Source organism: Epargyreus clarus, unplaced genomic scaffold (genome assembly GCF_041222505.1).
Source record: "Epargyreus clarus isolate Ecla_fem2 unplaced genomic scaffold, WU_Ecla_fem_2.2 ptg000005l, whole genome shotgun sequence".
Lineage (NCBI taxonomy): Eukaryota > Metazoa > Arthropoda > Insecta > Lepidoptera > Hesperiidae > Epargyreus > Epargyreus clarus.
In genome coordinates, this window is record NW_027332213.1 from 13,630,799 (window position 1) to 13,697,640 (window position 66,842).

The 66,842-nt window shown below is 35.8% G+C and overlaps 2 protein-coding genes across 2 annotated transcripts in view; one reads left to right on the forward strand and one right to left on the reverse strand.

Moving 5' to 3' along the window:
* The first annotated feature begins 8,200 nt into the window (after positions 1-8,200).
* CCHa1 (neuropeptide CCHamide 1) lies at positions 8,201-54,594 on the forward strand. The gene is made up of 8 exons (XM_073093647.1): positions 8,201-8,239; positions 19,725-19,857; positions 36,042-36,119; positions 43,301-43,336; positions 50,102-50,190; positions 50,745-50,836; positions 52,483-52,588; positions 53,887-54,594. The coding sequence occupies exons 2-8, from the start codon at positions 19,752-19,754 to the stop codon at positions 53,908-53,910; spliced, it is 531 nt and encodes a 176-aa protein (XP_072949748.1). The 5' UTR covers positions 8,201-8,239; positions 19,725-19,751; the 3' UTR covers positions 53,911-54,594.
* Positions 54,595-65,313: 10,719 nt separating this feature from the next.
* The window catches only part of LOC140757858 (uncharacterized), a 4,305-nt gene continuing 2,776 nt past the window's right edge, over positions 65,314-66,842 (reverse strand). The window contains exons 2-3 of the mRNA XM_073093729.1: positions 65,612-66,842; positions 65,314-65,442 (exon numbers count right to left, since the gene is read on the reverse strand). The exon at positions 65,612-66,842 is cut by the window's right edge and continues 614 nt beyond it. Coding sequence (XP_072949830.1) covers positions 65,314-65,442; positions 65,612-66,842 — 1,360 coding nt within the window. The remainder of the gene's footprint in view (positions 65,443-65,611) is intronic.

Sequence of the window (66,842 nt, forward strand, 5' to 3'; positions counted from 1 at the left end):
GCTCAACTCAAGAGTAGCCTACGCAAAAGTAAAAATGTGAAGAGGTTTTAAAAATAAACTAAAATTCCTCGTTCTGCGAATACACGGTTGTACGATTGAAAAATGTGTATAAAAAGTAGTAGGTACTATCAATAAAAACACAAGGGTGTGCCAGAAATTTGAGTAGACCGCCGAAGAACTTGTCTGAACATAAAAGATTAACTAGTAAACTAAAATCGAAAACTCTTTCGAGCAGATGTTTGATATGATTAGGTAGCTCGAGCTAATTTGCTCAGTAGAAATATTTCAGTGAAAATTTATATTTTAAAATGCTTCTTTCCTAGTAGGCCCATAGTTAATCAGGTCTTTTAGTCAAGTGTCAAGTTTTTCACTTCTTCACAAGAAGCATTCTTGGATTGTCTTATCACTAACTAATGTCTAGTAAAACTTGATATTATGTTGTACATTTTATGTTGTCGACAATTTTTTTTAGCTGCGGATTTGTATATTTAAAATGTATATTTCTTAGAAAGTCGTTCCGCCAAATATGAAAATGCTTTAATTACATATTTAGTGAACGATTTTTATAAGCGATATCGCTTACCTAGTCTTAATGAGACGAGTTCTTAAAGGACTCAAATATACAAAAGCCTGAGCCCGAAATACGTAAATGTTACGCGGAAATGTAATAAATAAATCTGAACCTTCAAAGACCTCAAATCTTGATTTCACTAAACTAAATTTATTCTGAGTTTATATTTCAATTGGTTATAAAATATATTGCTATAAAGTAGTGTATTTTTATATAACAAAGTATGTGGGCTAGCGATTTTTATGATTTTAGGGCTTAAACTGACTTTAAATATAATAAGAGTCCCCAAACGGTCGAATATTGATTGGTCGAATTTGATTGGTTTTTGAAAGGTGCTAGAACTCTTTGTGGTTGGACTCTGACGGCATCACCGCCACACTTATTTCTACCTAATAACAGCAGTATTAAGCGCTGTTGTGTTCTGGTTTGAAGGGTGTGGAAAGAGAGACATACTTTTCTGAGGTGTTCCAGTTAGGCCTCATAGGTCTCACTTACCATCAATGGGACTGTATGCTCGTTTGCTACTCCTATGTTATTAAAAAAGCTCTGCTACTGAAATCTTCACGGATCACATACTTAATGATTATTTAATTCATAGTACCTTAAATAGCACATTAAAATATGCAGTGAAATAATGTTGAGAGATAACCATTACTAATATTCAATCTATCCAATTTTTACCTACGGAGATCGAACCTTGACAATGTCTAGTACGAGTATGAAGAAATTGTCAAATGTCGATCTTTAGTAGACAAACATTGGATAGATTATTAATAACGGATAATAATATAGTGGTTCTGTTACAAAAAGATGAAACAGATTAAACAAAATAAAACTAAACCCGTACAGATTTCGAAATCAAAGAGCAATAAGATTTTAATGTTATAAACAGTAAAGGAAAACGGCAGTAGGACGGCATCCAGATTATCTCACTAATGAGTGATCAGATCTTAAGATAAGATTGAGTTAATCCAGAGACTAGCCGAGGTGCACACACAGTAACTGAAGAGATACAGAAAAACTCATAAGAAAACATTCATGAAGGTGGTAGAACTCTTTGTGGTTCGACTCCGGCGGCACCACCGCCACACCTATTTCTACCTAATAACAGCAGTGTTAGGCGTTGCTGTGTTCCGGTTTGAAGGGTGTGGTAAGGGAGACATACTTTTCCGAGGCGTTCCAGCTTAGTCCTCAGGGGTAGCGGCGCATCTGTGGCCGACCTCAGGTAGGAATATCTAATCCTATCTGGGGTTGATTACAGATGTCCATGGGCGGCAGTAGCCACTTACCATCAGGTGGACTGCATGCTCGTCTGCTACTCCTATATTATAAAAAAAAAAGATCTGTATAAAAAATATACGATTAGCGTTTATGAATATGACTTTATGTAAGTTCTTTTGATTTTACAAAGTATTATCAATAGATAGTATAAAAGAAATGACAGCCTTGCACCACCTTTCCTAGTACCCGCACTAAAAACTATGTTACTAACTCAAAAATTTATTAAGAGAAATTTTTAAAGTTTTGCAAAAGCACAAACTCACTAGTAGTAGATGTAGCCGTAGAGCTTCGTAGCTTTGTAGCTCCGCACGTAGGCGATGTAATGTAGACGCCTACGGGTGTCGTAGCAACGTGTTTATATACACAACTTGTGTTCTGGGCTAAATTTAGTGTTTAAAGCGACATCTATCATTAAACTTAAAAGAAAATATGTTTTTAATTTGTCATACAGGTATATTAGTCATTGTTAAGCCTTTTAGAAATATTTGTCATAATGAAATCATGTCAATCGTTCGTAATATGAGTTTTATTAAAATTACATATCAATAATTTCTATTTTCGCTTTTAATATTTTTATATCATTTAATGACAATGCCATTATTATTTTAAATATGTACCGTTGCTACGTACTGGTCAAACAGACCTAAGCTAAGGAAGTAAGAATAATTCTGGTTGTGTTGCACTAAAATAGTTCTGGAAAAGAAATTGTAGTTCCTGGTTACATAACAGAAAGAGAACTCATCCGTGATGTGTACTCGGCCAACGTCAGCCTTCGTGCGGAATGGTTACTTGTCTTTGTTCGGCGAGTTACTCGGCCAATTCGCGGTATCTAAGTCTAGCATTCGAATTTTTAATTTTTATAACGATTTTTATGACGTACTTTCTGTAACAAATTATGATATTGTGTCATATCACTCTCTACTGCCAAAATATAATAATTTATAGACGTTTAAACGTCAAACAGAACGTGTTATGATGGATGGATCTACTATCACAATCTATGATTAATACGACAATCTAAGGTTGTTTACAGGTTATTTACCTCTAACTTAGATGACACACCCTATTCTATATTAGGTGCTTAAAAGCTCTCAATGTCAGCAATTTATCGTAAGTGGGTGAGAGAAGGAAGGCAATAGCGACAACCATTATTTCTGTCAAATGAATATATCTCTGTCATAAGTCACGTGAACAAGGAAATCACAGGTACCCACGCATCTTGTAAGTTAGGCTAATCTGTCCTATATATATTGTCGTAGTCATAACTTATTAGAATTGATATATATCTCTTACTTTCTAATGATATTACGCCCATATCATAGGTATAGTTTTCTTGAGGAAGGGTTCAAACTAGTGACGTAATTTGCATTTTGAAAAGGTTCTATTTAAACACCCCCTACTGCCCCTATAATTCGGCGAGCATTTTTTCGCCACTAAAAGAGGTAACCTAGAAGTCCTTTTAATTAGACGATGCTCACTAACGCTCGTAGAATAACAAGAATTTCGAAAATAGTCGAAACCATGATTAGTTTGAGGTTCCGAAATATAGTGTTGCTTCATATTTTCTATTTAAACAGTGTAATCTTTTTACACTATTCCAATTCAATCTTCAGTGATATTTGATATATATAAGGCAGTTATAGCTTATAGCCTAATGGTTAAGAAACTCGGTCTCTTGATCGAGGGGTCCGAGTTTCAAATCCCAGGCACGCACCTCTGTTTTTTCAAAGTTATGTGCGTATTAGATATTAATTGTAATTTAATATAAATTATTAATTGAAAACATCGCGAGGAAACGTGCATACCTGAGAGATTGATAAAAAAATCTTACAGCTATGTGAAGTCTACCAATACGCACGGACAGCGCGGTGTACTAACCCTTCTTATTCTGAGAGGAGACCCGTGCCCAGCGGTGGGATAATAATGGGTTCATGATGATGATGATATTTGGTAGATTACGACCTAAACACATTATATTTTCATTGGAACTCATGACTTTTAATTAATTTTTAATTTATCAGTTTTTTTTATAATATAGGAGTAGCAGACGAGCATGCAGTCCATCTGATGGTAAGTGGCTACTGCCGCCCATGGACATTTATAATCAACCCCAGATAGGATTAGATATTCCTACCTGAGGTCGGCCACAGATGCGCCGCTACCCCTGAGGACTAAGCTGAAACGCCTCCGAAAAGTTTGTCTCCCTTACCACACCCTTCAAACCGGAACACAGCAGCGCCTAACACTGCCGTTATTAGGTAGAAATAGGTGTGGCGGTGGTGCCGCCGGAGTCGAACCGCAAAGGGTTCTACCACCTTTAAAATTATTTTTATATAATTTATGATATAACTTTATAAGTGAATAATGCTCTTTAAAAATTCTTTTAAATATAAAATAGCTATTTTAAATGTCTTGGATCCTGAAAACACTATTTTAATGCTTAGGGCCAGACGGCTAGTAAAATATTGATTTAGTTTGCGAAATTTCATGATGATAGTATTTTAGACAAAATAAAGTAAGAGAAGGTCTCAATTAATTTTGTCTCATTTCAAAATAAATGCCAAAGCACCTTGTTATAAAAAAAAATTGAGGGATTTTTGGGAGCTATCTGTATACCGCTTTAAAATCGAATGACTCTGAATATAATGGACACACGAATACACCCAGACAAAGAATAGATATCTAAATTCATTCAGGTGTGTCTGGCCGGGGGTCGAACCCAGAACCTTTTGTGTATATGGTGTCCGCTCCACCACAAACCATCAAAAAATCATAGCACACAATGAAAACTAAGTAAAACAATAACAGAAACCTTAATCGGCAACTACTTTTACGATCAAAAAAGTATCTTTCATAAAATACAAAAAGACTTGGAAGATGGTAAAATAAAACGGTGTAGGATAGAATTCCGTGTAACTTTTTGTTTTAGTTTTATTTTGTTAGAAATACGGCGGTCATTGAAAAGTTTTCAGATTTTGTGAATTTGAGCGCAAATCATATAAAAATGGTTTTTTGTACAAAAATCAATTAAACAGTATTAAATATATTTTGACAGTGCACAAATAAGACTCTTTAGATTAGCTTAAGGAGACTCATACAAAATATTAATATGCGTGTGGCATACCGGTCTGACGCGCAAAGGATACCGGGTTCAATCCCCGGCCAGACAGATATCTGAATGATGAATTTAGATATCTGTTCTGCGTCTGGGTGTTTGTGTATTTGTCTCTGTGTGTCTCCATGGCACCCACGATACAGCGAATTCTAGTGTGGGGCTGTGTGTGTAGAAAGTGTTTATCTTATTTTATTTATAATATTAAACATACAACATTCAGAAATTTACGTTCTAGTTATATTTTGTGTTTTGGTTTGCAAGGTGTGGTAAGGAAGACATACATATCCGAACCGTTCGGACAAGTCCTCCGGGGTAGCAACCCATCTGTGACCGAGCTCAGGTAAGACTCGAATCTTATCCGAGGTTGATTACAGATGTCCATAGGAAGCAACAGCCACTTACCATTAGATGGATTGCATACTCGTTTAATACTTGTTAATAAAAAAATATTAATATCGCAATGAAATTAGGCAAAAAAATATGAATTAAAATATAATAATATCACATTAAATGACTAACATAGCTTCAATGTAATTGTTAGAAAGTTTTAATAAATTGACTAACAAATAAGACGTTTTATTTGAAAATTTTAATTTTATTTACTTTAGCGGCGAAGTTCAAATACTTACACAGGCTAATTTAATAATAGTAATTTATACAAAATTATTAAAAAAACATCAATACTAATAATTTATAGTTATACTAATAACGTAAATTCATTTCTAAATAAAACCAACTTCCTTAATCTATATACATGTAGGTTAAATCTAAATCTTTTATTATCTTATTAAAAATATTTTATCTTTCAAATGAAGGATATAACGAACTACATACCTATTACGTATACGAAAATTCTGATTAAAAACCAATTTCTAACAAAACATATACAGAGAAATTGGAAATTGATGAGCGCTTATTTAAACGGCGAACCAAAATACAGTGAAGGCTATTTTCCTGAGACTTCCAAATTCACAAAATTATGAAAAGTATATCAATACGCGTCCTATCACCATGGACTACGGACTCTTCATTCTGAGAAGGGATTTATCAAATAGTTTCAAAGGAGCTGGTATGTTAGTAGGTACCACCGCCATTTGTCCTTGTAGTTCCGGGACCAGAATAGGGCTACGGTATCCCCTGCCTGTCGTAGGAGGCGACTAAAAGGGGGCTTCCGGGGTTGCGGGTGACAAGAGTGGGAGCTCGAACCGTCCAGCTAGCGACCCCGGGAAGGACGGCGGTATGTGTTCCATCCAAAAACAGTTCCATCTGGCGTGCCCCAAGGTTCACATTTGGGTCCTTTGTTTTTCCTTGTTTTTATCAATGACTTGTGCCTTAGCATAATATCAAATTACCAAATGTTTGCTGACGACCTCAAGCTATATAGAACCATAAAAGGTCAAGGTGATATAAGATCTTTACAGAATGACCTTGATGCTATAAGCAGCTGGTGTTCAAAGAACCTCATGAAAATGAATGCATCAAAATGTTATCATTTAAAATTCTCTACCAAAAAAAAGAATCCCATGTTGGCTAGTTACTATATCGATAACGAAATTATCAGCGAAGTTTCTAGCATCCGTGACCTTGGTGTTGTTGTTGACTCCAAGCTTAACTTTCGGGAGCACATCGACTCAATTACCAAAAAAGGAGCTCGTTTGGCTGGTTTTGTTTTACGTCAAACTAGATTTTTTAAAGATTTTGAAATTCCCATTCTACTTTTTAATAGTTATGTAAGATCTTTGTTAGAATATTGCAGTCCGGTCTGGAGTCCGACATATGCCGTGCATATCCATCGATTAGAAAGACTTCAAAAACAATTTCTCTATCACCTCTCTTACTCAAATAATCTCTGTCGTAATTTAAAATCCTACGACTCTAGACTTGCTCACTTTAAAATGACGTCACTAGAAGAAAGGCGTAACATTGCTGATATCGTGTATTTGCACAAGTTAATCACTGGTAAAGTCGATAGTCCTGATCTGCTTAATAAAATTAACCTAGCTGTCCCACGCCCTAATAGCCGTCTTCATAATAGAACAACATTCAAACTACCAATCTGTCGCACAAATTATGGACAACACTCTGCCTTTTATCGAATGTGCTCAGGATATAACAAAATTTGCAGCGACCTCGATATTTTTGGTGCATCAATAATGTCAATTAAAAATTACTTTATTTCACTAAAATCAAATAATAGCTGTTAAGTAGATAGGTATATTAAGTTATTTTTGTCTTTATTAATATTGTTAAGTTGTTAAGTATATTGCTATTAACCTTTGTTAAAAAAATTTTTTTTAAAGAATTTATTTTGTATTTCTGAAGTGTAATCAAAAACTTTCTAATGCATGTAGTGTTCACTTCTAGAAGGACTTACCACTAAAAAGTCAGTTTTTGTAAAGTAGCATATACTTATGTTTGTTGTAATGTGTTATGTCCAGTTTAGTGAACCAATAAAGAAAAAAAAAAAAAAAAAAAAAAATGTGTGGTCGCATACCGTCGTAAACATTACATGGTGTGGGAGGAGCGAAAACTGCTCCCCCAGAGTAGAGCCCAATCGGGGCATAGCGCTTGGAGGGCTCCGATTGTGTTCCGTCGGAGATCCCGGAGTTCTCCAACAAACGTTTAGTGCGGTAAAAATCCCACATAACCCGGCGTCGCTCCCACGTCGTCAAGAAAAAAAAAAGGTACCACCGCCATATCCATTTCTATCTATCCAGTCCTCAGGAGTGGCAACTCATCTGTGATCGGCTACGACCTATGACTGTGGTACCTGTTTTTTATGGAGTTGGTCCAAATGTCCATAAATGGCATTGACTACTTACCATCGGATGGACAGCAAACTTGTTCGCTACTCCAATCTTAAAAGAAAAAACATGACTTTAATGTCTCGCTGCTGGGATAGGCCTCACCTAAGTAGGCCTGGATCATCACTATACTATTTCAATGCATATTAGTTCAGTCCAAAATACTGGCTGTATACTGTAGACTACATAATTATACCTTTGTGACCTTTAGAAGTCTCAAGTCATAATTTTCACCTATATACATTTTTAAAATAAAATGCAACACAATTATATCATTAAGGGATCATATTACTAAATATACAAGCTAGTGATAAATTTAATTCATTATTTTTGAAAAAAAAAACGCAACAATATTCGCACTTTTAAATAATATTCACCGAGTTTGGTATATAAGGGCGCGCGTGCCGGCCGCTGGAGTAGACACCTGAGAGCCGCGCGCTGTGCCACTCGCGACACGATACGCTACAAGTGAGTTCGATTTTTCATATATCGTACACAAAAATTCTTTTTTATTTCTTTTTTAAGCTTGATTTAAAACTAATATCATTTATTAATTTTTAAAATTGGAACTCGAATTCGAATTTTAAAATAAAAGTAAATATTTTAACGTGATATTTTTTTTCGATTATTTCATTCATAAACATATAAATTATAAATACCTAAGGGATTTATTTAAATTATAATAAAGTATATAAAAGAAAACAATCGTATACCAGATTGCTAAGCCACATTGCATTACGTTGAAAAAAATAGGATTTATTAAAATAATAAATCTTAAATCTAAAGTGCCTAGATTATTTTTTTAGAAAAGATGTTTAAATCTGTATTCGCAGTTGAAGTCCATATAATATGGATTAATTAAATAAATAGTTTCTATTAATAAACTTTGTATATGTTAAGCACTGCATTAAAAACAGCGAGTAGTGAATGTGAAATGAAAATAATTATTATCATATTTATATTTTAAACTGTTATTACTCAAAAAATATATAATACAAATGCGGTCTTCCTGTCAAACATTCTTTACCAAACTAAATAAAAAAGTTAATAATATTTACACGGATATTCTTAAATTCTTTTTCTGGTGACGAAGAAGAAATAAAAAGTGTTACAGTATTTATTACGCAAAACTCCTTACCAATATTTAACGAAATGCGTTTTCTTTATTTTCGCACTCCATATATAAAATATACAATTAATATAGTGAATTTATTACGAAATTTACACCTAGATAATCAATAATTAATTTCTTGTCATTATAATAAAACATTATTATTATTCCTTTTCATGCGGGTTTGTGATATAGATATAATATACATATATTACATACTGTTCTCTTTTCTGGACAAGGATCGCCTCTCAAAGTGATAGACTTTACACATCCTTGAGAACTTTTTTTCAAACTCTCAGGCGTACAGGTTTTCTCACAATGTTTTCCTTCGTTGTTGAAACAAGTGATAATTAATTTCTAACACGCACATAACTTTGAAAAATCAGAGGTGCGTGCCTGGGATTTGAACCTCAGACTCCTCGAATGAAAGGCCCAATTTCTTAACCTTGTGACTTTTCCTATTATCGATCCATTTACACACATAATTAAATTTTATACCAATAAAATTCACACTTCGTCGATTAAAAGTCGATTACAAACCATTTATATAATAATTAATGTTTTTACGTTTTGTTTCACGTCTTTATATGTGCATCTACTAGTATTTATCAAAGAATTTCGATATATTAGCATAGAGTAGTGTGCAAACTAATTTCGAATCAATTAGGTCAAATCCAAATGGCCTAATACAATTTGTGGGTCTTGATGATACATTTTACTAAACGTTAAATTAACTTTTAATTTTTTAATAAAATATATTTTTTTTTCGGAATTTTATCTATTTATAGATAATTCAAATAATATTCTCGAATATACGGAAAATTAAGAAATGTTTTAGTATTCTTAAAGGGAAATGCAATAAATAACACTGCCAAAATTCGAATAACTTAAAATAAAATTATTTTTAAGATCACTTAATTTTAACACTTAATGTGCTAAATTAGTGTAAATTATTAAATAGCTTGAATACACAATTATTTTAATTGAATATTTTATTAAATAATTTTAACATTTTTACTTAATTTTATTTTTTACATTGTTATAATATTGTTACTATAGTAGCATCGATATTCATATTATTGAGGATTTTTTCACCATATTGATTTATCTATGCTTTAAGTACCTAATATAAATTTTGTGTCGATGCTAAAAATCATAGACACATAATTTAAAAATAGTGAAATGCGTTGGCTCTTATAAAAGATTGTTCAAATGCTTGGTTCAGAATTTCTACTTTACGTTGTAATGAATTTTATGTACCATGTTAAAACCTTTAAGAATTTTGTCTTATGATGAAAGGCTTCGGGTGACAGTCATACTTAAAATACTTTAATTAAAAGAACAATATTATACACAAAAAAGTGTAAATTTGTCTGTCTGTTTTATAAATTCGGTTAAATATTTAAATATAAAATAAATGAACGTAAAATAAATTATAATGTTAAATCAATTTATATAGGTCATTAAATTTACATTCTTAAAAATAATATTTACAACTGATATTTTCATAAAATGATATTATGTTATTTATAAAAATAAAATCGATTGCAAACAAGAGATAAATGAATAGATCCAGTGGTTCTAAACTCATATTTTATGTAATAATATTTGTAGTTATAACTGTTTTCTTATTATAATTATGTACTATATGCACGAGAGAAAAGTTCATTGAGTATATAAAAAACCTATTATATATAGAATCCATACAAAACCTTTAAAAAATATTAGGACTACATTATCATTAGCGACATCTATAATAAAGTATAACTTAAACAGCACATTAAAAATTGAACTAATTTGGGAAGACTCGCCATTGTATCGTCTCCCATAAAGTTGCCATAAAACAAATGAAAGTAAGATACGATTGTCATTCTCTATAAATCTCAATCAATTTTATTAATGGGCTCAAAATAATCCGTTTTCAATTGGATTTCAGTGATTTCATGTGAGTGGTTTTTGTATCCGTTATTTTAAGATTATTTTTCACGTGTGATGCTATGACGCAAAACTGATTTGCAGAGATCCGGGTTCGATCCTCGCTAAACGAAAATGCATATAATGAACTTAGAATTCCGTACTGGGTCTTGCTGGTTCTGGGTGTTTTTGTAACCGTCTCTGTGTGTGTCAATGGAATTTAAAACAAATAAAATGGGGCGATGAGTGTGTCTCGAAATATTCATTTATTACGATTTTAATCAATGCTGTCAATAATTAATAACAATCAACACTGCTAACTTTTTGCCGTTTTGTAAAAATATGTTTTGGACTCATTAAATGAAATGTTTAATTAATATTTTTTTTTATTTATAACTTTGGAACTTTGCGTTGAAGATTATAAAATAACATACATTAATAATTCTCATTTTTTCCTCATATGAAAAATATATCAAAGTTTTTTCTGGAACTACGTGGAAGATAAATATGAGATTGATTATATTTTTCGTGAGATCTACGAAAATCTAAAAATAATAAATGCCTCCTTGGCAACAAGTTTTTCATTATATTAGACCACCCACGGGACAAAGCATTTACCGTATCGGTCTGACTCACTGAGTTCTAGGTTCGATTTCCGGCCAGACATATCTAAATGGCAAATTAGATTTGTGTTCAAGGTCTAGTCTGGTTCTGGGTCTGGGTGTTTGTGTATTCGTCTGTTTGTCCATGATACCCACAGGATAAATCCTAGTATGTAAGTATGAGACTAGAAAACCTTATTTATTTTAACACAAAATACTTTAAAATCAAATAGTCTAATTTTGATAACATTTCACCAGTTGAGGGGAAGCCAATCTATCCTCATTCAAACGTAAAATAAGCTCCAACCCGCTGAACTATGTGGAAATCGGTCAAACATATCTCCACCACTGTAGAGCCGTTCAAAGAAACATATTTCGCCTCTACGAAATGACGGATAGAGACACATAATTTAAAATATTGGCATTCACACTAGAACTTAAATGGAAAAGTAGCACAATTTAAAGGTGGTAGAACCCTTTGTTGTTCCACACTACACCCATTTAACCCATTTAAGCCATGGAATGCATAAAATCAATATGTTCAGCATCTTGAGGGCCCGCCATATTGGATTCAGAATGACGTCACTAAATTAACTTAAGTTAACGGTTAACGATTAACTGATTTAATATTCTATTGCAAGATTTAGTCCTCCCATTTTTTTAAATAATATATATTTTCTATATAATATAATAGGACTACTCCTATGCTACCATACGAGCATGCAGTCCACCTGATGGTAAGTGGCTGCTGCCGCCCATGGACATCTGTAATCAACCCCAGATTGAATTAGTAATATTCCTACCTGAGGTCGGCTACCGATGCGCCGCACCCCTGAGGACTAAGCTGGAAGGCCTCGGAAAAGTATGTCTCCCTTAACACACTCTTCAAAATGGAACACAGCAGCGCCAACACTGCTGTTATTAGGCAGAAATAGGTGTGGCGGTGGTGCCGCCGGAGTCGAACCACAAAGGTCTACCACCTTCAACCTCACATACATATAAACTATGTTATGTTAAATAAATCTTATCATAGTTAACAGTTCCAAATGTCAGGATGTTCGTAAACCGAGATAATTTCAGATTATGTTGACAATGACAAAGCGGTCAATCATGAAACTAATTTGCATAGGATACGCTGGATACAGGGCAATGGAGAGTAATCGTGCACGCTATCGTCTATTACGTAACAATATTAGGTACACTATTATGAAAAATGGTAGAGTCAGTATAGTTCAGACAAGAAGATACAGAAGATTTCAGATAGAACCTGCTCTATGAGGAGTTGTTCATATGGTGGCAGTGATGGGTACTATCAGGTGGACTGCAGTCACGTTTTTTTTTTATAACATAGGAGTAGCTGACGAGCATGCAGTCCACCTGATGGTAAGTGGCTACTGCCGCCCATGGACATCTGTAATCAACCCCAGATAGGACCAGAAATTCCTACCAGAGGTCGGCAACAGATGCGCCGCTACCCCTGAGGACTAAGCTGGAACGCCTCGGAAAAGAATGTCTCCCTTACCACACCCTTCAAACCGGAACACAGCAGCGCTTAACACAGCTGTTATTAGGCAGAAATAGGTGTGGCGGTGGTGCCGCCGGAGCCGAACCTCAAATGTTCTACCACCTTTAATTGTAGAACGTTGCTGCTCCAATCCTATAAAATTAGCCTACGAGGCTACCTTTTAACTGTTGTGTCCGCCTTCATATATAATATGACAATATAAATAGTTGTGTAGGTAGTTTGCAATATTTTACAAAATACTTTTAAGATTGTAGAACTATATGACGTTCGCCTGCGGCGGTACCGCCTCCGTACCTATTTCTCATACCATACCTATTTCTTTAAAAAATAAAATTGTTGTGATAGTAAGAATTCTAGATCGTTTAATGTGGTAGATACAGTATGGTTCGACCAAGAAGGTACCGCCGAGGTATATCTAAAACAAAGTACTTCTTACGTGTCAGTCAAGAGATGTCAATACAGCTTGACTAAAATATAATGTGATCTTATTCCTCAGAAGTAGCAACCCATGTTCTGTATGAAACTGTTAAATTGCCATTATTAAAACATAGATTCCTATTTGATGGAGCTATTCACCCATAGACTATTGCAATGTTTAAAAGGAGGAAGTAATAATAATAATATTAATAATAAACGCTTTCTACACTCACAGCCCCACACTAGGATTCCCTGTGTCGTGGGTGCGATGAACACACACATACAAATACTCAAACACCCAGACCCAGAAATAGAAATCTAAATTCATCATTTAGACATCTGTCTGGCCGGGGATCAAACCCGAGACCCTTTGCGCGTCATACCGGCATGGTGGCAGCTCCGCCACGCGGATCAATACATAATAGATAATAGACTTGAACGGAGAGCTCTTTTAATCTAATTTCCCGACATCGTGTTGCCTAGATACAATGCAATATAACCATATTATGTGATACAGATATGAAGCTCTTTACTCTTTGCAATTACGACTTCAATGTCTGCGACCACGTTTGTGGTATCTATAACCAAAAAATGGTTGTAAAAGAATAGTTAAATTATTTTTTCGACTTTAAATTCCATATTGCCCGCCTACCCTCTATTATCTTCTCCATTGTCTTGCCCGTAATGTCTAGGGGCAATATGTCCGACTTACATATTGCCCCTATATTTCTGAAGTAACTAACAACACACTTAGTTATGTGATGCAAATTAGTAATAACGAATATAGTTTAGTTGGTAAATGCCATGCCACTTAATTGCACTCATTTACCATTTTCGCTCTATTTCTGCATTTATCCAGTTGTATAAAAAGAAACAAAGAAGCAACTTCAGCGTGTGTATCCTACGAGATGTAGCTTGTCTCCTCACAAGAGACATGCAAATGCGTTGTTGAGATAAATGCTGCTCACGACTGTGCAAGTTACAGACTGTAGCGTTTTGACTGTTATTAATCTTGTGATTTATGTTGCTTGTACGTATTTCATCACTCCATTATGAATCCTTAAAATGTCACGGGTTTACCAATAAACCTTTGGAAAAACCAATACTTAATAAAGACCTATCCTAACTTGAATCATAAAAACGTGCCATTTTCTTTCTGAATCGAATGCTTTCACTCTGTCTCCTGCTCGGTCTACGGATTATTGCTTAAATATTTTAGAACTATTCACGGGGATGCTCCGGGTGAAGCTAATAACTGCCTGTAAATTCCTCGTGATATAAGAGTCTAATCAAAATACATTCGTTCAATGTATTTCGCTACAGTATTTCTTAGTTACAACCTTTGACGACCCGCGTGGCGGAGCGGCCACCATACCGGTTTGACGCGCAAAGGGTCCCGCATTCGATCCCCGGTCAGACAGATGTCTAAGGCTCAGTTTACATTGCCGCGGAATGGAATGGAAGCTAATTTTTGCAAACAAATTCTGCATAGCATAATGAACTTTATGTCAATTGTGGAACGCACAAACTAAATACGTGCCAAAAAAAGTTGCGCGTTATCCGGGGAATCTTCGCGCATTCTCGAGAATTCCCTAAACAACTGTCGGCGCCGTCTGTGGATTTTGTCACAATTGACATAAAGTTCATTATGCTATGCAGAATTTGTTTGCAAAAATTAGCTTCCATTCCATTCCGCGGCAATGTAAATTGAGCATAAATGATGAATTTAGATTTCTGTTTCTGGGTCTGGGTGTTTGTGTATTTGTCTATGTCTGTGTCCATGGTACCCACGACACAGAGAATCCTAGTGTGGGGCTGTCAGTGTAGAAAGCGTTTAAGCGTTTACCTTTTTTCTGTTCCGTGGTTACTACTTATTTTCCAGTAGACATTTGACATTTCATTATTTATAACAATGATTTAAAAAGGCATTGCGATGAACTCGTAACAGTACGTTCACCACTGGTTATAAAAACTTCAAAACTGTACTTAAGTACTCTCTTAAGTCAAACCGCCTCCGCGCGTCGCCTACACCGCAACCCGTACACCGATTATAATCTTTTATTCATTTTTCTTCAGATATGCGCCGCGATTAGAAAGAATCTATCTCTAGGATTTATGTTTTATAAAACAATAACGTAGTACCATTCTGAACATTTTCTAGTTCCGCAACTGATATAAATATTACAAGTTTTTATTAATGCTAGTTTTCTTTAGACACAGATTTACGGTTATAGTTTGACCTATAACAGTTTCCAGTTCTACATTGTGTCTAAGTAATATTTTTTTGATTTGATTCTTTAAGTTTACATTTTATAGGAGTGTAAAACATCATATTCTTGATTGGAATCTCGTATAATTTTGACAATAATTATATTTTTCTTAAAAAAAAATAGTACCGTTGTTAATAATCAACCTGTCCAATTTTTACCTACTAAAGATGGAAATTTGACAATGTCTAAAATAAAAAACTTCTCCAAAAAGGAACTTTGATATAAAAAAGAAATAAATAGATCTATTACATTATTTATTAAACGAATGTTAGACAATGAAGCATTTGTTAATAGCTTTTAATAACACATTTCTTTCCCTTTAACGTATTAAATCGCTTGAATTCATACTTTTGAAAACTGTAGCCATGAATTTTACAATAATAACACCTAAAAAATATCTCAAATATTTTTGATAAACAATCGAAGTCAGTTAACCTAATACAATCTTAAAAAGTTTTGTTATCACGCCCACTAATAATTTTAACCAAACTGAACATTTAGTTTCGACAAAACTTACCCAATTAAAAGCGAACAATTCATCAATGGTCCCAAACCCTCAAAATTATTATTGGAACAAGACTATTTATTGAATAAACACCTCCAGAAAACCTTTGATGAATAACAGAGTGATTTTGAAACGAGCCAATTGACTTCTAACAAAAATAACAATAAAGTTTTAAAATCAAGTTTGGTCTTCGTAACAGGTAAAGCGTGAAATAGTTTTTTTAATAAATAAGACTATTTTAAGATAACTACTATGTTCTTAATTCATATGCTTATTTTAAACAAATCAAAGTATAGGTACAATAAAACTCACATGTTATATTCAAAATCTACGGGTTTATTTTTGATTCGGACAGGCCTCAGAAATAAGTCTAAAAAAATCTTTAACAGGACTGAAAAAAAAATTAAAGAAACTGCGCTCTTTTACCTCAAAAATATAGGTCCGAAATATAACGTTGCGCCAGGAAGCTACTTTATATTTCTTTATTAGATTGGAGGAGAAAACGGCTCGTAGTCGCCTGATGGCAAATAGTCACTGTCACATTTCTGTTTTAGTCTATTAACCGTACTAGCTCTACCACCTTTCAAATAATTAGACTCATCTTCATCGACCCATTACGGTTCCATTGCTGGGCACATGTCATCTCCCAAAATGAGAACGGTTGATAGCAATCTCACGCTGGACATGTACGGTTTAGTAAACTGCTCATACATTTTGGTACATTACAAAAATCTTTCAGGTTAGTAGGTTTCCTTGAAATATTCCTCAAATATCAAAGCAAAGCGAAATTGGTTATGTAGTTTTATTAATATCTTATCTAAGGTGGTAGAACCCTCTGTGGTTCGACTCCGGCGGCACCACCGCTGCACCTATTTCTACCTAATAACAGCAGTGTTAGGCGCTGCTGTGTTCCGGTTTGAAGGGTGTGGTAAGGGAGACAGACTTTTCCGAGGCGTTCCAGCTTAGTCCTCAGGGGTAGCGGCGCATCTGTGCCCGACCTCAGGTAGGAATATCTAATCCTATCTGGGGTTGATTACAGATGTCCATGGGCGGCAGTAGCCACTTACCATCAGGTGGACTGCATGCTCGTCTGCTACTCCAATATTATAAAAAAAAAAAAAATCTTACCAATAATCTTCTGATACTGTATTACTCCCAGGTGTAAGTGCTAAATGTGTAAGGTGAAGGTCAGTGCCCTAAAATAATTTACATTATTGAAAACGGATTTCCAGGTTATTATTGTAAAAGCTTAGGCTATCACAGGTTAAGTTCTGTATTTAGCGTGTTTACATAAGTTTGTAGATTGGCGTCGTCAACCCTTTACTCTCCCACTGCTGAGAGGCTACTCGTGCCCACGAGTAGCCTCTCAGAGTAGAAGGGGTTTAGGCCATGTCCCACCCATTCCTGCTGCTGGGCACGGGCAATAGATACACATCACACACCTTTGAGAACAAATTTTTAATAACTGCCGAACTTGTAGGTTTCCTTTGTCATTATAGCAAACGATAGTTAATTTCTTATATAAGTTTGTACATCAACAATAAAATATTTTGATTACTTATACATAACAAATTTATGATCCATTGTATACATAGCTGAATACGATACGAAACTTTAAACTTGAAATCTAAATTGAACTATTCGGAATTGTACTTAGTTTTTTATTTATATTTATCTTCCTTAATAACATTGTTATTTTCAAAACTAAAAAGCACGCTATAACAGAACTAAAAAGCAATAATTGTCGATCTAATAACTTTGCGATGAACTTTCTCTAAGGCGTTCAAACAATCTCGCTTCGAAAATCGTTAATCCTGAGGATGTTGATAAGGACAATGGTACAAAATTATTAATATCGTGTATTGTCATCGGTTTTTGATAATTCTTCAAAATTTTGAATTAAACTGAACGTTCAAAGTGGATAGTAATCGGGTTCTAAGATTCCGTTACATAGTTACATACATACAACCCTAGCTAATAAAAGCGTGTTAAAAAATAATAACGTACATATAAGTAGTGTTAAGTAATACTTCAACCTTTCAAACTTATTTGTCGTGGTTATTAATTGATATTAGCCTTAAATGAAAAGAATCCTAAGAAACCTAAAGAGATATAAATATCAACTTATTAGATGTATTCGGAATCTACTGAGTCTAAATAGAAAATAATATCCTTAATGGATATCAAATACTCAAGTAATTTTGCAATTGACCTTTTCACTCTTCTTTTAAAAATATATTTCTTATCAATTTATACTCCTATAAATTAGCTTTTATATTTTTGTCGAATGTATTTTATGTCAGAATTTTAGTATGTTTTCTTTTGTGCCTCTTTCTTTTAATTAATAGTTCACACAAACCAAAATATATGAAAAATCAAATTCATCTAATCACTACCAAAATAATATTTGACATACTCTTCATACTGGAAATGGTAAAATTTCAATCGTTGATTGCAGTGGATAGATTGCATATTAATAGCTGTCATTATTGGGGCTTAGCAGGCTTTGAGCCCCTTTAAGTTTGCTATGATGTTTCTTTATGATATTCTCTTTCATAATTTTCAAAGTATCTCAATTGTCATTTTCATTCGCAAGTTTCGAAAAATGAAAAGCGCGTACCGAATCAAACCCGATTCAAAAAACGTACACAATAATCACACACTTTTTCAAAATCGATTATTGAACGATACTAATTGATTGATATAAAAATCGATGTTTTCACAACCCTACCAACAAGCCATCACTGCTTCCATACATATTCATGGAACTAGTTTCCTTCAGCTTTGCCATTTCGCTGTACACATCCAGGTATTTGGATGGAATTGTTTGGTTAGACAGATTTGTGTTCGCAGCTAACACTTGTTGGACAGTGCGACAAACATCGCTAATGGTATTACTACGAATACTAGTTTGAAACTAACTTATGGTAATTTATTAACAAAGTGATATTCAATTAGTATCTCACTCGTAGATTCATTTTATGTTTTTTTTACATTAAGATAGAAAACACGCGTTATGGAATTGAAGGAGGAACCGAGCACGAAGTTCCCCTGCATGAAATTGCATTCTCATTTGCTACTAATCTTATATATAAAATTCTCGTGACAATTTTAGTTACCGTACTCCTCCGAAACGGCTTTACCGATTTTCACCAAATTTTATATGCATATTCAGTAGGTCTGAGAATTGGCTACGATATTTTTCATACCCCTAAGTGATAGGGGTTGTTCACCCTTAACATTTTTTTATTTATATGGCAACACAGCGTTAGCCGGGTCAGCTAGTTAGTTTTGTAATATTATATTTAAATAATGCCGATATTTTTCAGTAATAATTGACTGAGCTATCATTACTCAACTGAGTTATCTGACTTTTCTTGTATTGTCTGCATAACAGTTAGGTAGATGATAAAAACGAATCTGTAAACTAAAATAAATAATAATATTTTAATCTGATAAGTGATACAAATTTAATTTTTCAGAATTAAATAATATTTTGAAAAGGTGCTTTATTCATTACCTTAATTTATCTACTTTTTTTTCTTTTGCAAATATTGCAAATATGTCTTAGCGACAATATTACTAACAGAAATTATCTCATTGTTTCAGATACTGTACAAGAAACCCATCAGCATAATGGACAAGCAACGATCGAGTTCCACCAAGGCCAGCTCCTCCAGGGCTTCCGTCACCGGCATCCTGGCGCTGCTGCTCTTTATCTGCCTCGCTGAATGTGCTACAGGTAAGAAAAATGGTTTCTACCAAAAAAAGTGCAGCAGAGCCAATTTCTTCCTTATAGTATAAGTTTGCTAGATAATTAATTGTAGAGCAAGTGTGGTGTTTATGGTTGAACTTCATAGTCACCATCTTAACCCATGTGTTGACTACCTTCAATGGGACTAATTTAATCTTATCTGCATAACAATGATGAGCGGTAAGAGACTTACACTAGACGATAGGAATTTAGTTCAAAAGGGGTAGCAAAGCATTTGTAATCGACCTGAGTTAAGATTCTATCCAATCTTTTCTAGGGTTGATTAAAGATGTCTATGGGCAAAAGTCACTTTCCAACAGGTGGACCGCATGCTTGCCACTTCGGTGTTACAAAAGAACAGTATTTTATAATTTTTTACCGGGTTGACTACAATTTTCTATTATAAAATCTTACTCATATATAATGTGTCATACACAGACACGTACAAAAAAGAAAGAAACATAAAAACAATAGTCATTAAGATGTACCACAACACAAGTTATTTATGTTTATGTATAGTGCATTAAAAAAAGAAAGAAAGAAACAAACAATATTCATAAACATAAACATATGTTTATGAATAGGTAAACTCATGTATCCGGCTTGACACCAACTTATTCTAAGCAGGAACGTGTTATGATCCCATTATTCCGAGACTAGATTAATGCGACAAGTTTGTCTCAGTCGTGATTGCAAAACAACCCACGGGTCTAGCTAGAGAAAAATTAACTTTAAACTAAGTACTGTATTTTTTGTAACTATTATAAATGAATAAGAATGTAAGTACTTAATGATTAGAAGTAAGAAAGTTACATTTTTTAAATTAAATCTAGACATATTGCCAAATCTATACAAGCTTTTAAACATAGGTTTTAAATATTTGTTGTTGAGAATAGGTTAGGCATTTCTTGATTTACATCAAGAATTTAATGAAAAATTATGTATAACTTCTTAAAAGTCTAAAAAATACCCTAAAACAAATAGCTTTGCTTTAAATTAAGTTACATTTTTGCCCGAAATTCTAAAAATCATGTTTATTCATTTACAACAAAACCTATCCTAACCTCAATCACTAATGTAAATTTTACGATTTCTTTGTATGTATTATTATTGCTATAAAACTAAGAAGTAATATGGAGCAAATTTAATGTACATTATTGTGCATTTTGGTAAATTTCAAGGCTTTTGAATAATGACACTTCGTCACATATGAATATTATGATTTACGGGGTGTTCACATTAATTCCGGTTACAAACGACAGCGAATCATCCTGTATAGTAATGTATAAACATCATAAACGTTTGTAAATGTTATTATTCTTGCACTAATACTATGCTACATAAACAATGTTAGTAATTTACTGTATAAACATTTCTAATTATTCAAAATTTATTATCATTAAAATAGTTTTATATTTAAAAGTAGAGTCCTTCGTGCTTCGAATGTGGCAGCACCTCTGTCATGGCTATTTCTGCCTTATGACAAGAATACAGTTCCAACTGCTTTCTGTTTCAAAGATCAAGCAAGTTCATTTTTTCGAGTCGTAAAAAAACATGGTCCGCGGACCACTAGTAGTCCAGAGCGGCATAAGAAGAAGAAGAAGAAGCTGTATAAAATAAAAAAAAAGTTTTTTTAAACTGGTTTCATAAGGCACATTCATACTAATACGAAAATCGGCATAATAGGAGGACCTTTTTTGTTGCCGCTGTCTTCTTTATTGTACACTACCTGATCCGGCAAACTTTGTACCGCCTCAAAGTCTATGTATCTAATTTATAATATTTCATATAAAATATAGCCTATGTTACTCTTGGATAATGTAGCTTTCGAATGGTGAAAGAATTTTTTAAATCGGTCCAGTAGTTTTTGAGCCTATTCATTACAATCAAACAAACAAACAAAGTTTTCCTCTTTATAATATTAGTATAGATGACAAGTCAAAATCTACTAAACGTGCTAAATATTATGATGAAAAGGTTAAGAAACCTTATCTTAAAAGTAAAGTGTGAAGGAAGTGAAGCGCAATTATAGTTCTTAGAAATACAAAGGGTATCCGAAAAGTTTCGTAAATTCCAATATCCCCAATGTTAATAATTCTCACTACCAGGCAGTAGCGTAAAATAACGAATATTAAGTAGGGAAGTTTAAACCAACAGTGGTACAGTTAAAACTTACGCATAATTTTCAAATATGTATTATATATTGTTTTGGAATGTAATGACTCTTAAGCTCTTTCCTATTTTCAGGCTTTTGTTCTTTTATTTGCTTATTTTAGCGTCAACCCATTACTGTACCACTGTTTAGACCATATTTTCCGCTGACCAAATGCAGATTGGTATACCTTATACACCCTTGAGAACATTTTTTAAGAAATCTCAGTTGTGTGGTTCAATGTGCTTGCCTAGAATTCGAACTTGAGACTCTTACAATTGAGAGAACTGGTCTGTACCACTAGGCTAACATAATAAATTACGCTTTCTACACTCATAACGCCACACTAGGATTTTTCCTTTATCGTGTGTGCCATAACACACACAAAGGCAAATACACTAACACCCAGACCCAGAACAGAGTCAAAATTCATCATTCAAATACGCTTATACATAACCTTAAGTTTTGGGAACTCGGGTAAATTATATAATAATGCTTAATAGGTACTACATAATTATGTTGTAATATTAGCATTAAAATGTTATAATTATATCACGGAGCTACGAAGGGTAACATGACGTGATATTTATTTGACGACATAATTAAACTTCCTTTATACCTCAGTTATTAGGGTTCCACAAGGAAGTGGGTTTGGGATGTCATGTTATATTTTATGACTTAGGATTTCATGTGGGTGCGTTTTGGTATCGTGGTACCATGCCAGTAACGATACTAATATAACTTTTGAAGGTGGTAGAACTCTTTGTGGTTCGACTCCGGCGGCACCACCGCCACAACTATTTCTGCCTAATAACAGCAGTGTTAGGCGCTGCTGTGTTCCGTTTTGAAGGGTGTGGTAAGGGAGACATACTTTTCCGAGGCGTTCGAGCTTAGTCCTCAAGGCGGTAGCGGCGCATCTGTGGCCGACCTCAGGTAGGATTATCTAATCCTATCTGGGGTTGATTACAGATGTCCTTGGGCGGCAGTAGCCACTTACCATCAGGTGGACTGCATGCTCGTCTGCTACTCCTATATAATAAAAAAAATAATAACTATTATAGTGTTAATAGAAAATATAATAGATTCTTAGGGCCATCAATAAGTTATGTTATTTATATTTTATCTCTGCCATAAATCAGTAAGTAATCGATATTGAAGTGTATGTTAATTAATCATTACCAACAGATAGCAGTGATAGCCAGTGATTTAAAACTCAGTTGAAATCCAAGTTATGTGTATTAGATATTTATTATCACTTATTATGATGGTGAAGGAAATTGTCGTTAAAAAACCTACACACCTGAATGTTTTAGAAAATATTTGATCAAAAGTGCGTGAAATCTACCAATCCGCATTTAACACCATCTCACCCTCAGAGGAGACTCGTGCCCAGAAATGCGAGAATATTTGGTTGAAGACGATTACTTTTATCATTCTAAAATAGATGAAAGCAAAAACTATTACCAAAAATGTCTGTCTTAATGTTAAAATGTGTGTTTAAAGACCATTTGGTATAATCCGCGCCAAACTGCTAGTCCGCTCTGAAGTTGTTGCGTAGGGTGTAGTCACACAATTTGCTATGGCGACGCGACTCATTTCTATATTCAGAGCGGACTAGCAGTTTTACGCGGACTATACTTCTATATAACAATTTTAAACAATAACTTTAACCAACTAAAATATACGTATTGTTCATTAAATTTGAACTATTATTTATTAACGCCCACATAGAAAAGCGGAGGCGTACACTACTTCACTCTTGTAACTGAATGAATTGCCTTTTAAATATTATTATTCAGCTTGAGGGCAAATGGAAAATTCTCATACTTTACACAAGCGTCACTTCATCGTATCTGCATGTTACTTTTTGTATGACCACAGGGCATAAATACAAGCTGTGCCAAACCGTTGCTAGAAAGTGGTAGAACCCTTTGTGGCACCACCGCCACACCTAGTTCTGCCTAATGACTGTAGTGTTACGCGCCATCGTAGATTCGATTCTGATTAAAATAACTCTATATGGTCAATTTTTTATAGTTTTTACGTATATAAGGTAATGAAATGTAATTTAAAAATCACATGAAATAACTTTCTTTTAATTATTTCTAAACGGTCAATGAGTTACTCCATTGCTATAAATATACAGTCGAATACAAAATTTCCTCTTGGAAGTCGTTTAAAAAGGTTATACACTGGATACATAAATCGAAAACTATCCAGTAGGATACCTGATGACTATTCCCCGAACAGGATCAAATCAAAATTCCGCCTTCTCATTGGCCTTAAAAATAACACGGTATAAGAAAACCCATTGAACCTTTTTTTGAGGTCAAAATCCTGATTCCGAACGAAAACTTAACACATTCTTTTCTTAAAAATTCACGGTTCCGTATCTGAACTAAAATTTAATTTTAAAACATATTCTCTCCAAATAAAATAAAAAAGTGTACTTAAAATATATACTTCAGTAACAACACATTCCACTAGAACATTTAAAGTAGAAAGTTTCAAAAGATTACAGAGCTTTTGTGTGATGTCAGTTGCAGACGTTACGTCCCGCAAGTGGAAGTTTAGTTACAATATTAAAATTAAAAATGGTTTTTGAAAAGTTTACATGGTATAAGCAACTCAAATTTAACTTAAATCAGTTACAGTTTACACATTTTGAAAATAAAAGTGTTACTTGAAATTTTAATATAACTAGTGAATTGAGCTACAACATAAATGATAGAAACAAACAACCGTGCAGTTCACCTGATAAGTGGCAACCGACGCCCATGGACGTCTGTAATCAACCCGCGATAAGATTAAAGTCCTAGTTCAGATCAGCAACAGATGTGCCGCTACCTTTGAGAAATAAGTTGGAAAGCCTCGAGTATGTATGTCTATTTTTTTTTAAATATAGGAGTAGCAGACGAGCATGCAGTCCACCTGATGGTAAGTGGCTACTGCCGCCTATGGACATCTACAATCAACACCAGATAGGATTAGATATTCCCACCTGAGGTCGGCCACAGATGCGCCGCTACCCCTGAAGACTAAGCTGGAATGCCTCGGAAAAGTCTGCCTCCCTTACCATACCCATTAAAGCGGAACACAGTAGCACTTAACACTGTTGTTATTAAGCAGAAACAGGCGGCGGTGCCACTAGTATCGAGCCAAAAGGTTCTTACCACCGTCTAGATTCCACAGTCAATTTCAGATACACATGTCAAATGTATATTTAATAATGCCTTCTGGGTGTTTGTCTGTACCCACGCCACATAACCTTAAGTATTCTGTAAGCATGACTTTTATTTATTTAAATACACTTGTTTATTTTTAATCAAACATTTTCCTCCGCCTTCTATGTTTTATTCTCGTAATTTGACAGTAAAAATTATTGTTTGCTCGCAAATCTTCGTCGGCGACGGCACAAATGTTAGCGATAAGCGAAAAGAGAATGATTTTTTCTGCGAGTTTCAGGAAACATTTAGTCTCGTCGAGTCCAGACGAAACGCGAGTAGGAGTATGTAAATAACCTACTCGAGTGTATTCGGTATTCGTTACGATGTTCGTCCGTTCTCGGCGGGGCTACATTCTTCATTGCGTATTAAAGCATTATGTGTATTCGTGCACGGCGTTTACATACTCGTCATTGAGTATATTCGGGGGATTGTTCGCAAGTACCTTAATTTTACATCAAAGCGACTATTTATTCTGGAGGGGAGAGGGGGAGTTCTCGTTCCTCTCTCTCGACAAGAAGAAAATTCCAAATAGGAATCCTTTCTGTTGCAGACTAATTTGAAGCACTTGTTATTCTTACCTCCCATTTCCACTTTAACCCCGATCTGCGCAAATCCAGAATACGCTACTTCTTTGAAACTCCCGACACATTTTTCTCCACCATGGAGGTGAAGCCCATAGAAAATATTTACTGGTTGCAAAATAATTTACCGGTTTGAAATTACAATTGGTTGAAAAATAGACAGAAACGATTTTTCTACAAAGAGCTAACTCTCAGACTGTACCCCTAAAACATTTCCCTTCTAAAGAATTTTACATACATTTTGCTAACGAAGAAACCATGTTTTGCCCGCGGCAACAGCAAATGTAATAAAGGGAGGTCAAAAGATTCACTAAAAATACCAAGGGTTTTCATATTGCTTTGCTATGTTAAAGTGTGTTATTTTGGAAACTGTCACCGGGTTACACCTGTCCATTTTAAAGTTCTGTGGGTCTCTAACGACCTTTGTTAAGTAATCTTAATGTTAACGCTTTCTAAACTCACCGCTGTACTAGTATTTCTCTCCGTCTTTCCGGCGCTCAAACTTCCATTCCATTTTGTTATTAATTTTTAACCCAAATGCAAGGGTTTTAATCCATTTTTAAAATCAAAAATATTTTACATCAAAATTAATAATATTTTACTTTTTTTTTATTAAAAAATACCAGTTGTACTGTTTTTCACATTTACCGTCGCAGAATTGTTTACTTCAAAAAACATTGTCTATTACTTTTCGTAGAGCAAATTACAATACCAAAATGAGATACAATGTTTGCTCAAACAAATTCAATACAAACCAGCTTTAATTTGCAAATTGTTTGATACTATTCCACATTCACACACGTTAATAATGTATTGTGATCACACAATTGCTGACTATAACATTCTGATTCCAATAGGGCGGTTGTAGTTACTAATTATCTGTAGGGAATGTCGTTGAACCTAAAATAACGTCATTTCCTTACGTACTTCTCGTACGAAGCGACTAACGTTACTTAGTCTAATTTTAAACAAATTTTGCCTATCAACATTTTAAATTTGATAATTATTGCCAACATTGGTAGTCAAAAAATAGTAAAGGTTTACCTTTGTTAACTAATCCTAATATTAACATTTTCTATACTCACCGCTGTACTAGGATATCCCTCCGCCTTTCCCGCGCTCAAACCTACATTCTTTTTTTTTATTAATTTTAGAGTGCCGTAGATGCGGCCAGCATTGAAACACGAATGCAAGGATTTTAATCCATTTTTAAAATCAAAAATATTTTACATAAAATCAATAATATATTACATTTTTTTATTACAAAATACTAGTTGTACTGTTTTGAACATATGTCTTCGCAGAATTGTTTACTTCCAAAAACCTTCTCTATTACTTTTCGTAGAGAAAATTACAATACCATAATGAGATACAATGTTTGCTCAAACAAATTCAATACAAACCAGCTTTAATTTGCAAATTGTTTGATACTATTCCACATTCACACACGCTAATAATGTATTGTGATCACACAATTGCTGACTATAACATTCTGATTCCAATAGGGCGGTTGTAGTTAAGTAATCCTAATATTAACATTTTCTATACTCACCGCTGTACTAGGATATCCCTCCGACTTTCCCGCGCTCAAACCTACATTCTTTTTTTTTATTAATTTTAGAGTGCCGTAGATGTGGCCAGCATTGAAACACGAATGCAAGGATTTTAATCAATTTTTAAAATCAAAAATATTTTACATAAAATCAAAAATATTTTACATCAAAATCAATAATATTTTACATTTTTTTTTATTACAAAATACTAGTTGTACTGTTTTCAACATATGCCTTCGCAGAATACAAACCAGCTTTAATTTGCAAATTGTTTGATACTATTCCACATGCACACACGTTAAATAATGTATTGTGATCACACAATTGCTGACTATAACATTCTGATTCCAATAGGGCGGTTGTAGTTACTAATTATCTTTACGGAATGTCCCAAAAATAACATGATTTCTACACCTTCCGTACTTGTCGTATGAAGCAAATAGGGTTTCTGTCGGGAATTCCCGGGAAAAACACGATAAGTCGGGACGGGAAAAATGGGCCGGGATCCCGGGAACTCGGGAAATTTCAAAGGTCCAAAACAATCTTAAATTTTTTTTAACATTTATGATGATTTTAACATGCAATAACATATTTACAATAATAAAGTAGACCTTATCGCGTAAGAATGTGTAATTTAAGCACAAATTAATACCGAAATTTCAACTATATTGTAATAGTAGTGCTTACAACCTGACGGATATTAAATATGTTTAAAAAATTAAGAATCATGTCAATGTAAGAAATGAGGCACTAAATGCAATTTTATCCATCCATTCATTGAGGAACATTGCTGGACATAGGCCTCTTATTATATAAATAAAATTGGCCAAGTGCAATTCGAACTCGCAGCCCGAGAGTATCGTACCACCAACATTTTTATTTCTTTTACGTGTTGTATTAGTTATTATTGCAGCCATTGAAGTACATGCATTATGAACATTTTAACAGTCCGTTCAATAGAAGCGAAAAACATCGAAACACAGCGGTTCCTTGTATTTATTATATTTTAAACTTTTTTATTTTTAGTATTTTATATTATGGCAGCATTATACTCTGTAAAATTCGGTTCAGGAGATAGAGCTCTGTGACAAATGGACAGACAGCGGAGACTTAGTAATAGGTTCCGTTTTTACCCTTTAAATAAAAATGTCGCTGCAGCCATGGTTTTTCATACTGAATCCCATCCGATTTACACTTAGTTTATCTTTTATTATTATAATCCATGTCTATTGTCTTCAGAATACTGCATATCCCTAGTACAACTCTGGCTAGAAAAAGGAGTGATATTTAATTACTCATTGTTAAGACTAGAACATTATTTTGTTTAGGATCCGCTGTGCGTCCGGCTGCGGTGGATTTTAAACTCAGAGCTCTCGAGTGAGAGGCAAATTTTCTAACCACTAATATTGTCATGTTAATAGCATTTGTTATGTGTTTATCAATTATTTTTAAAATCTTTGGAAGGCGAGACTATCATTGATTATATCGGTCGGTCCTATCGCGTGATGTGGCTGATCAACGCCACTTCAGCTGGCTAAGCTACACCTAATTCCGACCATAGCTCCCTCCGACTCTGAGTTTTCGGTATTGAGGCTTCTAAAGCCTACAGTAAAGGATCTTATCTTAGCGCCATAAGTCGTCACTGTCTCGAATACGTTCAAATTCAGACAATGAGGAATTTGGGGTAAGAAAGCACTATATATTTTTCCGCACGTAAACAAGCTGAGGTGGATTCTGCGAAGTAACCCCATTCGCATAACAAAAACCTACACGGGTGTGACATGGAGTCGTAGGCATGATGTTTGCCTTGTCCCTGTTGATTTTAAGACCCGTCCGTTGTGAGGCATTGTAGATGTAGGTTTTGAAGATGGTAAAATCCATTGTGGTTCGACTCCAGCGGCACCACCGCCACACCTACTCGTACTCGTATTTCTACCCAATAACGGAAGTATTAAACGCTGCTTTGTTCCGGTTTGAAGGATGCGGTAAGGGAAACAAACATTTTAAGGCGTTCCAGCTTAGTCCTCAGGGGGTAACGGTGCATCTGTTGCCTCAGGTAGGAATTGAATCCTATCTGGGATGGATTACAGTTACTCTATTACTATGTACTCGGACTAACATAAAGGCGGCTCTTTATACACAGTTTAAAATCTCGATGTAACTACAGTTGATCTGGCATCGCTGAAAATCCTAGTACCGTGAAGTTTAGATAACAGCACGATTATACTTCTCGGCCTACTAATAAATAGAAGACCGCTAGTGGCGCGCTGCTGCACTTTGTATCACACGTTAATTCGACAATCTCAGGTATTGGTTAGCAGTCGTTAAACCTTGTTAGAGGCCTTATGGATAATGGATAAAACATTTGACATGGTTCAGCTACTAATCCGTACGTCTTTCCACGAATTCGTATAACAGAGTAGCGTGGTATAATACGGTCCAGGCCTCCCCCAGTTGCAAGAAGTGGGCAATGCCCAGAAATAAGAGTTAGAAAGGTTGGAATCATGAGAATTTATAATGTTTTGATAATTTATAATGTTTTGATAATTTCTCGAGTTCCCGGGAAAATGTGGTCGGGAAATCCCGTCTACATTAGTATGTTTGCATCATTTAACATATCGATTCCTAGACCATGATCTGTATTAGACTGGTAGTCGTAATTTTAATACTAGATTTTCAAAGTTATGTGCGTTTTAGAAATTTATTATCGCTTGCTTAAACGGTAAAGAAAATCATCACGAGGAAACCGGCATACCTGAGAAATCTTTAAAAATAAGTCTACCAATTCGCACTTGTCCAGCGCGGTGGACTATAGCCTGATCTTTCTCATTCTGAGACGAGACCCGTGCTCAGCAGTGGGACAATAATGGGTTGATAATGATGATGAAGACGACGAGTTAACTATACCAAATGTATTATTAAATTAAATGTATAAACCACAAAGAACATGTCTCACTTGGGAATATTTTTAAATGAGACTCGCTAAAAGTAACAAAATTCTTGTTTTGCGAGTAATGTGTAAGTAATTCTCTAACATCGGCGATATTTTTTGGTTTTTATTTTAGGTTGTTTTGTATATACACGTTGAAAAGAAAAATATCTTAAGAATTAAAATTGATCATAAATATATTTATTTTAAACATTTACTAGTTTTTAGTCGAACCAAAAAGCATTCTTAATTACATTCCATGTTACAAAGATTCCTGATAGTTCTTTTTCAATAATGTTCGTAAGTACTTATACATTTTTTAATTTCCATATACATAATATAAGCAATGCCCATAAATCTCAAAAACTATAACTATATATGTAATACATACAGATATACACGTGTATATAGAATATATGTTATATAGAATATACATTACGTGATTTGATTTGGTCAAATGGAAACCAAAAACTCCATATTTTTCTGTCACTCAAAAAAATTATTATAACAAAATAACTATTATTCTTTTATCTGAGATAATATTTCTTTATTAGATATATCTTCGACAGATTAGACATCAATTCAATTTGGTACAAGTTACAACTTTTCGGCAAAAGTTACAAGTTTTTACAACTTCGACACAACAGTAATTGTTGTTATTGAATAACAACAATTCTGACATTTTTCGGAATGCCTATACGTGATCAGAAATCGTATGTTAAGAGATGATTAGATTCCAAACTTTGGAATATGTTGGACAAACATTCTTCCAAAAATCTGGAATTGAGTTACGGTAGTTACTTGTCTTTAGAGACACAACACAACACTGAAATGTTTGTTCTATCTACAACGGCTTACAATTACAATAATACCTATTTGCTGTGTTGTCTTTCAACTACAGACAGACACTGTCGTCACTCACTATTGGATACGACATTTCAAATTGTAAACTTTTATTTATTTTACTTTAAACCATTTAGTACTATTTTGATATGAATTAAGAACATTGCTGTAGAAATTGCAAAATTCCTTAATGAATACTTTATTTCTTTAATAGCATAAATTAATGTAACAAAATCAAATCTACAGTAAACTTAAATCTTTTAATAAGTTTAATTTAATAAAAATATAAATATATATTAACTTAAACATTTGTTTTTAATATAGATAAATTACTTTACTCACTGTAATAATAGTTTAGTTTCTAAAATTGCATTTGACCAACTAATTTAAATTGACCACATTATATCAATATGATGTTTGCTTTTCATCAATTTAGAATATGTTATTTAGTTACCTAATTGCATTGTTTGTAAACGAAATTGATTAGTGTTTTATATTTTAATGTGTGTCTTTGAAATGAAATGAAATGAATTATATTTATTTTGTTTAGGCCAACGGCCGCACTAACAAATTGTCAGTTACGTACAATATTTTCTTAAATTACTAACGGATAGGAACGCGACCTCTACTGAAAAGATCCGGTTAGAAACTCAGTGGGTTTGTCTTTTTTTTAATAACAATTATTCTTTTTGCCCTTTTTACATTAATTAATAAAGCATTAGCTCCATTATCTTGCTTTACAGTTATCTAAAAAAATAAGTTAAGATACGCTACTACGCTACTACAGCAAGATACGCTGCACTTTTAAATTTCATTTAAAAATGTATGCATTGCTCGTCTGTTTTATTTGTCGAGGAGACGTAGATTGCTACCACTAAGGACTAAGTTGGTATGCTTAGGACAAGAATGTCTCCCATACAAAAACCCTCCAAAGCGGAATACAACAGTGCTTAACATTGCTATTCTTAGAAGACAGTTGTGGCGGTGATGCCTCCGGAATTGACACCACAAAGGGTTCTACCACCACCAACTTAACTAGATAGATAAAATATTGTCCCCAAGGGACACTTGTGAGCAACTCCACAAAGAACGGTACTACCTACCGCCGAACTCAGATTCATTGCCACATCGACACTAAGTTACCCGATATGTATAGTCCGCGCCAAACTACTAGTCCGCTCTGAAATTGTTGCGCACAACTACAAGCATATATTCCGTAGCAACGTAAGGGCATACTAACGCAGCTATGGGATGGCGAGAGCAGGCAGCGGACGGGTGCCGGGAGGGGTCCCGCGCTGTCTTCGACCCGCTAATATCTATAATTTGCTATTCGACGCAACCCTTTTCTATATTCAGAGCGGACTAGCAGTTTGGCGCGGACTATAACAGCCAAATACACAAATTAAGTGAACCTTAATGCTAGTGCATTACGTTTATGATGCCTTGAAATCCAAGTTCTATCTAAACTTGCTCTTCAAAACACTTCAACAACTTACTCGTATTAACAAACTTGGTTGCATTATAATAATATTAGCTTTAGACAAGAAACATCACTCAAGTTCTTATCCCGAGCTATGGCTGAAAGACAACGACCCTTAGGGCAATACCATGTGAAATATAAAGGACTTGAAAAAAAAAAAGAAAAAATATAGGCATAAACCTTTTATCGAATTTTCAGTCGCGCCAGGAAAGAACACATTTTAATTATTCATTTAATTCAAAACATAATTACCATAACGATGACGAAGAATATCGCGAAGAAGTCTACATGCCATATTTTTTACCTATAAACATATGATACTTGTCCTGACCGACTGACCAACTGTTTCATCGTCATAGAACCCAAACTGAAGCTGACACGACAATAGGTTCCTGATCTTTTTCTAAATATTTTTCTTGAAACTATATAGAAACCCTTAAACTCTAAAGTTAGAAAAAGTTTGTTAAGTTTATTGTGAATATATTAGCCTCATCTTTTTATTAATTATTTGAGTCAAAATTACTTTTTACATAACTGACAAAATATAGACCTCGCTGATCAAGTCATAAACCGAAAATGTTTGCCAAAGATATTAAATTATTCCCATTTAATGGCAACCATAAAATATTACGAACATATTAATATTTGTCGTGTTGCTAATCTGACGGCGATGTGGTTTTATGGGGTTTTTATTCAAAGGCTTCGTTAGGGATGATTAATTTTATGATTTTGACACGAGACACAAGATTTTATGGAGTTTCTTTCGCCTCCAATTCACAAAACACCTTGTGAAAAGTATTCCGTATGGAGTGTTTTTTTAGTTTTTTTACCTTACTGCGGAAGGTAATGTTGTAATGAGCGTATGTATGTATGTTTCATTTTTGGAAATTTATGGTATTTACCATATGGTATTTTTGGATTCATCTAAAGAATGTCAGATAGGCTATATCTTTAAGCAATCGGGTTTTTTTATTATTGTTATTTGAAACAGGTTCAATTTAACTTACTATCTACTTACTACTTACTATGTTATATATAAAATTCTCGTGTCACAATGTTAGTTACCGTACTCTTCCGAAACGACTTTACCTATTTTCACCAAATTTTATATGCATATTCAGTAGGTCTGAGAATTGGCTACTATCTATTTTTCATACCCCTAAGTGATAGGGGTTGTTCACACTTTACATTTTTTTTATCAGGCAATACAACGTTTGCCGGGTCGGCCAGTATTCATAAAACATGTAATAAGACAAAAGTTATTGTAATGTAGGACAAACACTGACATTGACTAATAGCCATCAATAATCACAAAACAATTGTTTCCATAACATTTATACAAGTCTTGTACACTTTCGAAACCTTTCAAACAATTGTACGTGATGAAGAAACATTAATTAATCCGGTCGTTAACTGTAACACGAAAATTATTTATTCAACAACGAGCCCTGAATGTGTATGGTTGTGGTAGGTCTACACGACATAGGTTTTGTATGCTATGAATTAATATTAATATACCATAGAATAAAGTACCATAGAATAACATTTCGATCTAAAAGTTGTACGTTTGTGGTTTTACTATGGTGGCATTTACTTTAGCTATAGCCCGATAACAGCAGTGTTATGCCCTGCTGTACTCTGATGTGAAGGGTAATTCCACTGTAATTGGGAATTATTAATTTATTAATTGGGAATACAACGCGTCTATACTTGTCTTTAGATTTTCCCTGTAGTTCCGGGACTAGAATAGGGCTACGGTATCCCCTGCCTGTCGTAACAGGCGACTAAAAGAGGGCTTTCGGGGTTGCGGGCGGCAAGAGTGAGAGCTCGAACCGTCCAGTAAGCGACCCCGGGAGGGACGGCGGTATGTGTGGTCGCACCGTCGTAAACACTACATGGTGTGGGAGGAGTGAAAATTGCTCCCCCAGGGTACAGCCCAATCGGGGCATCGCGCTTGGAGGGCTCCGGTTGTGTTCTGTCGGAGATCCCGGAGTTCTCCAACAAGCGCTGAGGATGGCCACCGGGGGGTTTTAGTGCGGTAAAGGTCCCACATAGCCCGCGTCGCTCCCACGTCGTCGGGTACATTTTGAAGGTTTCCCCCTCGAAAAAAAAAAGGTAACACTCGATGGGAGACTGTAGTCACCATCAGATGGACCGCATGCTCTTTACTTTCTTACTACATAGATTTCACAATTTTCAAAAATTGTATTAGATAGTTACTGAATTCACTCAGTAGTAAAAACTCAACAGTTGGCAGTCGGATAGATTTATTTTCCACCTTCATCATCATCAACCCATTACTGTCCCACTGCTGGGCACGGGTCTCGTCTCAGAATGAGGAGGATGAGGTCATAGTTCACCGCGCTGGCCAAGTGCGTATTGGTAGACTTCACATACCTTTAAGATTTTTTATAAATCTCTCAGGTATGCAGGTTTCCTCACGATGTTTTCCTTCACCGTGAACACACAATATGTATACTTTCCCTTAAAACTTCCCAAATATTTTTGAATAAAAATAGGCTATTACCACATTTTTTTCCATTTATCACAATCTTTTAATAGACTTTCAATCAGACATAAAGGCCATTCCACATTAAACACCGTTCCATTAGAGGAAATGGTCTAAAATGGTATTGAAATCGTATCAATTTCTATCGGCAATCATCTAACGGTTTTAACCCATTATCGTACCTCAAACGGCTTTAGAATTCTATTTTAATGCCTAACAATTGTCTACCCGGTCGATTGCACGTTTAAAACGCCATAAAACTCATAAAACGCCATGGTGTCTGATATTTCTCGCTTCATTGCACAGTCATCATGTTTCTATTGCTTTTTAATAACGCTATAATACTACTTGTTTGTAAGTTTCAAGAAGAATAGAATTTTGTATTACGCGTTAACGTTAACCTTTGTAAGTTTTACCTCGGCAACAGATTTTTTAAAGCAGAACTTTATATGAATTAATATTTTTCAAATTTTATATAAAAGATATTTAAATTAAAATATATTAATAATTTATCTATTTTATGCTTTACTTATGATGTAATTTTATGTATGTATGATGCTTTTCATAAAATATACAATAATGATAGTAATGATTTATATATTATTGGAAAATCATTATTTTATAATATTAGTATGCGGGGGGTTTCAGGGGCGATAAATCGATCATACAGTAAAGCTCGGACATCCAGGTACTTATGTTACAATAATACTAAAATAATTCAGTATTTGCCTTCCTCCATTGACATTATTTACAAGTTTCATCTCTCATCTAACTAACATTGTTTCCACAGTGAAGTAAATAGGTGTACAACAAATGTATACTATAAAATCCCTTTTATTTATATGACGGCCGATCCATTAACCCTATTTCACCACTAACCTGTCTATTTCATCCACAGAGCAGAGAATTAACAGTAGGGGTAGCAAGTCGTCGAACCTTATAGAGAAAGTCAACGGGTGGCGCAGTCAACGTGGAGGTACGTGGTAGTGTGACCGTTCCCTATGCTTGGCTCATGTAGATAGGCAAGTTTGCAATATAGGCATAGGCAACTTTGCAATGTAGGAATAGGCAGCTATGTAGCTATTCAATAATTTTATTATGTAGACATAGACAGTTTTGCGTTATGGGTATAGGCAAAGTTGCAATATTGGCATAGGCAGATATGCAGCTATTAAATAATTTTATTATGTAGATATTGGCAGTTTTGCATTATGGGTATAGGCAACGTTGCAATATAGACTTAGACAGCTATGCTGCTATTAAATAATTTTATTATGTAGATATAGGCAGTTTTGCAATAAAGGGATAGGCAACATTGCGATATAGACGTAGGCAGGTATGCAGCTATTAAATAATTTTATTATGTATATATAGGCAGTTTTGCAATAAAGGGATAGGCGACATTGCAATATAGGCAACTTTGCAAAGGATTTGAAAAAAAAACATTATGTAGATATCGGCAATCATAGATTTTAGACTATCTAAGCTTCTAGGTAGAGAGTAATTTGAATTTTATTCATTTTTCATGCTCAATCAATAGTTATCGATAAGAATCATATTCATGTGATGTGTATATTACATTCTTAGAACAAAGTCATTGAATCGAAATAAATAAAATAATGTATTTGAAATGATTTTATTAATAAAGTCAAGTTTTATTATTAGTAAGTCAGGCATTTTATTAATTAAATTGTAAAAAAAATACTTACTTTAAGTTCGTAGAAATTAGTTTTCGTTTAATTTAAATAAAATTTAGGTCGTAGTCAACGATAAAAATTAATAAAAATAACAGTCCTGAGACACACTTTATGGGTATAAAATTAATTGGATTAAAATTTTATTGGAGCCAAGTTCAGGGAACGGTTATAACTAAAGCATGCGCTTGGTTGTAAATAACACCGATGCACAACTGTAGATAGATCGGCACCGACGGACACCGGCTACCTCTCTGTTTGTTCACTACTCTGTGGCGCTTATAGATGCTTGGATGTCACAGAGAAAATTTGTAGTTATATAACACTTTAATTTATGTTTGAAACACTGGTTGATGAAAGTTTTTAATGTATGCTGTTTATTTTTTGTTATAAGAAATGATGCTGATGTCATATAAGTGATAAAGTTATGTATCGTAATTGTACTAGTACATTCATAATATTTAAGTAACATATTCTTAGTTTTTTTTTAACTATTCCTTTATTCAATTAAACAAATCACCTTAATAAAAAAATTACAGCGTGTATTTTTTTTAACGATACTTAAATAGCGAAATGCAAGAGAATATGAAATTCCAAGAAATATTACAATGGATGTAACAATTTTTTTATCGAACAAAATTTTAATTTTTTTTTGAAACATCTATTTACCAAGGTAATAATTGACTTCTTTTGGCATTAACATAGATCTGTATGGTGTATAATTTCATTTCAATTTCAATTTTCACGATATTGTCACGTGTCTTAATTTGTCTGTCAAAATTTATTTTTAATTTAACACATTCTCTTCAAAAAAGATGCAAAAAAGAGCTGTCCTTCACAGCTGGCGATGCATTGGTAACTTCTGTGGTGTTGCAAATGTACATACTTTGTACCTCTGTGCTTCAATTACTCTGTGAAAAGCTCGTGTTTCCTAGGAGCTTATTAACATAGTAGAAAAATTATCATTTTTACACGAAACATGCAATTATAAACATGCATGCGTTTGCATACTGATTGTAATGCACTTCACGGAAGCCTGTTATTTACTTCCCAGAAGTTTTATAACTACTTTGCACTATCAAGGATTTCTGTGAATAACGTTTTAATTAAGTTTTTAATACGTATTGCACGTAGGCTGTAAATACTCGTAGTTTAATTTTTTTAATCAAAATACTATATTGACATTTTTTCTTATTTATATTTTGTTTCATGTTTCTATACGGTAACTATGTCTAAATTGAAACAGATATAATTTTATTTTCCATGAATATAAAGGTCATTAAAGTATCATATTATATTGATTTGATACGGTGCAACGGGTCTAATCTTACGGACAAATCGATGTTATTGTTTTTACAATTTGACACATAAAATTACATAAAAGATTAAAATAAAAAGAATGATTTTGATGAAGTTTGGGTTAAATTCTATGTCCCTATTTCAGTTATAAATAAGGAATTTCACGGAAATCTGTAATTTGCTTCCCAGTAGTTTCTACTGTTTACTATTTGCACTGTCAAGGATTTAATGAATGTGAATAACGTTTTAATTAAGTTTTTATACGCTTTGCACTTAGGTAGGTAGTTTAATTTTTTATCAAAATAATATCCTCTGCAAAGGTATATATTTTTTGCCACGGTGATAATATTATTCTCTACCATATAGGTAGATATTGAGTTCATAAATACTTAGATAGATTTTTTCATATATAGATTGAGCGTCGTAGGACCACATTACTAAGACTCCAAACTTCCCAACAGTTTTAGGGAATTTTGCGTGTATGCTTGCACAAAGTAAATTAGAAAAGTAAAAGCGAAATGTATGTTTTGATTTTGAGAAATTCATTTGGGTAAGTTCTTTAATCAGTATTTTCACAATAAATTCGATCGTAGTTCGTACATACATTTTATAACTTTACCTCCATGATTCCAGACTACGATCCCGGCTAGGCAGACTGTACTATAAATATTGTTTTTATACGACAGAGTCTAGTTATTTGTAGTTTTTTTTTTAATATAATATAGGAGTAGCAGACGAGCATGCAGTCCACCTGATGGTAAGTGGCTACTGCCGCCCATGGACATCTGTAATAGGATTAGATATTCCTGAGGTCGGCCACAGATGCGCCACTACCACTGAGGACAAGCTGGAACGCCTCCGAAAAGTCTGTCTCCCTTACCACACCCTTCAATCCGGAACACGGCAGCGCCTAACGCTGCTGTTATTAGGTAGAAATAGGTGTGGCGGTGGTGCCGCCGGAGTCGAACCACAAAGGGTTCTACCATCTTCGAATATTCTTAGTAGTCCTGGTATAATCGAAAGCAAATACCTTCTGGTGCGTCCTGTGAGATGTAACTCTTAATAGATTGACTCCGGAGGCACTACCTCTACACCCATTACAGCCTTATAACAGTAGTATAAAATAAAATACTTACATCAGGCCTTTCAACTTATTCATCAGAGATAGACGCACTTGTAGCTGGCCTCAAGTAGATCTCCATCCTATCTTGTTGAATTCAGTTATCTACGGGCGTTAGTGACCACATACCATCATGTGGATTGCATGTTCGATTCTTAATTCAAAAAAATAAAAAAAATGCTGCCCATATCTCATGTTAAACCTTATCGCGGCAGTTTTTCAAATTGTAATAACATTCTAGTTAGCGTATTGACGGACAAACCCATTTATAACGAGTGCAGTGACATACAGACATGCAAACCGCCCATTCATTAGTTAAGTGATAACTTTCCACCACTGGTTGTCATTTGTCAAAATCATATTTAGATTTGACCTATAAAACAATTGTTATTAGGTCAAAGTATTGTTATCCTATCCATAATAATAATAATGGTATTAAATGTGCGATTCAAACCTGCATAATGATTCTTCAGACATAGCACGTGTGAGGCGCTTTCCGTGGCAGACAAAATAAATTCTCAAAGACATACTTATATCTACTGTAACACATCCGCGAAAACACGGGCAGTGTCAGAAGGTGGATGGGGTGACCGCTAGTCACTCCAAGGATAGGTTAAACCATCGCTTTATGTTATCAATAAAATACCGAAGCTGACATACATTTGTGACGTCGGACCATGTTGATTCTCAAAAATGGTTAAGTCCGCGTAAAACTGCTAGTCCACTCTGAATATAGAAATGAATCGCGTCGTCATAACAAATTGTATAACTACACATGCAGCGCCTAACGCTGCTGTTATTAGGTAGAAATAGGTGTGGTGGTGGTGCCGCCGGAGTCGAACCACTAAGGGATCTACCACCTTCAATTGCCACTTGATGGTAAATGGCCACTCATGGCTCGCTTTCTACATCAATCATAAAAATAGATATGGATATCCAGAGGAGTATACTTCAGGCTTCCCCCATTTATGACCCTAAAGCAGTAAAACATAAAAAGAATTATAGCTTTAAAATATTTTCAGTACACACGTGTGAACTCAAAAACAATGAGCATATGATGAAAATGGAAACTTCAAACGAAACATTTCTGATTATGTTCAAAGAAGCTGTTGTTTAGTTTTATTTTCTTTGTTAACACAGTCGCCTTTAGATGATCAATGGATTATTCTTTCTCTTTTTGCCAGAGTCTACGAAAAACAACGAAGTTATAGGAAATTTTTTATAGATGCATTAAAATTTCTAAGTAAAAAATGTAATTTTTTTATGAAGTTGGGGTAGCAAGTTAGCATGCCAGACCAGGTAGAAAGGGGCCAGTGTCGGCAATAAAACATCTGTAATAAGGAGTTTATTAAGTAATTTCTACTTAAAGTCTGACACAAATGAGTTTTTATTCGTTCCAAAAAATGAAACATATATACGAAATTATACCCATACATTAACCCATACATTTCGAAAAACATAACCCTTCACAATCGAATAATGAGATAAAATCTTATAATAAATAATATAATTTTACATACCGTATTATTTGCTGACATTAAAATAACATAAAAAGAGATTGAAGCGAATGATTGTAAATTCCTGATCGAATTGACAATCATTCGCTTCAAAGTATGTGTTTCCCACGAGAGAAAGATTTCCTATGAGCATTTCATAGTGATTCATTCTTACGTATTAAATTTACGTAACACACATCTCTTTGTATACGTTATTTGCCACTCAATAAAAATATCTGTTCACCTTTCAATGTATGTGTTGATGTTCCAATTATATAAAATGCACATGGGCGGTAGTGACTTATCCATCAGGTTTTGTCTACACTAATATTATAAAGAGGAAAACTTTGTTTGTTTGTTTGGTTGTAATGAACAGGCTCAAAAACTACTGGGCCGATTTTAAAAATTATTTCACCATTCGAAAGCTACATTATCTACGAGCAAAATAGCCTTATTTTATATGAAATATATTTGATAAATAGATTTTGAGGCGGAACAAAGTGTGCCGGGTCAGCTAGTTTTTAATATAGAAACAAGGAGCAGTTGACCACAGTGTCAGACTAAGCTCGTCGGAGGCCCGGGGCAGAAAGTTGAATGAGGCCCAGTCTATAAAGTTAATATAATATTACAAGCTTCTAGCAATTTAATATCTTACAAGTTCCCTTGTAGATATTTGAAGGCCCACAAGACCAGAGGTCCAAGGTGGACCGCCCTTGTCGCCTCCGCCTTAGTCCACCTGATGGTAAATGGCTACTGTAGACCATGACCACATTACATTTGTAATCAACACCAGATTATCTGGTGTTCTTAGTCTAAATCTAATCTAACCCTAATTAGATCCCCATTTGAGATCGGCCACTGATTCGTTAGCCCTAAAGCCTAAGTTTGAACCTTGATAAGTATGTCTCCGGTACCCACCTTCAAAGCTGTGCACAACAGCGCTTAACACTGTTATTACAAATAGTGCGTAGTCTGTATGGTCGTTGGCTGCTATAAAAAGGCATCTTTGTTTCGTCTCTAACTATGACGTCATAAAGCCACTCAGAGACAAAGGCACTATTAGCAGCTACAAACAGTTTATTGGATATAACGGCTAATGCACGGTGATGTCCCCTGAGTGCATTGTGCGCAGTTAATGCTTGATCTATCCAAGATTGTAGCGTTGACACAAATCTAGTTAGTTGTTTGATAAGAAAATTTCTGTATTGACTTCGCTTTGATTTGAAATTGAATTGGATTGAATTCGATGCATTGTCTATCGTATTGTACGATCCATTAAGGCTTTATCTTTCGTTTATTGTACATTCCCGGAATTTAATAACGCACTTGGGGCTATATTTCATTTCATTGTTTAAGAATTTACCTTTCGTGCAATATGCAATACTGCGTGCGTTCCAGGGATTCGGTAACGCACTCTGAGGCATATTTCATTTCATTGTTTAAGAATTTACCTTTCGTGTAGTATATAGTACTGTGTGCCTTTTCGGAATTTGATAGTGCTCTCCATGCTATATGTCATTTCATTATTATTATTGATTTATTCAGTTTATTTGATAACGGCTAATGCACGGTGATGTCCCCTGAGTGCATTGGGCGCAGTTAATGCTTCATCTATCCAAGATTGTAGCGTTGACACAAATCTAGTTATCTGTTGAATAAGAAGAAAATTTCTGTATTGACTTCGCTTTGATCTCAAATCATTGGATGCAATTGAATTTGAATTGTTGTTATTAATGTTTGATCGATTATGAATTTATCTTTCGTTCAGTACACGTACGTTCCCGGAATTTGATAACGCACTCCGTGCTATATTTTATTTCATGAATTTGAATTTGATCTCAACATTGTTTAAGAATTTACCTTTCGTGTGTTTGATCATAATTTATCTTTCGTTTAGTATGCGTGCCTTTCCGGAATTGGATAGCGCACTCCTTTCATGTCATTATTCAGTCAATATATTTCTCTATATGGATTTTTTTTATTTTCCTATTCACATAGTTTAAATTATTATTTTGTATTATTATTATTTGAATTTGATCTCAACAAATACTACAAGTACAACAAATACTTGATGTTTAAACGTACGTTTACGTTTATAGGATCTAGTTAACTGATGCTATAGCAGATAACATCTTCATGATTCTTATTAAGACGCATTTTTAATAAAACAGTGCATGGTTTGATAATGCGGACTATAATGTATATGCAGAAATTAGGTTTTCATTATATTGTCTAAATAGTAATTTAGATTTACAGTTTAAAATAATAACAAAATACAATGTATGGGAAACAATAATAAAAATATTAAGAACTAGTTTAAGAACATGTACAAGTACACGTATTGTGTACTTGTACATTTTCAAAATATATTCAGAATATGAATTAATTACAAATAATAAAAATCTTAATGTTTATTAATAAAACAATAAGTGTATTTAAATTGGTAATCATTACTTCTTTCACCCCATCATATGGGTATGAAATAAAGGTTTTTTGAACAGAATAAAAATAAAACTTGTTTAAAATCAAATTTATTTTCTAATTTCAGGTTCCTGCCTAAGTTATGGACACTCCTGCTGGGGAGGTAAGTTATATTTTAATAATTTTAATATACATTTAATACATAAGAGTGAATAATCTCTCGACATCTAAATCTGGGGCCCGATCTTCGAATCCAACACACCTCTGATTTTTCCAAGATAAATAATTGTCACTTTCTATAACATTAAAAAAATATTCGAGGAAACCTACCCGCCGGAGAAATCTTTACTCAACCTAAATAAATTTTTTGTTCATACTTAACCTTAATCATAGATGGTTAAGAAACTTGGCCTCTTCATCGAGGGGTTTGAGGTTCAAATCCCAGGCCTCACTCACCTCTCATTTTTCAAAGTTATGTGCGTATAGAAGTATTAGTTATCACGTTCAATGCCACGATTCATTAATTCCTTCTGTAGTGCCGCCTATATTTACATATATAACATTGGACTCGCCCGGCAAGTCGCCAACACATGAACGAAATTTATATCGACTCGCAAGGCGAGTCGTTGGCACTGAACACGTGCTAACACGTGATAATTATATCACTTGCTTAAAACTGTGAAGGAAAACATGGTGAAGAACCCTGCATACATGAGAAATCTTAAAAAAAAAGTGAACATGTGAAGTCTACCAATATCATTGCCCAGCAGTGGGACAGTAATGGGTTGATGATGATGTCTATGCTACATCACTTGAACGAAACAGTCCAACAAAACACAGTTGTCCCCAAATTAAAAATCCTCACATTCTTACAATGTGAATTGAGACCGCGTATTCGCGTAAATCATACGTAACATTTCGTCCCTGCATTAATTATATCAGAACTTCACACATCCGCATAATTAGAAACTTTCCTACACACTGTATTTAAAGAATTTAATGTCAATATGACAATAAATTTATTAAGGCTGACCACTGATTGGCTACTATAGCGCTCGATTCAATATTCTCTATATTCACCCAAGGTTGACTGGTAGATAATGCCATCAGGCATAAAATTAGCCCTTTCGCCTTTCTTCATAGAGGTGATGCAATACATTTCAAATACATAAATAAATCATCCACCACTTCAGAAGGTGTTTCTTTATGGAAAAGAAGCGAAAGAAACTCCATAACACACACATCATTTAAAAATTAAAATAACAATGAACATTGTCAGCTATGCTAATCATAAGTAGGCTTCTTGTATGTGTGGTCGCATTCCGTCGTATACACCAGACGGTGTGGTGACACAAAGTCACCAGGGCGGAGCCCGACGGGGCAGTGCGCTGAGAGGACTCCGGTCGCGTTCCTTTGGAGATCCCGGAGTCCTCTACGCAGCGCCGAGGACAGCCACCGGGGGGGTTTTAGTGCGGTAAAAGTCCCACATAACCCCGTGTTGCTCCCACGGCACCGGGTACCTTTTGAAGGTTTCCCCCTCGAAAAGAAAAAAAAAAAAAAACGTAGGCTTCTTACTTCTTTGCTATTACCTACATAAAATAACCAACTACGTGTATTGTTTTTACCCCCTGCCAAGTCGAGTGTTATAGGTCATATGATTGAAGCCTTAGCTTTGTATTACTTGCATTCTAGAATAATTTCGATGAATGAAAGAATTCTTTTTTATTACTAGTTTTTATGTTGTTTTTAACCGATGTTTCCTGGTAATCCGATATTGGTGGGTTTTATTATAATATACAAGTAACAAACGAGCATGCAGTCCACCTGACGGTAAGTGATATCTGCCCATGGAAAATGAGGGTCCTACTTGATATAAGCAACAGATACGTAAACGTAACGTCTAGTAATTCCCCCTTACCATACCTTTCAAACCAGAAAACTATAGTGCTTTACACTCCTACAAGGCAGAAATAAGTGTGACGATGGTGCCCCATAATTAACCACGAAGTCCACCTCTATACCGTTATGAGTCCTATTAATATATGTAGCAAATATGTTTATCTGTATATATAATAATATTAACCTGCGAACATTTACCTTGTAGCAGGCAGCAATACATAAAAAAGACACTAAAACTAATACCTACACGATAATCAATAATGCATTACGTTAACCCATCATTAACCGCATAAAACACACAACATAACATTTGTTTCACATGTTGTATTAAACTCGGTGGCAATGTAATAACCACAGTTCATAATAGTGACAAATTGGAATGGCGAAATTACACCACCACCATTATTAAACCGCACCCATATAATAAAACTCGTTGCTTCTTTCACAATAATTACACACTGTGTTGTGTTGGTTTCATTTTCAAATGGAATTTAAAGTTAAAATCAAACACATTTGTGAGGTGCTGTTATTAGCGATAGGGAGGTACCACCGCCATATCTATTTCTAGGGTGAAATAATTAGGTGGAAAGGTGTGCTGACTAACACACCACATAAGACCATCTTAGCCTTTAGTTAGATGAGTTGCTAACTCATCTGTCCTTTTTATAATATATGAGTAGCAGACGAGCATGCAATCCACTTCGTGGTAAGTGGCTATAATCAATCCCAGATAGGATCAGATACCTACCTGAGGTCGGTATCTAATCCTATCTGGGATTGATTCGATTGGGGCGACTTCGGAGAAGTATGTCTCCCTTACCACACCCTTCAAAACAGAACACTGCTGTTATTAAGTAGAAATAGGTGTGGCGGTGGTTCCGCCGAAGTTGAACCTTTGAGAGTTCTATCATTATTAACTCGTAGATATATTTTAAACGTTTCGTAAAAAAGTACGAATGTAACTATCGCACCTTTTAAGAGGACGAAGCAGGGCTCTAATGGTTTAACGGAAACATAATTGGAGGTCCCGCGTGGCGGCGCAGTCACCATACCTGTCTGAGACGCAGTAGGTCTGGGTTCAATCCCCAATTTTTGTTCAGGGGTTGGGTGTTTGTGTGTTCAACTTTGCGTATTAATAACACCCATGACATAGGAATAAACCTAGTATGGGGCTATATAAAGAAACCATAAGCGTTACAGCCTCTCCCTTAAACTCTACTGCTCTACTCTACGCTCTATATATAAACTATTGTGCAGGTGGTACATAAATCAATTTAAGACTAATAATGAAAACGTATGACTCCGCCCACGTGCATTTATTATCATATAACATAGAGTTTATACTGTTATCTGTTTCACAGTAATCCACAGCTCATAAAAATATCGCCCTGGATTATCAATAGCAGTTTATTGTAACTGTTTGGCATTTTAAACTTTGAATATACAGTGTAGGGTTTTTACATGATACATATAATTGAATGGAGGCGTTATAAAATTATTTAGGGTTCTTTTTTAATGAATTCTTTTTATATTGAACTTTAATTATTTTAAGTAAATCCATTAGTGGGATCAATTTAAGCATATTGGCAAAATGTTAATAATTGGATAAACAAATCAAAATTATTAATAATAAAATAAGTTAAGTTCAATTTTCTATTAATAATATAAAAGTAATAAACGACATGCAGAACACCTGATGATAAGTGACCACTTATCATGAGGAGGATTGTGAACACTGCGACTATATCTATAAGATTCCTACCATTTTTTTTATAACGAGGGGGAAACCTTCAAGAGGTACGCGACGACGTGGGAGTGACGTCGAGTTATGTGGGATTTTTACAGCACTAAAACCCCCCGGTGGCCGTCCTCATCGCTTGTTGGCGAACTCCGGGATGTCCGACGGAACACAACCGGAGTCCTCCAAGCGCAAGGCCCCGATTGGGCTCTGCCCTGGGGGAGCAGTTTTCGCTCCTCCCAAACCATCTGGTGTTCACGACGGTATGCGACCACACATACCGCCGTCCTTGCTTACTGGACGGTTCGAGCTCCCACTCTTGCCGCCCGCAACCCCGGAAGCCCCCTTTTAGTCGACTCTTACGACAGGCAGGGGATACCGTAGCCCTATTCTAGTCCCGGAACTACAGGGACAATAAGATTCCTACCTAAGCCTAGCCTAGTACAGATGCGTTTCCACCTGACCTGGGAACTAAGATGGTTAACTCAGGCTATCAGCTATATAGGCATCCACAGTGTGGATTCCACGCCCCTCTACCAAACTACGAAAACTGCTTCAGTCTGGAAATAAGTGTGGTTTACTTACCCCCTAATTCGCTGCAAAGGTTTTTACTTAGTAAACGAAATCATTAGCCCGTAAAATAGATAATATTGATTCTCTCCTCTTTAGTATTGTTCGGGTTTTATGTCTATTTGAGTAGGATAGGAGCTACTGATAACGTATCATTCAAAATACAGGTGACAATATCGTTTATACTGTAATCATCGGTATTACGTTTATGGCGATCAGTTGATTTTATCGATACATAATACCTTATCTGTATGACAGAATGCATGACAAATACACCTGACATTTGCTATTTATTTCCCATTGTTGTATAAGCAACAATGTAGAGAAATTTGTCTTTGGATAATGATCGTCAAACCATTACTGTCGTACTGTTGGGCACTTGTCTCCTCTTGGAGTGAGAGGGATTTAGGCCATAATCCACCGCGCTGGCTAAGTGCGATTTGGCCACTTAGTACACCCTCGAGAACTCTTTTTAGGAACTCACCGGTGTAGAGGTTTCTTCACGGTGTTCTCCTTTGACGTTTAAGCAAGATATAATTAATTTCTAATACGCATATGATTTCGAAAAATGTGTGCGCGTGTCTGGGCTTCGTACCTGAGATCCACTGATCTGGAAGCCAAATTTCTGACCACTAGGCTATCACTGCTTATTATGCCCAATGTTAGTAGTGCAATTGAGGTTCTTCGAATGTATTCGAAGGAATCAATGGAGTATTCCCTAACCCATTGATTAAGCCCTTCATACTTGGTCCTAAGCAGTACAAGGTATCTTTACTCTACTATATTGTATTTTTAGTACAGTCAAAATTTTAAAAAGGAAATTTGCATAGATTGAATATTAATAACGGTCTTTATCAACTGACTTATTATTTTAAGGTTTCTAATATTAATAATAAAATATTTACATACATTTTTGCACGGCCAATAGAATTATTCACACAAAATAGATAGAACGTATCCAAAAACAGAGATTAATGTTCAAATAGCTTCACAGAACGATAAAGCCGTGAAATTCAATTACCTCCCACATTTTAATATGATGCGACGTTTTAATCTCGTTTTGAAACAAAGATCCCTCAATATTAAATATCAGGTTCAAATATGACAAGCAAATTCTGGTTGAAGACATTTTTTCTCAAAAGAAATATACATATCACTTTATGAGATAACTTAATTTAAAATAAACTAATAGTGAGCATGCAGTTAGTAAAACATTAAAACATTAAGGAGTTTCGTGCACTATATTGTTAAAAGAAAGAAAATTCTATAACCAATTCATGATTATTAAATAAAAAGAAAATTTGGACTTTTTACGTGAATTTTGACATTGCGATGTCGATTTTACATAGTGTGCTTATAAAACTTAAGTACGTGAAACGCTTAGCTTTTCTAGAAGCTTCAAGAAGATCATAGACATGTTACAATCGTCACCAAAGCTATCTGATCGCGGTCGATGCGTTTGTGATTCCTTAAGGCGGTAACACACGATCGACGATTCATGTCAATCAGCACAAACAATCGTATCGACAGTCGCAGCCTAAGGGTCGTGACAGTCGGCTACCATGACGATGGTCGATTGTCACTGCTTGCATGTAAGATATGAGTAAATAAATAAATAAATAATTTCGGCGACCCTGGTTCATTGTCGTTCGAATTTTACCAACGACGGTAGTTGTCGATAGATAAGTATAGATATCTCACCGCCTTGTAATTGAAGGAAGCCATTAAATGACTTAAGCGGCTGACATTTCTGTCAGCCGTTTAATGGCTGTCATTACACCATGACGCGGACATTTACGCGGAACAATGCCGACATGCGCAGTTAAGACACGAAATCGAAGAAAAAGTGCGAAGAAATATCGTTTCATTCGTAAATGATCTAAAAATTACATATTTTTAATATTCGTCAAACACGAAAATAGATGACAATGAGAATTGTCAAAAGGTTACATTTTCTTGTTAGGAGCGAGTAATCTTTACTAATCTATGTCGTCAAGTTCCCTAACGTTACATTCCTTTACTCCAAAAAACTAACCGATTTTCCATTTCCCGACATCTGAAAGTTCTTATTTTTATTAAATTAATTTAAATTTAGGTCACGCTATTTCCTATAAAAATATCCCATAGACAAATGTTATGAAACAATACCGTTGTCTATGACTTAGCTATTGTAGTCATTCTCTATTGTCTAACATACGGAGCCAGGAATCCGCCTGCATTCAGCCAACGTACTATCAAACTAACGCGTCTTTTTATAGAACATTCTGTTATTTTTGTAAAGAAATAAATTTCTTTTCTACAGAAATACACTCCCAACTTGCGTATACGGCTTTTTTATTTGGAATACGTATTTGCGATATCTGAATTATAATTTTAAATTACAATCTAAAATAGTTGTATAATAACTAATAAGTTACTTCAACAACCATGGAAATCATAGATGAAATGTTTTACTGTTCCTACGAAAGCATTAGCAAATACCTATTGTTTAATCGAGCGGAGACATCAAAAAAGCGTAACTTCAAATAATTACTCTTGGCTCAGTTCAGAACTTGTATAATATATACGAGATGTTGAAAAACTTCCATAGCGTGATTCAGAAATCCTATCCTATTCAGAAATCAAATAGAGCGCGGTGCCACCATTGTAGAATGGCAGAGAACTCTTCAAACCGTCGAATTAAATAAATATACATATAATTCTACAATATATTACTTCCAGCCCACGGCAAGCGGTCAGGCAAGCCAGCGAGCGCTCCGGACTGGTACCTCACCAGAATCTTACGACGCATGGCCGCCAGCGCTGACCTCGTGAGTATTCATGTATAAAATAATTTAAAAACGACCATAAAGTCATATGCATGAAATTTGTGGATATCTGGCACTAAAAAAAACAGTCCTGGAATTTTGGCTATCATTTTTATGTCCCACAGAGCTGGGCACTGTCATTTTTCCAAATCTTGTGGTTGTCTTGAGTATACTTTTTCACTTTACTCCATGTTGGTACCGAACTATTGCAACGGATTTATATCCCAACTTTATTAGTAAAACCGTTTGGATGATTTAAAACCGAAGCAGTATCTAACTATTACTAACCGCTAGTAACAATCGAGATAGATGGCATAACATGTCACCCTCATCTAAATCTCAACACTTGAGAACTCAAAGGAGGATTGTGGTTTACAAACCTTTATTTTATAGCGACATCTATTCGTTTTGTGGAAACGTTTATGTAAAACAGCGCCATCTACATTAATTTCCCTGTACAGAACGGCGCACGGCAGCTGAGCAAGAATGACGACTAGCGACATCTATTCTTAAATTTTATGTAAAACAGCGCCATCTACATTAATTTCCCTGTACAGAACCGCGCACGACAGCTCACCAAGAATGATGACATGGACGACATCTTTCGGGTGGAGATCACCGACGACGCACCCGCCACCAACCGGCTTGTGTGAGTACTAAAGTTTTACTTTCCTTCCGATAGATGGCGCTAGTTAACTGTGTTTAGATTTACGTGGAAACCCCTTGTCTTCGCCCATGTACACTATTATGTATATTCGAATCATTAGCGAAAAATCTTTAAATCTAAGATTCGCATATAAAAAGATCCATCCAGTATGTCCACGCATCCTGTGACAATCCGGACAAATCAAACATAGCAAAAGTAGAGATCAATTTTCAAACCACTCTACATCTACTAATCTACTTGTAATAACTTTATTACATAAAATAATTATTTCAAAATGACATATCAATTTATCAATAGCCCAGTCGCAATACTGGTCTGACATGCAAAGGATATTGGGTTCAATCACCGGTCAATCACATATTATGTGTATCTTTCAGTAAGAAGAAGTTTCTGTAAGAATTCACAAACGAACACGACCTGTAGCACTACTATGAGTTGGCATAGAAACGCCACTATAGAAATTGTAAATAGAAAACTATTGTCATTTTGCTAGTGAATAACATAACTACTATCGTTACGGTATTTCTTGACAACGTCTGTCAAATTAATGACTCATGGGACCGAATTTGTATGGCAATAGGTCATAATGACATTCGCTAGCGATTTGATTTCGATAGGTTTTTTACGTTACGAGTGGCTCACACTACGGAATTTAGTTCTACGAGTAACCACCAGAGGCGCTGTACAATTTTTTATACATTTATTTTACGCAGTCGCTAGCGAGTAATACTTTTGTAAACTCATGGTAGTGCTACTGTACCCTTACCATGAGTTTTCAAATCATCCCACAATTTTACGTTACGTTTACTCAGTCCATTATTCTGTTCCGTTTGCTTCAGTAGACTAAGTAAACGTAACAATAAGTAAGTGCTCAAGTCTCACATGTTCGCAAAAAAGAGAGACAAAACATTGACAAAATGGCGCTTTACCATTTTGTCAATTTAGACATTTAATCTTACATTACTGACACTATAGTTCTGATACAATCCGCTAGGGTCGCTGATTGGAATTTGTATGAGCAAATACGTAAACAAATACCAAAACAGTCATATTTGTCAAAACGTAACTTATGGTAATGGCTCTGGTGGTATATTCCTACCGACCATCTGTAACAAACTATATAGAACATGGGTTCAACTTGAAGATGATCAAAGCTAAGTTACTACTTCTGAAGACTATGATGGTCCTTCCCAATAACAAAACACAAGAACTGTTTCAATATAGAGAAATATGTGTTATCTTTTTGTATTTCAGCTTTGTTTCCAGGTAAATTCAAAGTGGCGCAAAATCAATAATTTTGTTTTTGAATAACTTTTGTACTAAAAAATTGATTTTGCATAATGGAAATCTTTACTTGGACTGTGTATATACTTGTATTTTTTTTACTAATAAGAAAATATCATATCTATTAAGTTTCTTCCAGCGTTGACACAAATTTGCGCTCGTTTTATCATATTTTGCACGACTTTCCTTAAGACTTCCGCCGGTAACACTTCCCATTCCAGTCAAATATTTCCTTACATATGATAATCATCACATATGTTTAGTGTTTATGTATTCCAAGATACATGGAATCTTAGACTTTCTATATGGAAATCGTTATTTACGTATTTGTTATTACATTCCAGGGAGGAAAACGAAGATGCTCCAATGGACCTAGGCTCCCGGACTCCTGAAGCCAAGCCCATGTTAGACGACGAACTACTTTCCAAAATCAAGATCTGGCAAATGATGGTAAGTACGATACGAGTACTTGTTTTTCGTAACAAAACTCTAGGAAATTCTCAAAACCAAGTTTTGGGAATATCCTTTTTAAAACAAATTTTTAAATTGGACAAAAATTCACGAGTTGCATTTTACATATTTCTTGTAAAGACTTAAAACCACAGGTATATGTAGGAATGTGGTAGAACCCTCTGTGGATTGCCTATTTCTGCAAGGGTGTGGTAAGGGAAATATACTTTCCAAGACTTCCCCAGATACTCGTACGCTTACGGATAATAGCATAAAATTCTGTTCACCGAATCTACAATATACAATACATTATCTATATTACCTACATAATATATAAAATAAAATGGAGAATAATCAGAAAAAATAAGTATATTTTCTTGATCGGGCAATGCCTTATTTAGAGAAAGCGGGTGTCTCATTTATTTCCAAATTGGCTTATCTACTTTTATGTCGTCGCATCATACAAGGGGTGATTTTATAAATATTATATCGCAATTTCATTACAAACTCATTCAAATTGAAAACATTTTGGACAAAAACGAAAAAGTCACAAGAATTATATATTTGTACTGAATTATATATTTTAGGATCTTGTGGTTTTTAATTTGTTTTTCTTATTAAATTGTTTAATATACGAGTAAGCAGACAAATAGTAAATATTATTTGAAACAATAAAATGTAATAAATATTAACTAATAATATTCTAAGTATGTTCAATATGTTAATCAAATTACGTACTAGTAAACGTGCAGTGTGGTAAGTGACCACTGCCACCCATGAACATCTGTAATCAACATATGCTTTGCAAGAATAATGGCACAAGTAAAAAAGGTAATTTTCCAGGAGAGCCACTTTAAAATTAAACAATGATTTTGTTTCGAAATCTTTTATTTAAATTAGAATTAAAATAATGATAAATACAATTATAAGTAGTTGTGTATATAACCACAGTAATGTTAGCACACATCAAAATAGGAAATATTTGGGATTAAAATGTATCTTTAACAGAAAAATGAATTTTGAGTTGAGCCATTATTCTTGCAAAGCAGCGATATGATGTAAAGCCCTACTTGAGGCGTTACTGAGGTGCGAGGTGTCACAATTTGGCGTTACTATCTCAGAGGACTACATCGAAACGCCTCGGATTAGTATATCTCCCTTAACACACCATACAAACTGTTGTGGCGGTGATGCCTCCGGAGTCCAACCACAAAAAGTTCTATCACCCTATATTTTTACCAATATTTACTTTATAAACACTTACTTTAATATTTAATTTTAATATTTTTCGTTTTCAGAAAGAGGCATCCGAGGATAAGTGAACACAACCCTACCGAAATGACTGACCTTCTTTAGCGCTTACTTACTTTAGTTCAATCCTTCTTTGACTTAACTGTTTCTTTTACAATACTCTAATAGATCCCGTTAACTACGATTGCAAGGCTGGGTTGCAATTTGTAGTATTTTGTAATATATAGTGAGTAAGTGAATTGTGCCATTCCATGTAACTACTTTTTTCTTAATATTTTCCTATTTTTGTACTTTATAAGTAACCAGGCCTCACTCCGTTTAATTTAAAAATAAATCTCTTCATGTTTATAACCTTTTGTCTTTTAAATTTTTTACAACAATATTTAAATTAACAAAGACAATTACATTTTATTAGTTTTTCTATATTAATTATCTATGGTCAAAATACATTTTATAATCAGCAATAGTATAACCAAATTTTAAAGTAGATTAAAATTCCAATTTTAACTAATAAAGATTATCTTAAATATAATATATGTCTATTTGTATTCATTGTCTGTGGTCGAGAGGCAATTTATTATCTGTAAAAGAAATATTATTCAAACATAAATTATTTTTAAATTTTAAAACTGTTAAGTATACGAAAAATTAAAATTACGTAGCTGATTATATTCTTTAGGTACAAATGTAAATTTATTTAATGTGTTACGTAGAAGCGTAAATGTATAACATAATAATTGTTGATGTTACTATAAATAAACGATAATCTGTAATATACACAGCATGTTCATTGTATGTGTGTTTAATTGTACCCCGATTAATTATATTCATCTTAAAATACACATACACACCATAGATTAGTAAAGATTACTCACTCCTAACAAGAAAATGTAACCAGTTTTGACAATTGAAATTGTCACTGTCATCTATTTTCGTGTTTGAAAAATATTAAAAAAATGTAGTTTTTAGATAATTTACGAATGAAACTATATTTCTCCGCACTATTTCTTCGATTTCGTGTAATTGCACCACTTAACTGCGCATGTTGGCATTGTTCCGCGTAAATTACACCATGACAGCCATTTAAGCCTAATGGCTTCCTTCAATTACAAGTGATATATCTATACTTATCTATGATACACACAAATATATTATGGTTGTGCTTTGTAGTTTATAAAACAATGATTAAAATTGTGTGAAAAAAGATTTGCAGATTTTTTAAAACATTTAAGTAGCATATAAGCTTGCAGTCTTGCAGGTGGCTCCCATCCATGAATATCTGTAACCAAATCTATACAGTACCCTTGCCATGAGTTTTCAAAACATCCCACAATTTTACTTTACGTTTACTCAATCCATTATTCTGTTCCGTTTGCTTCAGTAGACTGAGCAAACGTAACTATAAGTAAGTGCTCAAGTAATTTTGTCTCCCTCACATGTTCGCAAAAAAGAGAGACAAAACATAAAGCGCCATTTTGTCAATTTAGACATTTAATGCTACGTTACTGACACTATAGTTCTGATACAATCCGCTAGGGGCGCTGATTGGAATTTGTATGGGCAAATACGTAAACAAATACCAAAACAGTCATATTTGTCAAAACGTAAAAACTCATGGTAAGGGTACAGAACATAATGCAGAAGAAGAAGTTAGTGACATATGTGTTACTACTTTTAAGAATCAATATGGTCGACTCAAATATCAGCCGGAATCCATGCCCACCGAAACGCTTATAAAACTGCTTCATGTTTAAATATAATAATAAATAATAATAATAATAAAATCTTTATTTCATGAAAATAACACAATTTAGTACACAATGTTATTAGGTGCAGGGTAACATTATAGTAAGATTGGATATAACATTTATATTCAGTTGCCTAAACTGGGCGTGAACCTGTAATATAGGTTGGACTCTATGCTAAGCTGGACTCTTTTTGTTTTTTTGGTAACTAGAAATATGCGCAAAATTTATCACATTTCACCAAACCAAACAGAGAGGGCATCACCTTGTAAAATCCTTACTTAATATTATAAATCCGAAAGTAACTCTATCTCTGTCTGTCTGTCTGGTTGTCTCTTCTTTACGCCTAAACCACTGAACTGATTTTAATGAAATTTTGTATAAAGATAGTCTAAAACCCGAGAAAGGACATAGGGTAGTTTTTATCCCGGAAATCCCACGGGATGGGATGGCGATCTAAGATCGATTAATCGGAGAATCGATCTTTTGGACTAAATAATCGATTGTTTTAATCGATATTAGTAAGGATTCGTATGTAAGTAAGGATCAAGTGATGATCTTTAGTAAAGTTGTTGTCCATGAGCCCACGAAGGTTTCAGAGTCGGTATGACCAATTTTCGCCTGATGGCGCCACTGTCATTCCAAAGAAAGTACGAATTTTCAGTTTTATGTATGTGAGTACGTCATATTATTTTATTTTAAACGCGGGTGAAGCCGCGGGCAAAAACTAGTTCCTAATAAAAAATACCGACACATCCCATGGAGGCCCTATTCACAAAACAGCACCACAATGATAAAACACCTAAGTTAGTAAGTACGGAGCATCAGTGGTCGTAAATGGTATGACCGCACAATTAGCGGTAACATCAGCAAGTTCCACTAAAAGCATTGTAGCGAGATCCGCCCTCAGAGGAGTGCTAATTGCAGGTACTCTACAGGTAGGGGTGTGGTGCAAGGTATAAAGCGAATGTTTTGTTATAGTCGGGTCGTTACGAACGTGCAGCCCGTATCATAAATCATTTTTATCAGATCTCTCGTTCATATTTATGGGCATATCGAAACTCTCGCTCGCACTTCTAGTGTTGTGCGTAACAATAAACGGATTTGTTGATAGTCAGTAGCAGGTAATCAAGGAAAGGTTAAGGAAATAATGCAAAATATTCTTAGGATGTATTTTAAAACGTCCTTTAATAACATTCATATTCATATTTTTGCATAATTACATTAGTCATCAAAGAAAGCGTCCTTTAATTATAGCTACCTGAGTCCGAGCGGCATCCCTTTATCGATATCGAGTTGTGAGGCATTGTCACGTTCTTTTGACGACATCATAACTCGGGCTGCACGTTCATAACGGCCCGACTATAGTACTCGTAGTTTACTTCGCGAAATAGCAATACAATTACACATGCCATCGCAATTCACAAACTAAAACGAGCTACGTATTTTGGTATCAGCTAACTGTCACTGTATGTTACGTATAGCTGCTTAGTTAGTTACCCACATTAAAATATGAATTATTTTGGACTAAACTGTACCTGTAACATATTAATGCATTTTGAATTGTGCGGTTATTTATACAAAGAAGCACTATGTAGTGAGAGCGAAAAGTTATCCGAGGCGTTTCAAGATAGTCCGCAAGGATAGTGTTTGTATTTGTAATAAAGTATTTGATCTTAGGCAGATTTTTTATCTTACCTAGGGTTAATCACAGATAGGTAGACACGTAGCCACATACCATCTAATAGCCTGTATGCCTCTTTCATCAAGTTACTCGTATACTTTAAAAAGTAAGTAAAAGTATTACATCAAGTTATTATGAACTATTAATTAAAAGTCATTAAAAGTGTCGCGTAAATGTACATTTCGTAATTCCGCTACATCTTGTGGCTTACGCCAGGTCTTAACCAGAAAGGTAGAGGCCGTATTTAGAGTTAAACAACCCGACCACTTACTAGACAACCGTAGGACTCTTAATATGTTTGTATATTTTTATATATAACAATATATATGTAACATACTTTATTACTAGAAATACTGTAAACTATAGAATTGACAGAGTATGCGATTACTGAGGATTAAAGAGAAAACCTTTGTTTGTGTTCTTCTAGGACCTCAGTAGCTTTGGTTATTCCCTGCATGCTCCCAACATATTACATTTTATATGTAAAAAACTAATCATAGAAACTCGGCCTCTCAATCGAGGAACTGAAATCCAAATACGAGGCTGAGGTTTAAAGACCTCTGATTTTTCAAAGTTATGTGCGTTTGCTATAAAAGAAAATTAAATGAGAAAACCTTTCAGTTCTTAAAAAGAATCTCCAAGGTGCGTGAAGTCTACTTTACCCACTCTGAGAGGGGAGAAGTAGACTTCACGCACCTTTGAGATTTTTGAGGCATAGGTAATAAATATAGGTTTTTATTCTGAATGTTGCAATTGAATTCCACAACAAAGTTATGTTGTGGAATTCAATCAGTTCTCAGCAGTGGGACACAAAATTAATTATGGCTTGCCAGCTTCGAAAATAATTTTCTCAATTTGAAAGCGTTTCGAATAATTACTGAACACAATAGAGTAAAAGAAGGAAAACCAAGAAAACAGTAGAAAAATCTAGAATCAAATTAAAGACTGTGCTACAACCGTCAGTTCCAGATAAAATTTGTTCTGGTTAAAGAACACAGCGTTGTATGCATTGCGGGGTAGTTAGAAAAAGGACCAAAATGGTAAAATACCACAGACCACAAAAGAAACCGCTATACATTTTTATTTTTGTTACAAAACATATTGGAGCTATTCTGGTGTTATGACATCATATATTTTCTTCTTATGGGATGTCTAACACGAAGTGTAACTCATATTTCTCATATCATGGTGATGGTGACAGGAATTGCCAATTTTTCTATTTTTTTTAGTAGTTCATCTGATGGTAAGAGCTTACTCATGTACATCTGTAATTAACCCCATTTAGGATTTGAGTCCTACCTAAAGTCGGCCACAGATGAGTTGCTATTCCTGAGGAGTGAGGACTAAATAAGAACATTTCACATAACTTTGTAGAACTTAAAATCTGTTATAAGGCAGCATTTAAATAACACCATTTTAAGTAAAATTTTCGAATTTTGTTGACTCGGCAAAACATTCACCTCGAGAGCACGAAATAGGGCAAAACAATGTAGCTTCGAAGTATAAATTAATTTCTAGATTTTTCTGTATCATTTGTTACTAGCGCGAAACATAGATTAGTAAAGATTACTCACTCCTAACAAGAAAATGTAACTTCCTAAAATTTAGTTTTTAGAGCATTTACGAATGAAACGATATTTCTCCGCACTTTTTCTTCGATTTTGTGTTGTTTTTACACCACTTAACTGCACATGTCGGCATTTTTCCGCGTAAATTACTCCATGACAGTCGGATACGTAATGGGAAAACAGTCTGCCATTTTACGTATGTGTCAGCTATTTGTGGCTTCCTTCAATTACAAGGCGGTGACGTATCTATCGCTGGGGATGTAAAAATATTTTTATACCGTGATTTGAAAATAAACCCTTATTTTATATTTCTATTGTATTTAGGAATTCGTTTAAAGGACTTCTCCTTATTTCATACTACTATTTCAAAAGGAAACTGCCAATAATACATTCAATAATACCGTTATGATGATGATGAAGACAAAAAAAAATATTATCATTTTTTTTTAAGTTTATGACAAATTACAGATATAAATGAGTCAACTAAAAATACAAGTAGATACTATTTCTAATGAATCGCTCAATCAAATCATTAGGACTCATTCAAGCAAAGATGTTTTTATTTAGTTACTAACATATTTTTAAAAGATATATCTCTCGAACCCCCAGCGTTATTAATAGTAGGTACTAAATAACGTATTTTAAAACTCTGTATGCAGTAAATAAAGTAAACATTAGTATTCAGACGATAAAAGTGGAATCACACATGAAAGGTCATTCACAACTTTATCGTGCACTAAACCATCCATTAAGGAGTGAAGAGGATAGTTAACGTAGCTCATTTCCTTATTCAACCATATGAATAGGGTGACAATGACACAGGTGATATTGGGACTAAATCTATAAAGAGACTGGTGGCGCCATCTATGTACATTATACAAATATTTTAAATATGTGTTCCTTTTATCGTTTTTTTTGATATTTCACAGATTTTTAGTAGATTTTCGAAAGGTGTACTTTTAATAAAATCAAAAGTGTTTCAAATATCTTTTTCAGCACAAAATTATGTACCGAATGAGACATGGCTCTAGAATGTCCCTGGGGAACAATTTAATATTATTAATTTTGAAAATTGATTCCTTCAATAGACTAAATATTTGTTTCTACCAATGCTAATTTGCTAAATAAAAAAATGGGCAAACGAGAGTCGGACTAGTTAGGGTTTTGTCCAGTCATTTTTTTTATTTTCAGTATTAGTTTTCATAGCAGCTATATAGAAATTAGTCTAACTAGGCGTTTTAAAAGTCAGAGGTATGTGGCAGACGGACATATAGACAGACAACGAGGCCTTTACCGCTTCCGTTATCACGATTGGGGTAAAAATCTTAAAATATTTACCAATATAGACAGACTGTCCCGTTAAAACTACAGTATGTGGTGTCCCCACACGTTACTGTGGCGTCGTAAACACCGGAAAATGAACGGCGTCACTTCAACGAGCGGACACCTAGCTCCCTAGTTAATTGGAAGTCTGCCTGAAAGCCTCACACTTTCTGCGACACTTTTCCAATGTGATACGAATATTAAATGTTAATCTGTTTCTTTGTTACTATTTGTGGTAGTACTAATATTATTGAGTACGATTACTTTTACTTGTTTTTCGTTTCATTGTTATTAACTACTTAGCTCGTGATGCTTTCATCTTAATATTAATTAGTATAATTGACATGTCCTGAGTTTTCGTAAATGGCAATCGCATAACCGGTTTCCATAAAAAAAATATGAGTGTACATATAGTTTCAGCTTAAAATATAGGATAGGATATTTCATAGATGGCGCTGTTGCTGAGTTCTAATTATTTCAAATTAAATTATTTTAATTCAATATAAGAGCCATGATGTCATTTTTAAATGAATAATTTTAAGGAACAAATATGTTGAAGGTATTGTAATGAATGATACAGTCTTAATATACATTTTGAGATAAATTGTCAATAAAATTAAAATTCAAAATACTGGAGACGACCACGTTAACTAAAACTCCAGAGCAAATAACGTCCTGTCTTAATACAAATCTAAAATATCTTGTTCACTTTCTTCATAGAGCTTAGACAAAATACAAAGGCGTGACGTCACAGGACATGACACCAACGTTTTCGTGCGTTATTCAAAGTAGATAGAAAAGCTTAATTTCTTGCTAAAATCATATTACTTTCGAAAATAATAGACGCGTCATAAAGGAGGATATTCAAATCCAACATCATGCCCGATAAATTTTTGGATTTATCTATTCCATCCTTGGCTGGTCGAATTTAGATCTAAAGTTTATCAGCAGTTTAAAGAATTGAAATGCAAAGCAACATTCGTTTAAAGCAAGTATCAATCGGCGTCGTGCGTCGGCACTCGTTTTGCAGCTAGATCTACAGGTAATCGGGCGCGCAATGAAAAATTCAATTTGCACGAGTTGCCTCTACAAAGATCTATATATCAATCGCACTAGAAGGCCTGTGCAATTTTCTGTGTTATGTGGGCATAAATAGTGCAGTTTCATGGCTTCACTTTTAAAATTATTTGATATATAAATGTTTGAATTTACATAAGGAAGTAAGCCATAATTTCAAAGTAATACTTGTAAAAGTGTTTTTATGAAAATCTTTACAGTGTCCGCTCTATAGCCTTTATATTTGTCTAATGTCTTTGGTTCTCAATATAAGAAAAACACAATTTATTCAAATTTCAAAATGATGATAAAAACAATATAAAAATTAAATCACTTATCAGAAATAAATGTTAATATTAATTTATTTACATAAAATTTAACCAACCTAGTCAGGTGGAAGTTTAGATCTAAATTTTAACAAAAAAATAAAAAAAAAATGAAATGCAAAGCAACATTCGTTTAAAGCAAGTATCAATCGGCGTCGTGCGTCGGCACTCGTTTTGCAGCTAGATCTACAGGTAATCGGGCGCGCAATGAAAAATTCAATTTGCACGAGTTGCCTCTACAAAGATGTTGAATTGTGCTGGAAGGTCTGTACAATTTTCTTTTGTGTTAGCGTTGTGTTCGGTTGTGTGGGCGTAAATAGTACATAGAAACTATAACAGATGTTTACGATTTAGTTTGTATGTATATCTGATAAATAAATCCTTACATTTACATATGGATAAAAAGCTGTAATAGCCTAGTGGTTACGAAACGCGGCCTCTCGATCGAGGGGTCCGAGGTTCAAAGCCCAGGCAAGCACCTCTGATTTAAAAAAAAATATGTGCGTATTAGAAATAAATTATCACTTGCTTAAACGGTGAAGGAAAACATTGTGAGCAAACCTGCATAACCCGAGAGATATAAAAAAAGAATCTCAAAGATATGTGAAGTCTACCAATACGCACTTGGCCAGTGCGGTGGACTATGACCTAATCCCTCATTCTGAGAGGGAGACCCGTACCCAGCACTGGGACAGTAATGAGTTGATGATGATGATGATGAAGACATATGGAAACTGGCCACAGTTTCATAAGGTAATCGTAAAAGTATTTCATGTGATAAAAGTCCCAACTTTTTTATATATTCCAAATCAAACAAGTTAACAACAGTACACTAATTCATAATTCAGATAAAGTTTTGAACTAATGTAGAAATATTGTCGCCTTCTTCGTATCAATTTTTTTATAAAGTAATATAATTTTTTCCCCAGATGAGATATGAGATTGAGAGAGAATGCTTAGGTACTGAGAACTAAGATGGAACACCTGATTGCCTCGGATAAGAATTTCTCCTTTACCCTTCAAATCGGAATGCAACAGCGTTTAACACTGCTGTTATTAGACGGAAATAGGTGTGGTGGCGGTGATGCCTCTGTACCGACTTCCCGCTACTCGTCAAGGGATGGCGCTGCTGAACCACGCTATCGAAGTTTTCTAAACATCTTGCATATATACAAGCTCCGAACTGAGACTGTTGGAGCACGGCCGCTCCCCGGGCATGATCAGCTAGCCCGGCGCCTAACCTCCATAGTCATTCTACCACCTTCAACCGCACGTATCCATCTTCCCCTATTTCCCTTACCTATTCTGGTATACCTATCTCCATTTAATTTCTAACACCACTACTAGTTTTCTAAGTTTTAGTACCCAACAAGCGAACTATATCTGTGTTATCCACAGATCGGTTTTCACGAATAGCGGTGCATTTGCAATTTTAATGTCGGGTATGTGTCGCTTACAGTTGCTATATGCCCTCAACTCACATGGAACTATCGACGCTTAGAATACTAGTAGAATATTCATGAAACTATATATACAAATACAGTGGAGAGAATTATTAAATGGGACTATCTATTACTTACATAAGCTTATACAGAAGTCAGAACATAAAAAAAACATACACAAAATAAAAACAATCAGTAGTAACAAATGAAAACTGCTTTTTTCGTAATATTATAGAAGTAGCAAAGGTCTACCTGGTGGTAAATAACTTCTGCCGCCCATAGACATTAGTAATCAATCCCAGATAATAGTAAAGCCACAGATGTAACTAGTGTTGCTACTCCTGAGGACTAAATTGTAACTCGAGGCATTTCGTACGTATATAGGTATGTCTCCGTTACCACATCCAACTGGAAAGCAGCAGCGCTTAACCCTACTGTTATTGGGTACAAATAGGTGTGGCGGTGTTGCTTCCACAGTCAAACCACCTTCAAAGAGTTCTACCAAATTCTCTGCTCTGCGCCGAGTCTGCGTGTATGTGTATTCGTTTTTGTGTCTATGAGGCTTTTTTTTGTGGATGAGGGGGAAACCTTCAAAGGTACCCGACGCTGTGGGAGCAACGACGGGTGGACAATGTGGGACTTTTACTGCACTAAAACCCCCCCGGTGACCGTCCTCAGTGCTGCGTAGAGGACTCCGGGATCTCCAAAGGAACGCAACCGGAGTCCTCTTAGCGCGTTGCCCCATCGGGCTCCGCCCAGATGATTATGAAGCTCGCCACTCCTTGTGGAGCGCACGACGGTATGAGGTCTCACACATACCATCGTTCGTCCCGGGGTCTCTAGCCGTGCGGTTAGAGCTCCCACTCGTGCCGCTCTCAACCCCGAAAGTCCCCTTTTAGTCGCCTCTTACGACAGGCAGAGAATACCGTGGCCCTATTCTGGTCCTGTAACTACAGGGACAGTGTCTATGACACCTTTTTTTTTTTTTTTTTTTTTTTTTTTTCTTTTTTTCTTTTCGAGGGGGAAACCTTCAAAAGGTACCCGGTGCCGTGGGAGCGACACGGGGTTATGTGGGTCTTTTACCGCACTAAAACCCCCCCGGTGGCCGTCCTCGGCGCTGCGTAGAGGACTCCGGGATCTCCAAAGGAACGCGACCGGAGTCCTCTCAGCGCACTGCCCCGTCGGGCTCCGCCCAGGTGACATTGTGTCACCACACCGTCTGGTGTATACGACGGAATGCGACCACACATACCGTCGTCCTTCCCGGGGTCGCTAGCCGGGCGGTTCGAGCTCCCACTCTTGCCGCCCGTAACCCCGAAAGCCCCTTTTAGTCGCCTCTTACGACAGGCAGGGGATACCGTAGCCCTATTCTGGTCCCGGAACTACAGGGACACCGCGCCTGGGGCGTTACGTACGCCCGCGGCGACTCCTCCTTCTCCGAGCGGGTTCAGCGCGCTCCCTAGCTCGTTCGGCGTCTTCCTTTGCAGACATTACGTCATTGCAGAAGGTGATCATGCCGTCCCAGGCTTCGCTACGCTGAACCATCGCCCCGATGATGGCCGATGGAGAGAGATCCGGTCCCACTTTTTCGACGAGGATCCGCCGCTGAGACTCCCACGCTGGACAGTGCTGCAGCGTGTGCTGTGCAGAATCCTCATCGCACCCACAATGATGGCACTGGGCCGTCTGCTCCCTCCTTATCCTATTCAGATACTCACCGAAACAGCCATGTCCGGTGAGCATCTGAGTCAAGCGGTAGGTCACACGACCTTTGCTTCTCAGCCAAGCCCTGAAGTTCAGCAGGATTGCGTCGACCACCCGTTGGCGTATGTTGTGTGGTTCCAGGAGCCTATTACGCCAGCACCTCAGAGCGCGCCACCTGGCTCTCCTACGAAGCGCTGCGACCGTCTCTTCGCTGAAGGGTTCAGCCCTCTGGCGGAGGACGCGGATCTTATGGAAGACCCGTGCGTCCATATCCGCCAGAATGTCCAGAGGCGGAAGCCGCCCCAGGACTGTCGCCGCCTCATACGATATGGTACGATACCCACGGGCGACTCTGATAGCGATCATACGTTGCGCGGAATTTAATTTCCGCGCACGGCGCTGGCAGGCAGACAATCTGTCCGACCATACCGGCGCCCCGTAGAGCGCAATCGAGCGTATCACACCCGCGTAGAGGCGGCGGACTTCCTCCCTTGGTCCCCCGAGATTTGGCAGCAGTCTGTGCAAGGCACCCGCTACCTTATGAATCCGGGGGACGAGACGGTCGAAGTGCTCGTCGAAGCACCAGCGGTCGTCCAGTGTAAGGCCAAGATACTTCATGTACCTGCCTATCCGGACGTCCGCTTCACCGACGCGCACTGAAGTTTCAGCTGACTCGACTCTTCGCCCACGGCCATGGAACCACATAGCCTCGGTCTTCTGGGACGCAACCCGTAGGCCCAACCCGTGGATCTTCGCTATGACGCGTGCCACCCCGAGCTCTGCTAGCCGAACCGTTCTACAAAAAGACACCCCTTCTGCAAGAACGAGAGTGTCATCGGCGTAGCAGACGATGCTCACTCCTTGTGGGAGCACCGTTCTCAGCACTGCGTCATATGCGATATTCCACAGTAGTGGGCCCAGTACCGAACCCTGCGGCACCCCGCGCACGACGTTCCTTCCGCGAACGCTCCCATAGCGGCCTGGGAAGCGGATACGCCTGTCTGACAAGTAGGCCTTAAGAACCTCCCGCAAGTATGAAGGCACTGCATGGACAGACAGGCCCTCCATGATCGCACTCCAGGGTAGAGAGTTAAAAGCGTTGACAATGTCAAGGCTGACTGCCAAAACTACTCTACCCTGAGATATGGCCCGCTCTGAGAGCGTTCGGACTCGAAGGATGGCGTCCATCGTCGAACGCTGCCGCCGGAAACCGAACTGGTTTTCAGACAGGTCTGGACCATGGCATGCTAGGTGATGGCTAATTCGAGAAGAAATAATCCTCTCGAATAGCTTGCCTGCCTCATCCAATAGGCAAATGGGTCTATATGCTGATGGGGAGTCTCGAGGCTTGCCCAACTTGTGCACCAGCACTAGCTTCGCCCGCCTCCAAACTGAAGGAAACCGTCCATAACGGAAGCAGGCGGTAAACAGCTTTTGCAGCCTCCCCCCCAGCACTGTCAGCGCTAAGACCCATGCCTGACCTGGGATTCCATCCGGCCCCGGGGCAGTGTTTCGCCTTGCCATGCGCTTAATGGCAGTATCAAGCTCGCATTCGGTGACCGCCAAGTCATCTGACCAATCAGAGCTATTCGGCGACGCGGCGGGAGGACCCGTTTCGCCAGTGGTTCCTGAAAACAGGCTGTCCACCACTGTGTCCACGAAATGCGGGTCGAGAGTTTCCGTGAGTGGAGGCACCCATGGACGTAACTTGCCGAGAACCATCCTGTACGGGCGTCCCCATGGGTCTCGGTCTAGTCCCTCCACAAGCGCGCTCCAGTTCCGGGCCTTGCTTTCGGCGATTGCGCCCTGAAGCAATGTTGTTGCAGCCCGATACTCCACGTACTTCTCCTCCCATTCCGCAACGCCAGCAGACCGTCGCCGTCGAGCCCGAGTGTACTGGCGTCTAGCACGTAGGCAGGCCGCACGCAGCCGTGCGATGTGCTCTGACCACCAGTACACAGGGCGCCTCCAGCCAGGTCTGACACGCGGCATCGCGGTATCGCAGATAGCCGTCATGTCATCCCTGAGCCGGATCGCCTCCCCCTCGGGATCAAGTTGGTCAACCCCCTCTGGAGCGCGAGACCAGTCCGCGACGTGAGCAGCAGCAACAAGTAGGTCTCGATTAAGACGATTTCGTGCCCATCGACGCGGACGG

Coding starts and splice junctions, on each gene's coding strand:
- CCHa1 (XM_073093647.1), top strand. CDS start 19,752: ATGGACAAGCAACGATCGAGTTCCACCAAGGCCAGCTCCTCCAGGGCT. Junction 19,858..36,041: donor CCTCGCTGAATGTGCTACAG/GTAAGAAAAATG, acceptor TTTCATCCACAG/AGCAGAGAATTAACAGTAGG. Junction 43,337..50,101: donor TGGACACTCCTGCTGGGGAG/GTAAGTTATATT, acceptor TATTACTTCCAG/CCCACGGCAAGCGGTCAGGC.